Genomic DNA, 70236 nt, shown 5'->3' with positions numbered 1-70236 from the left:
GGCTGCTCGAAGCCTTGTGGAGATGCCCCTTCCATGAGCACTGCAGGGCTCAGGGGAGGAGAGGACAACGGGGAGCTCATCTCCACACCCCTCCCTAACTGACACCACGGAAGATGCCAGCACTCTAGGACACAGTAGAACTGCCTCTGTGTATCTCCAAAACGGTGACTCTGTGGTTTTTTTTTTTTTAATTCAGAAGCAAGTTTTTAATTCTTTGATATATAAAACCAGGAAATTATTAATACATACACAGTGAGTTTATTAATATAATAGCACAGTACATATCAGGATCTAGAAACACACCCAAGCCAGGATCATGAACAGGTTTCAGAGTGAACCTCTTTTCTTTCCTTGTAAAACATATTCACATTTGTTTAACAACTTAAAGCGGTGAGAACTATAACTTTCCTTCTTGGTGTCCAAGAAGATGCTAAGAAAACCGGCAACACAGGTCTGTCTGAATAGGACAGGCTGGATGAACTATCTGGAGGAAAAACAACGGGATCGACAGTTCCCGGGGGACTTGGGGTGGGGGGGTAGGGGGGGTAAGGAAGTGGTGTTAACAAACACAGGGACAAGGGAAAAACATGGGACCCCAAATGGTAGAGAGGGGGGAGTGGCAGGCCTGGTGAGAAATGATCAAGGGTAAGGTTGCTTAGAGAAGAGGTATACTCTAGCCCAGGTGGCGACGAAGCATGGTAGTAGGGCAGGAGGAAAGTCAAGGGAGATGGAGGAAATAGCTAGGAGTCAAAGGGCATTTATGGAGGTCTAGACAAAGACATGTACATGCAAATATATATAGGAGGATGGGGAAATAGATCTATGTGTCTATATTTATAGGTTAAGTATTAAGGTGGCGGAAGGACCTTGGGCCTCTACTCAAACACTCCCTCAATGCATGAATACCTTCTTTTATTAAATTGGAACTCTATGATGCTCACTCTCCCGACACAACGGCTGAAGCCAAAGTGGGTGAATAAGTAAATGTGGTGAAGAAAGCTGATGGTGCCCGGCTATCAAAAGAGATAGTGTCTGGGGTCTTAAAGGCTTGAAGGTGAACAAGTGGCCATCTAGCTCAGAAGCAAAAAAGCCCACATGGAAGAAGCACACCGGCCAGTGCGATCACGAGGTGCCAAGGGACCAGGTATAAGGCATCATGCAAAAAAAAAAAAAAAGATATAAGTGTGTGTATGTATATATATGTGTGTGTGTGTGTGTGTATGTATGTATATGTGTGTGTATATATATATATATATACACATATATATATATATACCATATTAAATGAAGGGGGAAGTGCAGAGTGGAGACCCAAGGCCCAAGTGTCGGCCAATGGAGATCCCCTCATAGAGGGGTTTAGGAGAGGAGATGGGTTAATTAGGGTGAGAGGTAGTACCGATGAAGAACACAGCTATCCCCCAGATCCTGGATGCTTCCTCCCCCCAACTACCATGATCCGAATTCTAACTTGCAGGGCTGGATAGGGCAGAGGCTGTACACGGGTACATATGAGGGCTGGAGGTACAGGGAATCCAGGGTGGATGAGACCTTCAGGACCAAGGGTGTGAGGGGCGATGCTGGGAGAGTGGAGGGTGAGTGGGTTGGAAAGGGGGAACTGATTACAAGGATCCACATGTGACCTCTTCCCTGGGAGAGGGACAGCAGAGAAGGGGGGTGGGGGAAGGGAGACTCCGGATAGGGAAAGATATGACAAAATAACGATATATAAATTACCATGGGCACACGAGGGAGTGGGGAAAGGGGAGGGAGCGGGAATAAAAAGAGGACCTGATGCAAAGGGCTTAAGTGGAGAGCAAATGCTTTGAGAATGATTGGGGCAGGGAATGTATGGATGTGCTTTATACAATTGATGTATGTATATGTTTGGATTGTGATAAGAGTTGTATGAGTCCCTAGTAAAATGTAAAAAATATATAAATAAATAAATAAAATAGCAAAAAAAAAAAAAAGAAGAAAGAAAGAAAACCGGCAAAAATTGAGGAAAGGGGCTTTTGTTTGTGGCAGTAACTCAGATTAGCTTTGGTTCCACACACTTGTCTTAGTAGGAGCCGCAGCTTGGTGTCTTCAGAAGAAGTCACTGTTACCTCTTTTGGCAGCACTGCGGGCTTGGGGAGCATCAGCACAGAACCATGCCCTTGCTTGTTGGAGGAGCAAGAAAAGGGCTCTGGGAGTGATGGGCCAGCCCTGTTTTGTGAGTGATTCCAGGGCCCAGCAAAAGGGACCAAGCTTCCAGAGCCCTGAAGACTAGGGGCAACACCCCTAAATACGGACTCATTTTCCACCCCACCTTCATTGGCCAAGCAGCTGCCCAGAGCAAAGGCCACATCTCCTGGTACCTGGCAAACCAATGCAGCATTGCCTCTGGGATCCATGGTTTGTCTGAGGGGCCCACAAGTGTACTTGGGGAAAAGCTTCCAGAAAAAGTTGAAGAGCGACTCTCCTTCTGGGGAGACTGGCGGGGGGTGCCTTGGAAGAATCTGGATGTGAGGGAGGAGGCAAAGGCTCAGATGGAGGAGGCCACTGAGGAGGTGACTAGGAAGCTGGAGAAGTGAGAGAGGAAATGCTTGAAAAAGGCTGTACTTGCCCTTGTGTCTCCGGAAAACAGCAGTGCTTCTGAGGACTGTGAGGTCCCAGGGCAGGAGCCCAAAGGGGAAAGGCCCCAAAAGAAGAACAAGCAGAGGGCCAAGGAGGCTCCACAGGAAAATGGATCGGAAGACCCTGCTATCTCTTATCTCCCCAAACCCAAGAGGAAGAGCTCTAAGGAGGAGCTGGTCAGCAGGGATCCAGAAGGGGCGCCCATCCCCAAGAGGAAGAAACTGAAACCTCTCCCCAAAGAGGAGCCTGCATGGGATCCTCAAGAGGCAGCCAATGGGGGGAGCATCCCAAAGAAGCAGTTCCCCTTGAAGGGGGAGCCCCACCAGCAGTGGGCCAGAGGCAGCTGCTGTTAGCAGCAAGAGCAACAGCACTAAGAAAAAAAATACAAAAACAAAACAGCCCAGGAAGATTAAAATGGACATTCCCCAGTGTGCCCCAACCCTCTCTATAAAGAAACAACTCCACAACAACAACAAAGAGAAGTGCAAGGCACCACAATGACTCAGTCACAGCGATTTGCGTCCAATAGCTGTTTCCCAAAAGGGAAAAAAAAAAAAAAAAAAAAAAAAAAAGCTTTTCAGTGAATGAATTCAGGGAAAAAAATGAAAAGGTTGACCCCTGAGTCTTCTTTGCTGTGAGCTGGTGACACGGAGCAGTGCCTTCTGGGAGTGTCTTCATCGCGTGAAAGGTAGCTGTGTTTGGTCCAAGTTCAGTGGTGGGCGTGGAATCTTAACAGCGATGCCAACAGAAAATCCAGTTCATATAAATCCTGGTTGGAGCAGATATGTAACTCCTTAAAGTTACCAAATAGGCAGATGACTGGGATCAGAGAGAAGGGACGCCTCTGAACTGGGATCTGAACTTGAAGTAACTTAAGCCCAAGTGAGTGCTGTTCCTGCCCAGCCTTGCTGCTTCCAGAGGGGAGAGCACCTCACAGGAGTGCAAAGCAAGGAAGCCTTAGCCCTTGCAGCTGTGCTGGAGATCTGGGGCCCAAGGAGGGAGCAGTGGGTGCCCTCAGCTCTAGCACTAGGCACCCACAGCAGGAGCACGCCAAGTGTTGCCCTTTACCTGTGGCATTGCTTTCCAACTGCCTGAGGAGTTGGGAGCATCACCAGACCCCCACTTGCCCTGCATTGCTCCCCAGGGGTAGACTGCCAGCTTTCTCTCCACACCCTTTGAAAGATGGAATCCTTAAGCTTTTGTCCTGGAGACCCCAGGGAAGTGTCCTCTGCCCCGTTCAGCCCCTTCCTGTCTGTTTTCCAGGGAGCTGTGCACTGTGCAGGGCGGGGTCATCCACAAGCCCCCCATTCCGGGTGCTGTGGGGCTGGGAGCCCCTCTTAAGATGGTAAGGACCGCATTCCACCAAGCCCCAGGGAAATGCACACACCCCCCATCATCCTTCTCATCTGACAGGAGCCTTTGCAAGGTGACTGCCCAGCTAGGCTCTGATACCATCTGGCTCCTGGTCACTCTCCGCTTGTCTGAGTGGAAGTTCTGCACGAAGGGCAGGCTCTGCGGGCTGGCAGTGCTGTCCCAGCACTGACCTGAGCTGCCTGAGGCACGGCTGCCATGCACCACATGGTTCCTCAGGTTGGAGGGCCTGACCATGAGGATGAGGGTTTGGCTGCTGGCGATCCTCATGTCCTTGCCTTGGTCCAGCATCTTCCCCGCCACATGGATCCGTTCATCTGGAGCATCTCCTCTTTGAGGGCCAGCAGCCCGTGCTCCCGGCCAGGCCGCCTGGTACCAACCGGGAAATGAAGATACCCGGGACCTTCTCCAGGCCCTGGGCAGTCACGCGCACACTGGTGCCATCCCGGATGGACAAGTCCAGGGCTCTTTGCAGCCTTGCCAGTGCAGTCTTACCCTGCGGTGCGTCCTGGGCAGGACGTCGACGTCCATGATGCAGGTGATGGGCCTGAAGGCAGGCCAAGGGCAGGGAGCGCTCTTCCTATAGACCCTCCTCCAGCAGGCCTGCCAGCATTGCCTCTTCCTGGACCAGAAGCCTGCCACAAAGCTGCATCTGCTGCCCTCCTCTGGCTTCTGGAAGAAGAAGAGGGGCAGGGGGCAGGCACTGGACATGGCCTTGCAGAAATTGTCTTCTCTGTGGATGGGCAACAGGTCATCCTGCAGGGCTGCTTAGTTTTTGGTGCTGCATAGTCGCTGGTGGCATCCCCACCAGAGAGGCGGTGGGCATGTGTGGGAAGCCGTAGCGCTCGCGAGATGTGGGAAGCCACAGCTCTCGTGATGTGGGTAGCCGCAACTCTCGCTGCTATTACTAGATGGCGCCGGGCAGTCAGGGCGGTGGTCCAACTAAGTGGTAAACAACCACTTAGCGCATGTGCGATGCTGAGATGACGTAGTCATAACTCCACCCTGGAGTATGCAAACGAAGGTTCTGGCGAACTCACCAATCAGTGCATGAGGTTTTGGCAAATGCACCAATCAAGGCACAGCACGTCCCCATAGAGCATATATAAGCAGCAGTAGTTTGGGGTTTCAAGGTCTTTTACCGCATAATGAAAAATAAAACACCTGTGGAAGAATCCTGTTGTGGCGCGTGTTTTCTTGCTGGCGAGACCTGGCGCGCGACAATTGGTGCCGAAACCCAGGAATTTACGATCATCTAAGGCACAAGCGGAGACCCCCACCAGGGAGGATTCAGAACCACACGGAATTATAGAGGTAAGTTCTGAGAGACATGAGCCTGAACGATTGCTAGAGCTGCAAACTGTTGTATGCATTCTAATGCTTTCACTTTCGGTTTCAACGGCGGACAGCCTGCTGCTTCTTATCTTGCAAATAAAACCGTGTGAACCTGTGTGTTAAATTCTTGTCTACATAAGTAGGGAATATGGGGAACGTAGCAATAAACACCATGGTTACAGCGCTTGATGCTTTATTAAGGAAGAGAGGATTAAAAATTTCAGAGCCGACGCTGAGTAAGTTTGTAACAAATGTGGATGGGATAGCACCATGGTTTGTATCTACAGGTTCTCTAACTTTGGCGAGTTGGAATAAACTGGGTTGGGATGTAGACCGAGCTGCAAAAGAAGGGGAATTGAAACCGGGAACTAGACCCATCTGGAAGTTAATAAAAGCATGTATTGAGGATAAAGAGTGTAGACAGTCATTACAGCAGGGACAGCAGGCTTTGGAGGACGTTCAGAAAAGCATGTCAGAAACAGAACGGGACGAGTCCAAAGAGGCTTGGGGCGAGTCCAAAGAGGCTCGGGGCGAGTCCAAAGAGGCTCGGGGCGAGTCCAAAGAGGCTCGGGGAGAGTCCAAGGAGACTCGGGAAAGGCATGCCCAAACAGAAGAAACTGCGCAGGTAGAATTAGGGGAGGAAGTTGATCAACAGAAGAAGAACCGTACCCGCCATTCGGAGCCTTTATATCCGTGGCGAGAACTAGACCGTGCCCGCCATTCGGAGTCTTTAAATCCGTGGCGAGAACTAGAACTCTTGGAAATATCAGAGGAGGAGGAGGAGCAGTTAGAGGAGATAGCTGCTCGCTATGAGGAAAGTCGGCATGATGCACTAAAAGCGGCCGAAAGAGGGCGGTATAGTGCTCAGCGGAAGTCAGCTGTGAGCCCATCAGCACCACCTCCTTATAAGGAAGAAAAGCAAAAAGGGTGTGGCTATTCCTTTTGCCCACCCAATATCCGTAGAGAAATTCAACAAATGTATCCAGTATTTGAGGATCAGAATAACGCTCGTTATCATACACCCGTAGAACACAAGCAAGTAAAAGACTTAGCTGAGGCTGTAAGAGCTTATGGAGTAAGTGCAAATTATACTCAGTCTTTAATTGAAAGGCTTACGAGTCAAGCTATGACTCCTGCCGATTGGACATTTGTAACAAAAGCAGTATTGACTACAGGACAGTACCTGGAATGGAAATCTTTATGGCAGGATTTATTAACAGCTCAGGCTAGAGAAAATGCTGCAGCAGGACAGCCAGCATGGGATTTTGAACTGCTTACAGGCCAAGGAAGATGGGTTAATAATCAGACAGCATATCCATTGCAAGTATATCAGCAAATAAATTCTGCTGCAAGCAAGGCATGGAGAACTTTACCTAATAAAGGAGAGGTTAGGGGCAACTTAACAAAAATTGTACAGGAACCTACTGAACCTTTTTCAGATTTTGTAGCACGTATGTTGGAGGCAGCAGGAAAAATTTTTGGAGATCAAGACACAGCCATGCCTCTCATTGAGCAGCTAGTTTTTGAGCAGTGTCATTGTCCCATATACTAGTGAGCAAGTTGCTACACTGTGTGCCACTACAGATGAGTGGGCAATTTTTAAATGCAGTTTTAATGGACTAATAGACAACCATTATCCTAAACATTCTTTGTTGCAGTTTGTGACTGCACATCCAGTAATTTTTCCCCGTGTCACTGTTAACAACCCCATTAAGGAAGCTTTAGACATTTATACAGATGGCTCTAAAACAGGTAAAGGATGTTATGTGATAAATAATCAAGTGACTACATTGCAATTTTTAGCTAATGCACCTCAATTAGTAGAATGTTTGGTGGTCTTAGAAGTTTTTAAGAAATTCACGGAACCAATTAACATCATATCTGACTCCCATTACGTAGTCAACGCAGTATCTAAGCTGGAAATTGCTGGCTACATTAAGCAATCTAGCAAGGTAGCAGACATCTTGTCTCAAATTAGAAAATGTATTTTGCAACGAAAATATCCATTTTATATTCAGCATATACGTGCTCATAGCTTGCTTCCGGGACCTATGGTGAAAAGTAATGATTTGGCTGATCAAGCTACAAGAGCTTTTCCTGTGTTAACTAAATCCAATTTTGAACTTGCTAAAGACTTTCATGAGCTGTATCATGTGCCTGCTGCCACTCTACGCATTAAGTTTTCAATTACTCGCGCAGAGGCTCGTACTATTGTGTTGCAATGCGCCAAGTGTGCAGAATTTATTTCTAAACCTTCAGTTGGAGTAAATCCTCGAGGCGTCCGTCCTCTCGACATCTGGCAAATGGACGTTACCCACATACCTGCTTTTGGAAAGTTGCAGTACGTGCATGTGTCAGTGGACACCAGTTCTGGCATTGTACATGCAACACCCCTAACGGGGGAAAAATCCAGCCAAGTAATTCAACATTGCTTAGAGGCTTGGAGTGCATGGGGCAAGCCCACCATATTAAAAATGGATAATGGGCCTGCATATACTTCCACCAAGTTCCGACAGTTTTGCTTGCAAATGCAAGTAAAACACCTCACGGGCTTGCCGTACAATCCCCAAGGGCAAGGAATTGTGGAACGGTGTCATAGTACTTTAAAACAATATTTATTAAAACAAAAAGGGGGAATAGAGGCCGTGACGGTCACTACCCCTAGAATGGCCTTATCTTTAACTCTTTTCACCCTAAATTTTTAAAATCTGGATGAGAAAGGCCAATCAGCTGCAGACAGACACGGGCAATGGCCAAAGCCACCAAAGGAAATGGCCCGATGGAAAAATGTATTGGATAATAAATGGTATGGCCCAGACCTCATATTAATCAGGTCCAGGGGAGCAATTTGTGTTTTTCCACAGAAAGAAGAAAACCCCATCTGGGTGCCAGAGAGACTGGTGAGACTAATTAAGGAGGATGAAGATCGTGGGAGCAGGAAGAATGAAGAAGACGATGATCAACCTAATAATGTTGCTGATACTGATGGTAATATGGACCCCAATAGTTAAAGGAGTTTCTTTATGGGCAATAGCTAAAACTTGGCCTGTACCTATTCCCATACACTCGAATGCGTCAATATTACCCTTATTCTTATCAACGCAATGTGATTTGGGAATACCATGTATTACACCTAGAGGGGAGCCTCCTAAAGTATATAATGCAAGCAATTTTACATTGGCATATATTTTGTGTTTTACTATCATTAATACTAGTGCACCTTGTATACATGTAAGAAATGGGTCTTTAGTCAATTGGGTGGATCCTTCTGGAGACTCTGCAGTTAATAATATTATATCCACCCTTATGAAAGTTGCACAAGGTGCTACAGGTGGAAGTGGCACCTCTGAGAAAGGAAAAGGTGTAAATATAACAACACTCATGATGATTCGTGAGGGATCTAGGCCCTCTGGGCCCATCTATGAATCAGTAGTGCCACCTAATGTGACCAGACGTGTCATATTACCTAGTTGTTTACCTGAAAAAGGTTTTCCGCCTTCTTTTACTCAATGTCAGTCTCCAAACTATCGGAACAAACCTATTATACCAGGTTTTGATATGACTCCAGCTTTAGGTAAAGCAAAATGGAATGGCAGTGTTAATATCACTGGTCCTGATAATACTTGGCCATGGTATGAATGGATATTATATAATCAACGTGGAGCATCTACAATAGTGACTCCTTTTGCAAAAATGTTTGGAATTAATGATACTTTATACAATGTCACCGGTGTATACAATACCACTACAAAGAGGCTGAAAGTAAATAATATGGTTAATATATCAAGAGTGCAATTTCAGCCATCACCTGTTTGTGTCCAGCCCCCATTTTTCTTTCTGTTAACATTCAACATTAGTCATGCAAATGATACATTTTGGGAAGCTTCATGTAATAGTTTTAGCAGTCAGTGTTGGCTTGGTGAATGTTGGAATGGCTCTGAGCCATTTGCCTTGATAGTAAAGATTCCCACTATGATACCTGTACCGGTTGAAGCAGATCCCAATACTTTTCCTATTGCTACACTTTATAGATATAAAAGAGATTTTGGCATTACTACAGCAATTATTACAGCTATTACTATCTCAGCTGCAGCAGCGGTTACAGCAGGATTGGCTATGTCCAATCAAGTAATGACAGCAAATGTCATTAGAAATATTACGCAATCTACATCAGAAGCTTTATCTACAGTCCATATGTTGGATGCTCGATTAATGTCTGGTTTACTGTTAGTGAACCAGAGAGTTGATTTATTACAACAACAAGTGGATACTCTTACGAGCATGGTGCAATTAAGTTGTGTTTCTTCAACACCTAATTTGTGCATAACACCTTTAAAATTCTTGAATGAGTCTTCTTTTAGCAGCAAGAATATATCCCAGTATCTTACAGGACAATGGACAGCTGAGCTGGAAGAACTTCAAGAACAACTCCGGATGCAGATTACGACTCTTAATGGCACAAGAATGAAACCCATAACTGTTGGAGATTTTACTTCTTGGCTTTCTACTGCCTTTTCCTACTTTAAAGAGTGGGTGGGGGTGTTTACATTTGCTGCAATAATGTGCTGTGGAGGAGTGTTGTTGCTATGGTTGCTCTGCAAGCTTAAAGCCCAGCAGAAACATGATAAAGTCATCATCACGCAGGCGCTCTTAGCGATTGAGCGCGGTGGTTCCCGTGATCTTTGGCTTTCTTTGTTAAGAGAAAATTAACCCCCATAAGTTGTCAGCTCCTGCACCCCAAGGGAATTGTCCCATTGCACTGGGAAGAGTGACAGAAATTGGATCTTGGTCAGCCCTTGCACCATGTGGAGTTTTGCTCACTGCACACATCAGGGTGACCAGATTTGGGTTTTTATATCCATCTTGATCTCCTGGGGCTGCTGGAGGCTCCGGGATGGATCGATGGACTTTATATCCATCTTGATCTTTTGGAGCTGCTGGAGGCTCTGGAATTGATCGATGGATTAGGCTTAAAATAAAAAAGAAAGGAGGAGATGTGGGAAGCCACAGCTCTGGTGATGTGGGTAGCCGCAACTCTCGCTGCCATTACTAGATGGCGCCGGGCAGTCAGGGCGGTGGTCCAACTAAGTGGTAAACAACCACTTAGCGCATGCGCGATGCTGAGATGACGTAGTCATAACTCCACCCTGGAGTATGCAAACGAAGGTTCTGGCGAACTCACCAATCAGTGCATGAGGTTTTGGCAAATGCACCAATCAAGGCACAGCACGTCCCCATAGAGCATATATAAGCAGCAGTAGTTTGGGGTTTCAAGGTCTTTTACCGCATAATGAAAAATAAAACACCTGTGGAAGAATCCTGTTGTGGCGCGTCTTTTCTTGCTGGCGAGACCTGGCGCGCGACAGGCATGCATCACCAGCTGGTAGAAGTCCTTGACCTCTCCTGGTCTGTGGTCCTCTAGGGACAACCTCTGGAATTCAGCGCCAAACTTGCTCTTGACTTCCAAGGCTCCACAGTCGTAAAAGCGCAGTCTGAGGCTTGTAGAAACTCTGATTCATGTTTCTACGCAGGGCAGCGTTGTCACCCTGGCTCTGAAAGGGCTGTGGAGCAGCTCTGGAATCACCCCGCAGTGAACACGGACTGCTCAGGGTCCCCCTGCCTCCCGCCCCACAGGTTCCACTTGTGGAGACCAGAGAAGGGGCCCAGAGGAGCAGAGAAGCTGGTGCACCCCACCTCCCCAGGACTGAACCCGCTACAAGGTCACCCTTTCTTGGAGTGGAAAGCTCCATCTTGCACCCACAGAGCACCTAGGGATTCCTAGCTGCTGAATTGTAACTGGTAGCCCAGGGTGGAACCCCTAGCCCACAGAAAGAATTCAGATAGGACAAATAGCAGTGCATGGGTGCTGCCAAGAGATGCAGGTCATTCCCTTAGCCTCTATCCTGTAGCCAGTGCTCTATGGAAAATCCCCACCCTGATTTCTCATTCTTGTTTTGCTGCGAACCACAGAACCCAAATCTAGGATTCAACACAAAGGGATTTGTAAGTGTGTGATGTTGGGGCTGCTTTCATTTGGGGACAGCCACAGAAGTAGGCTGTAAGCTTCACTCACAGGAGCAGAATCCTCATCCCTGCCCTTGGTCGGGTTCCATAGAGAAACCAAGGTCACTGTGGTGGAGTTGGCTGTCCCCCTGACAACTGATCCTCCTTCATCTGGAAACTGAACCTTGCGGCCAGGACAACTCTCATGCCCTTGGCAACTGGGTTCCATGACAGTCACTCATGCTCCTCTTGTCAGTGTGTGTTCTACACACACCCCAAAGGACAGAAGCACGGATACATATTGCATCGTGAATGAATCTGAAAACATATGTAAAAGAAGCCAGTCCCCAAGTTCACATGTTGTTTGAGTCCCTTTAAATGAAATGACAACATACATGTCCCTTCCCTAGACATAGAAAGTGGATTTGTCGTTGCCAGGACTGAGATTCTTGGGGAGAGATGGTAAGTGGGCATGAATTTCTTTTGTAGGGATGGAAATGTTCTCACATTCATTTTGGTGTTGGTCGTTCAAGTCTGACTGTACTAGACATACTTGACTGCGTGGAGCTAGGATGGCAGGCACACTGCACTGTCCCTCTATAACAAAGATGCTAGAAACCAAGTGAAAGATATACAGGTGCCCATCGTGAGCATGTTAAGTGATGAAGGGGTCATCTCTTTAACTAACGATGATGGCAAATCTGCCTATCTACTGGCAGAAAATGAAACAGGATTCATGATGCACCTCATATATAGAAACCAGCTCAAGATGGATCAGAGACCTAAATGTTTACCAGGGGACTGCAAGTTTCATGGTCAAATTTTTTTTAAAAGGGGAAACGTTATGGCATAAATATTCTATCAAACAGGAATAAAAATGTGCCCCGTCCAGGCGCTGGCACACTGCCCTGGCCCTCTCCTGTTGCTCAGAACCTTCTTTCCACACTGTCACCTTGTGCCCTGGGCCGGGCTTGCTGCAGAGGGAGGTTTTTTGAGTTTCACAATTTTTTTGTTGTTGTCTAGAACCTGTGGTGCATTCAAAGGGACCCTATAAGATGGACAACTGCCTGCGGTGAGGGGCTTTCTTTCCTAGATGTTAATACTTAAAGAAGCCCATCGCCAGTCTTTTCTCCTGCCCAGCAGCTTGGATTGCCTGACATGAGTTTTATATTTTGCTGCAGAACTCCTTGAAGCTTCTAGTCACTGTCTCACCTTTATGAAGAACCCAAGGACAGTTTACTTCCGTGCGTTCTGTCTACTGAGAGTAAGCACGAGGGAGATGGAAACAATGAACATTGTAAAACGAGTGTGAAATACTATTCATGCCCAATAAACACATAATATGTTTTCGTGAAAAAAGAAGTGTTTCAAAATAAAACAATAGTGAAAAGCGGGAATCACTTTATAGGCTGTTTTCGGTGTCAGTAGGAGACTTCTGGATTTTCTGCTCTATGTCTGCATCTAATCTGTCATCCTGTTCGTGCGGTAGAGCATCCAGCATCTCACAGGTACAATGTTGGAGAAGGGCGTCTTTCAATAGGCTCTCCATGTCACTGTGAAAGACCATCCTTCATATTGCACTCCTGCTACAGAAGGGCTAGTTTCTTAAAGGTTAGTTGCAGTTGGGAAACTGTTGTGGAAAATTTCATGTTCTGTACATTAAAACCCACGGATCCATTTTCCAGACTATATGAATCTCATACTTTGTATAAAACATGGTTCAAGCACTGCATTCGTGTATTGAGAATGCAGCTCTCCCACTGTAGGCCCGCTCCACTAGGAAACTTTTGTTTGAAGTCCCATCTGTTCCCAGCAGAAAGAAACCTTTGTTGTAAGTTTCAAAAAGTTCCCACACTGGTGGTGGATACACGTTTTCCCCTCTTGAAGGTTGCATGTGATCATTAGCAACAAGACTGTCAGCACATTATTTTTCCCAGACCTACAATTTGTTAATTCTTTAGAAATTGTCAAATATTCAAGACAGGGTGTCTCTGTCATTTTTTTTTCAAATAAAAAAAGATGTTTCTTTTGTGTTTTAAGGTGGCTAGTTCAGGTTTCTAAAATTATTTTCCTTCAGATCAGTAGCATACATTAGAATACAGAAGTGTTTCTATTTACTTCACAGACGCTATTAAAAGATGCAGACCTGGGGGAACGCTCTATCTAAGAATATAATGCAGGTCAGCAATTTCCAGGCTTCCTTGCATCAGTGCATCTGTGAGTGAAGCTGGTTTGGTTTGGTTTTTCCTACAAGGGAGAGATGGTGGAAAATATACTCACTATTGCAGTATGGTCACACAGCTTGACTTTTGCTCCGTTCCAGCTGACTTTCCTCTGTAAATATCTGCACAGTGAGAAAGACTAATAATTTCCAAAATGACTGTGGAATCTCCTGTGACTTCACGGACATTGTGAAGGATCTCCATGACTCCCAGAGTTCTGCCGATGGCACTCTGAGAACTGCTGTTCACTAAAGCAGGAAGTCCCCCACCTGACCTTGCCCCATTTTCACATCCCAGAATTCCTCTCCCTGAGCTGGACTCTGTGCCTTCCAATGCTTCGCTTAGGTCTCTTCCCATGGACTCTTCTAGAACAGATCTTGTTTCCTGGAAATTTAATGCCAGAGAGTATCCACAGTCAGAAATCTGAGGGGCAGGAAAGCAATGTATTCTTCTGGAACTGGGAACATTTGTGCCTGAAGCACCAGGTTGAGGTTTCCTTCATTATGGATTTTCATTTGTTTACATACTAGGGGAATGTATATGTCCATATTCCAGGTGGTTGGAAATCACATGGGATGTGTGTGAAAAGAAGGAAGGGCAGCTTCATTATAAATGGTTCTCAGGTACGTGATTTGAGGTCCATAAGCCATTAGGAGCTTGGCTGTCAATAGAACTCTCTGTGATGAAGGAATTGTGCAGCTGAGCTGTGGAGGACAGTAGTCACTACCCGCCAGTGACTGCTGAGCACTTTAAATGTGGCAGGTGCGATGGAAAAGTTGATGTTCAATTTACTGTATTAATGTAAATGCCCACACCTAAATACGAGGTGCCATTCTCTAGAGTGCTCTGAATGTCCTATCTTTCCTTAAGAAGTTAATGTGTGATTTTTTTTAAAAATTGAGTCTATTCAACTCACTGAAAAACCATAAAATACACTCTGGTTCCTTTCCAGAACATACTAACCTTTGGTCTTTTACCAAAGGTGTACTGGATATGGAACTGTTTTCAGGTCTAGATGGGAATGCCATGGAATATACTTTGGGGTGTTAGACCCTTAAAATACAGAGTATCCAAAACACTTTAGTAGGTGTTTATTCAATTAGCTTGTAGAGACATTCACCAAAACTTGATCTATCAAATGTTCAAATATGGTATCACCAATGCTAATGTTTGCTTGATTTTCATAGAAAATAACGGTGTTGTTTTGGTTTTTGAATACTGATGGGACCAATTATCATGGAATGGATTTGGACAGATGGTGACTCTCTACAGGATTTCCAAGGCTGCACATCATTCTGGGACCAGACAGCCTCATCTTTCCCTCGAGGATTAGCTATTCACTCTGAACAGATGACCGTGAACTTAGCAGTCCAACATTTATCTGACCGTGGCACCTGGAATTCACTGTCATTGATTCCATTGTAAATCATAGCAACTGCCGCTTTGGCTTTCTGAGGTTGAAAATTTACAAGAGCAGAAAATCTCATCTATGCCCCATAGAGTGGCTGGAGTTTCAAACTGCAGAAATTGTGGTGGGTAGCACATCAATGTGGAATCCATTATGCTGACCCCAGGGCTCCTTAATTGTAGATCAAAACCCAACTCAGGACCACTGAATAGATTCTCTCTCATATCCGCCCCAGAGGGACACTTTATGAAAGAATAGAACTGGCTCTTTGGTTTTCCGAGGGGGTAAAAGTCCCTGGAGCACTCCAGAGTCCTTTCAGTATTCTTTGCCCACTCCATCATTCCAGTGCATCGATCTTCTTTGGTTTTCCTGATCCAATGCCCAACTTTCACCCGCGGATGAGGTGATTGAAACTATCATAGCTTGGTTCAAGTGCTCCCTAGGCTTCAAAGGAACACCCTTGCGTTTCAACACTTGAAAGAGGTCTTGTGAAGCAGGTTTACCCAATGGAATGCATCTTTTGTGGACTTGACCATTTCTTCCATGAACTTAAATGTGGATTCAATGCTGATGAAATCGTTAACAAGTTCAATCTTTTCACTGTTCATCATGTTACCTATTAGTACAATTATGAAGATTTGGGGGAGTGATATTACTTTATTAAGGGCTCATATGGCTCTTATCACAATCGATACATACATTCATAGTGTCAAGCACATTTGTACATTAGTTGCCATCATCATTTTCAAGACATTTTCTTTCGATTTGCGCTCTTAGCATCAGCTCCTCATTTTTCCCTCCTTCTCCTTCCACCCTTCCCCCATGAATTCTTAACAATTTATAAATTATTATTATTTTTTTCATGTCTTCCATTGATCAATTTCCCCCACCCACTTTTTTGTTGTCCCTCCCCCATGGGAGGGGGTTATATGTAGAACATTGTGGTTCCATTGAGCAGTAATTCATACTTAAGACTGTCGTCCTTCACCATATCAGCAAATATTTCAAGTCCTCCTCACCAGCAGCAAGCAAGGTTGTGTTGTGTCCTCTGTGTATCACAGATGTTCATACGCCTTCCTCTATTCTGCAACCAAGCACTTCTTCCTATAATCCAGCTTCTCTGATGATTTGCTCAGCACACAGATTGAATATGTACATGGAGAAGATACAACCCGGACACACACCTTGCTTGATTTTAAACCAGGACTGGTGCCCTTGTTCTGTTTCCTCAACTGCCACTTGATCTCTGCACAGCTGCCATATGAGTATGAGTAAGAGCCCTGGAATTCCCATTCTTCTCAAGGTTATCCATAGCTTGTTGTGAACCACAAAGGCAAATGACTTTGCATAGTCAATAAAGCCCAAGTAAACAGCTTTCTGGCATTTTCTGCTTCCAGACAAGATCTATCCGAGATCAGCAAGGATCGCCCTTGTTCCTTGTCCTCTTCTGAATCCAGCCGTGTATTCTGGGAGCTCCCTGGAAACGTACTGCTGCAACCATTATTGGATGATCTTGAGAAATATTCTTATTGTTTGTGATATTAATGATATTGGTCTATATCTTGCACATTCTGTGAAGTCACCTTTCTTTGGAATCAGTATAAGTAGGGAATCCCTATCAGTCAGCTGGCCAAGCAGCTGTCATCTCAATTTCTTGGCATAGGCCAGGGAATGCTTCCAGTACTTCATCAGCTGGTGGAGACACTTCACTTGATCTTCCGTAATTCCTACACCTTTTCCCCCCCATAATGTTCTACACCTTTTTTTCATCATCATGTTACCTATTGGTACAATTATGAAGATTTGGGGGGTTACATTATTTTTTTGGAGGCTCATGCAGCTCTTATCACAATCTATACATACATTCATAGTGTCAAGCACATTTGTACATATGTTGCCATCATCATTTTCAAGACATTTTCTTTCTATTTGTGCCCTTAGTATCAGCTACTCATTTCCCCCCTCCTTCTCCTTCCATCCTCCCCCCATGAACCCTTAACAATTTATAAATTATTATTATTTTTCATGTATTTCATTGACCAATTTTCCCCCACCCACTTTTTGTTCTCCCTCCCCCCAGGGAGGGGGTTGTATGTAGACTATTGTGGTTCCATTGACCTGTAATTCATACTTAAGGCTGTCATCCTTCACGTGTATCAGCAAATATTTCAAGTCCTCCTCACTAGCAGTAAGCATGGTTATGTTGTATCCTCCGTGTATCACAGATGGTAAAAAGCCTTTCTCTATTCCTGAAACCATAGTCTTTCTATAATTCAGCTTCTCTGATGATTTGCTCAGCTCACAGATGGAATATGTATGTTGAGAAAATACAACCCTAACACACATCTTTCTTGATTTTAAACCAGGGCTGGTGCCCTTGTTCTGTTTCCACAGCTGCCTCTTGATCCCTGCACAGCTTCCATATGAGCACGAGTAAGAGTCCTGGAATTCCCATTCTTCTCAAGGCTATCCATAGCTTGTTATGAACCACAAAAGCGAATGCCTATGCATAGTCAATAAAGCCCAAATAAACATATTTCTGGTATTTTCTGCTTTCAGGCAAGATCTATCTGAGATCAGCAAGGATCACCCTTGCCCTTTTCCCTCTAGTGAATCCCACCTGAAATTGTGGTAGCTCCCTGTGAATGTACTGCTCAAACCATTATAGGATGTTCTTCAGAAATATTTTTGTTGCTCATGATATTGATGATAGACTTCTATATCTTTTACATTCTGTGAAGTCACCTTTCTTTGGAATCAGTATAAGTAGGGAATCCCTATCAGTCAGTTGGCCAAACAGCTGTCATCTCAATTTCTTGGCATAGGCCAGGGAATGCTTCCAGTACTTCATCAGCTGGTGGAAACACTTCACTTGATCTTCCGTCAATTCCTACACCTTTTTTCCCCCACTAATGCTTTCTGGTAAATTGGAACTTCTTCCTTCAGCATCATTGACTCTTGCTCCTGTCAATGACTTCTTTCTGGTACAGTAGCTCCGTGGCTTCTCTTCATGTTTTTTGATATTTACTGCACTGTCCAATAGCCTGTCTATGTAATTGTTGTCAGGTGCCATTGAGTCAGTTCAGACCCATAGGGATCCTGCACACAACAGGTGGAAACACTGCCAGTTTTGAGCCATCCTCACAATCCTTCCCAGGCCGAAAGCTATTGTCGCAGCCACTGTATCAATCCAGCTCCTTGAAAGCCTTTCCTATTTGCTCTCCCCCAACCCCCCATCTTACCAAGCAGGGTACCTTTCTCTAGAGCATGGTCTCTCCTGACAACAGGTCCAAAGTATGTCAGACAAAGGCTTACCATCCTTAACACTAGGGAACACTCTTCTTGTACTTCTAAGATAGATGGATTTGTCCTTTTAGCAGTTCATGGTACTTTCAATATTCTTTGTCAGAGCCACAATTCAAATGCACTCGCTATTCCTCAGTCAATGTCCACCTTTCACATGAATATGAGGCAATTAAAACGACCATGGCTTGGGTCCTGACACCTTATCCTCAGAGTAACCTCTTTGAGTTTCAGTACCCTGGAGAGATCTTGTGCAGCATGTTTACCCAATGCAAACTGTCTTTTGAACCCTTGACTGCTGCTTCCATGAACATTGCCTGTGGATCCAAGCAAGACACAATCCTAGACAATGTCAAAGTTTCCTGGATTTATCCTGGCGTTACCTGTTGTCCCAGTTGTGAGGATTTGGATCTATTTTACATTGAAAGCTGCAATCTTTGATCTGAATCAGAAAGTGATTTTTGTGTTCCTTAATACCATAAAGAAGGTTATATTATCTGCATGTCACAGGGCTTTAATAAGATTTCCTCGGATCCTGATGCTGCCTTCTCCTTCATAGAAGCCAGATTCTCTGATGATTTTCCCAACAAACAGGTTCAATAATTATGTTGACATGATATAACACTGACACATACATTTCCTGATTTTAAACCTTGCAGTGTTTAGTTATTCTTTTGAGTTGCATTTTATTGGCTGTGCAAACGTGTTCAACAGTGTGGATCACAACAGCCTTGAGAAGAATGGGAATTCTAAAACACTTCATTGTGCTTGTGAGAACTTGTACATGGATCAAGAGGAAGGATTGTGTATATAATTGTATTTGTCTTCTTGTCTAATGCTTTTGCATCTTAGTGTGTCTTTAGTGATATTGTGCTCAATAGTCCTGCGTCAGTTAAGGTTGACTAGAGAAACAAATCCAGAGACACTCATATATGTGTAAGAAAGGGCTTTATCTGAAGAAATGATTCTATGTGAAGAAAAAAACCCCAGCCCAGTCCAATACATCCAATAATCCTACATAGGTGCTTCTTCAGCCTCACACATCTATATAAGGAGATCACAGACCAGAGGGTGAAAAGTCTTGTGGACCCAGTGGTGGTGAAAGCATCACAGGGCGCTGGCAGATCTCAGCAGTTTGGCTCATGAACAAGAAGGTGAAGGCATAGATAAGGGTGATTCCCAGGACCTGCCTTTTGAGAGGTCACACCCACAAGGAGACATCATCCCACTGTGACCTGATTGACAGGCTAGATTCCATCCCTGCACTTTATTTATTAAGTTGACATGAAATTAAGTAGCTACCACCACCCCCTAAGTGCATTTCCTCTCACCCCGTCCAAGGTGTTCCTATTATCTCGTTAGCAGTTGTCCTTCTGCCCTTCCATGGTCGCTGACTACTAAAGCGCTTCCCCTTGTTGTGTAAACAGCTCTTCATAGTAATAGCGAATTTGCATGATAGGTATGTCCATTGGTGATTGATTTACTTTAGCTAGCATAATGCCCTTCAGGGTTATTCACATGATGAAGTGTTTCCTGGATTATTTCTTATTCTTTCTTTTAATTCTTATCCTTTCACAGTGCACACTGTTCCATTGCGGTTGTATCAGAGTTTGTGTCTCAGATGTGAGGATGTCTGTTGGTGACCACGGAGGTTGTTTCCATCCCTTTGCTCTCGGGACTGATGTTGAAATGGACATGGTTGTGCGTGTATCTGTCTGAATCCTAACTCCTTTCTTTCGAACATATGGGGCACATTCAAAAGTTAATGGACACATTTCCTTATCTTTTACTTCTTCATTCCATGGACATCCTGAGTCCTCCTCCTATATCTACAAGTGCTATTTTTGGGTGAAATGATGTTCTTATTTCCAACTTTTTTAAGGAGGCGTCATGGATTTTCCACAGTAACTCCATCATAATATAGTCTCACCAGCAATTCCAGTTTCTCCTCATCCACATCAGAACTCATTGTTTTCTGGCTTATTGGATTTTGTTATTGATAGTGGGTCAGAGGATCCATCACAGTGCTTTGATTTGCAAAAATTGAAGCATTCCATCAGAGTTTTTCATTGGAAATTGGTCTAGCATGCACTCAAGCTGCATGGAGAATTTCTGGTGACTGGAATGCAAAATTTGGAAGCAAAGAGGAAGGATCCACAGTTGGGAAAGAGGACGCTGGTGGTAGGAATGAGCTGGAGAGGGCAGGGTAGAGTGCCCAACAAGATGTTCCTCGCCAATACTTGTTTTCAACAGCACAAATGTCGACTGTGTATATGAAGTTTGTATCCCAGTAGGAAAACAAAGAACTGAAATGGACCACATCTCTGTGAAGAGACAAATGAAGCTCAACGCCATCAGCTACGACCAGGGGCAACTGGGGGCACAGTGTGCAAGTTCAGGTTCAAACCAAAGAAAATGAAACCAAATGCATGAGAGCCACAATGCAATCATGAGTCTATCCCACATGGTTTTGAGATTTTCCCCGTTGAGCACTAATTACAGAAGAAGCAATGAGCTGTGGGCTGTCTTCAAGAACATCATTCATGAAGAAATTTAAGGTCATTCAAAGGTAACGAAAGAAAGATCAAAGTTCACGACACAAAAGGTGCTGAAATTCAATCTTAATGCAAAAAGAATGAAGTAAAAGAGCCGGACAGAAAACGCCAAAGAGCAGCTCAAGAAGACAAAATCAAACATTATAATGAAATGTACAAAATCCTAAATTTAGAAAGCCCAAATGGAAGAATACTCTCAGCATATCTTAAAATGCATGAACTTTAAAAAATGTCAAGTGTTGGTTGCAATATAGAAATATTCTACGGGCAAAATTAGAACCTTGATATCACATGCAAGTAAAATTTTCGGAAGATCATCCAACAATAGTTGCAGCAGTATACTGAGAAGGAGCTGCCAGTAATTTAGGCTGGGACAAGGAATGTCATTGTTGATGTCACATGGATCTTGTCAGAAAGCAAATACCAGAATGGTGTTTGCTTGTGTCTTATGAGCCATGCCAAGGCATTCAGCTTGGAGGACTGCTCACAAGCTTCTATGAACCTAGTTGCATCCCTGCAAAGTAGGATGCAGAATATTGTCTTTGCGAACCATCTTGTACCAATCTACTTAGATCTTTCCCCGAAAGACGATGGTCCAGAATACCTAAGCCCAGTGATTCAATCCCTCTAGATATTTGGTTAAACCTAAAAGTTTCAAATGTTTCCCCCGTATACTCTTTCTGATACCTGGATAAATTTGGAAGCACATGGAACTATGTATTTGGCAACTCAATATGCAGATGAGTCAAGTGTACTTGGAGCATTTGCTGGTGAGGTTCAGGATGGGAGGAACCTGGGACAAAAGGACACCCTCCCTGCTGTTTGTGGTCTTGGTAGGAGCAGTAGGTTCCTCTGGTCTCTGCTTGCTTCTTTACTCTGTGCAAGGCACACTGCAGAGAAGTTCTCTCACTGGGCCAGAGTTGTGATGGGTTCATGGTGCTCTGTTCCACCCTTATTCCTCTTCTTGGTTTATCCTATGAGATCACATCAGGAATAGCTGCCACGTGTCATTGCACATCTGCTGAGCTACTGACCCATGCCCAGCCACGTTGACAACCATTTAGGGGAAACTCAATTCGGTTCATGACTCCATGGTTGTCTTTGACTCATGTATCCCCACAGGCTTCCTTTGCTGACTTGATTTCTCCCTCAATGTGTATTGTCTTTACCTTCACCCATCTTCATACATGTCTACTCTCCACTTAGTGATTGCCCTTCCCTGTCTCTTCCATGCCTGGTAACGATCACCGAGTGCTTCTTTCTATATATAAACATTTTCTTGACTCTGTGCACTCTCATTCGCTGCCACTGAGTCAATTGTCAATCATAGCGGTTCTATAGGACAGAATAGAAGATTTCGCCTGGGTTTCTGAGACTGTCACTCTTTACAGGAGTAGAAAGCCTCATCTTATCCAAAGGAGCATCTGGTGGATTCAAACTGCTGATCATGTAGGTACTAACCAACACAGAACCCACTAAGCCACATGCAGCATAAGTTGACCTACGTCCTCCAGGTCCATCCATATTATAAGAGGTGTCATGACGACATCGTGAGTCTTTCACATGACAGGGTAGTCCATTCTGTGTATGTAGCATAGTGTGTTCATCCATCCATTCAGTGATTTGCACTTAGATAGTTTTCCCCTCTGCTTTTGCGGTGCCTGCTGTGGTAAACAAGAGCATGCATACAGGGATGGAGCACTGTCGGGTCCCCTGGGCTGCTAACCAGAGGGCCAGCAGTTTGAAACCACCAGGTGCTCTGCGGGAGAAAGATAAGGCTTTCTACTCCTGCTAAGAGTTACAATCTCAGAATCCCTGGGGCAGCTCAAGTCTGTCCATATGGTCAGTGTGAGGCAGCAGAACCCATGGTAAGGAAGGGACTGTGGTTTTTGTGAGAGCATAGAGGTATGAGTCGTGCAGCTCTTGTTTCTGTAGGATGGCTGGGTCACATGGCAGCTGTACTGCTACCTTTCAGAGGAAGTGCCATCTCCTTTCCCACAGTGATTGTACCATTGTTCAGTCCCGCAGCAGTGTCTAAGGGTTCCAATGCTTTCACACGCTGACCAGTATTGGATGTTTCTGTGCTGTTTGGCTTTGCTCTTCTATCCAAGGATGAGAGGATACCTTGTTCTTTAAATGTACATCTGTCTAGGACTTGGTTGCTTCTTGAATTAGACTTGTTTGCTCTTTGGTTTTGTTTATTTGTTTGCTTGGTTTCATTTATGTGAAAAATGGGTCCTGTTTAAGTTTTCTACAAATGGATATCCAAGTTTTTTTAAGAGCACTTATTAAAGAGATGGTCTCTTCTCCATCTGATGGTTAATGCTAAGAAAGCTTGGCATTGTTTGGCTGGTAACTGCACATTTGCTAGTTCAAATTCAGTAGCTACATCAGAGGAGATGAATTAAATAGTCTTTCCCCTAATAGATCACAACTTCAGAAATCCTATCACATAGAATCAGAATGAAACTGATGGCAGGGGGGCTGGTATGAGGTTTATTCCTGGTAGGAGAATAAATATAATCATAGGGGGTGGGCTTGGTTAATGGCTAATAACCACCACATTTCTCCATGGATTTGTGATCTACCTGGATGTCCTTCTCAGGGAATTATATGTCCATCGCCTTTGCCTATTTAAACATAGGATTATTTGGCATTTTTTTCTTTTTGACATGCTGGAGTTTTCTATAAACTTTAGAGATTAACTCCTTTTCACATATACCTTGCCCTCCCGCCCCAAAATTTTTATTTTGGTAGTCTGCAGGCTCTCGTTTGGAGCGATGGAGAAACTTTTGATGCTCCCAAATATTTCCTTTTTTAGGAGGTCATATTTATTTAGTTTATATTCTGCTGTGTGTACATATTTAGTCATGGTTGATAGAATATTTATGCCATAATGTTCCCCTTTTTTAAAAAAATTGACCATGAAACTTACAGTCCCCTGGTATACATTTAGGTCTCTGATCCATCTTGAGCTGGTTTCTATATATGAGGTGCATCATGAATCCTGTTTCAGTTTTCTGCCAGTAGATAGGCAGATTTATATTCTGCTGTTTGTGCATTTTTTAGTCCTGTTTGGGAGAATATTTATGCCATAAATATTCCCGTTGGGCTCCTGCCCAGGGAACGCATACTCTTCAGGAGCACTGCTGTTTTCCTGAGACGCAAGGGCAAGTGCAGTCAATCGCTTCTTTTCCTTTTTCAAGCTTTTCTTCACCAGCTTCCCCAGCTTCCTAGTCACCTCCTCAGTGGCCTCCTCCACCTGAGCCTTTGCCTCCTCCCTCACATCCAGATTCTTCCCAGGCACCTCCCCAGTCTCCCCAGAAGGAGGGTCGCTCTTTGACTTTCTCTGGAAGCTTTTCCCCAAGTACACTTGTGGGCCCCTCAGACAAACCATGGATCCCAGAGGCAATGCTGCATTGGTTTGCCAGGTACCAGGAGATGCGGCCTTTGCTCTGGGCAGCTGCTTGGCCAATGAAGGTGGGGTGGAAAATGAGTCTGTATTTAGGGGTGTTGCCCCTAGTCTTCAGGGCTCTGGAAGCTTGGTCCCTTTTGTTGGGCCCTGGAATCACTCACAAAACAGGGCTGGCCCATCACTCCCAGAGCCCTTTTCTTGCTCCTCCAACAAGCAAGGGCATGGTTCTGTGCTGATGCTCCCCAAGCCCGAGGTGCTGCCAAAAGAGGTAACAGTGACTTCCTCTGAAGACACCAAGCTGCGGCTCCTACTAAGACAAGTGTGTGGAACCAAAGCTAATGCTGAGTTACTGCCACAAACGAAAGCCCCTTTTCCTCAATTGTTGCCGGTTTTCTTAGCATCTTCTAGGACACCAAAAAGGAAAGTTACAGTTCTCACCGCTTTACGTTGTTAATGTAGAAATGCCTAACGGTGATTGATTTCTTCGGGATTCATGAGCCCAATAGGAATGGGAAAGCACCAGGAGTCACTTGTTTCCAGACTGAGGAGCAGAGCAGGTTGTTAGGAAGAAGAGGAACTGGGGAGCTCCCAATCCCCATTGCTTGGTGGCACCACTTCTGACCAGGCCATAAGGTCCCTGAGTCAAGCCCTGCAGCTGGGCCTCTGGCCTGGCCCCTCTCCTCCTGCAAAGACCCTTCTTTGTGCCCTGTCTGCTTGAGACCTGGCTTGCGTGCAGAGGTTCTTTGAGTTTCAAAATTGTCTGTCCTGAGGTGGATTCAAAGACCCCTAATAGGATGGACAGCTGCCCACAGGGTTTCTGTCCTTGGTTACTCCCTCCAGGAGCACTCTCCAGGCTTCTCTCCCACGGAGCAGCTTGAGTGAGGCGCCAACAGCTTCATAACTGTACCACCAGGGCTCCTTAGAAGTCCAGGTCACTTCTTGCAGAGGAGAAACTGTTCCTGTTTGTGTAGCTCCAAGTCCAGTGCTGAGGCTTGTCCCAGAATGAAATGAGCCCCAATATCCCGCAGATCTGTGAAGGCTTTTCTGTTTCATTACACAGTGCTGGATGCCACTGTATGCACCCGAGGGTGGAAAGGAATCCGTGTGGGGAGTGATCAGACAGCGAGCTTTCAGGGGGTTCCTGTGGAGCTCAGAGCCACTTTCCACACCCTCACCTGGCTGCACTGTCTGGGACAGAAGTGGCCCGTGTCTCTCAGCATCACATCCCCACTCAGACTTGCCCTCATCTTTTGCAGGGAAAACACACCTGAGTGTGGTGTAAGAGCCCTCTCCACTCTGGGGGCCCTCTCATCAGTGCTCTCAGTAGTTTCACTGGCTGAGCATCAGGAGTGCGTGTGGACTTGTTACCACAGCCTCAGCCCTCCCCTCAGATTTCTAGCTATTAGGACCAGAGCCCAGACTGCACTCACTTCGCCAGCCCTCCAGGTGAGGCTGATGCACAGCGATGTGGGCCTCCCTGCTCTACGTCCTTGTGATCTGAAGACCAGCAGCCCAGCACCAACCTCCTTACAAACACAGAGTCCCATGCTCTCCTCCAGAACACATGCGTCTTAAAGAGATTTCCCGCAGGTTCTTTGTATGGAAATTTGGGGACTTCCTGGGTATGGGTGGCATGGGAGGAGAAGCTGAATGCATTGCACTCTGGTTCGGGCTTGTGGTCTGATCACGTCACTCAGCACTGAAGCATCCTGGTCATTATGTTTCTTTTTTTCCTATACGTAATCATTTCTTTTGAGGACATGATTATCTAATCCCATCAATTCTCAGACTTTAAATATTCATATCATGTCCCCTCCCACATTTATTTCTCTAGTTTGCATTTTACTAACATGGAGAGTGGTATGTCCACTTCCCACCCTGATCACTGCACTGGTATTTCTGATGGACATCACAGACTCCGCTCTTCCTGCACTGCAGGCCGCTGATGGCCTCTTCCACGTGCTCCTTCCAAGGCTTCCCATCTCCACTGATGCTGCTCAGCAGGCCAAAGTCTGTTGGGTCCTCATTGACCATCGTGTCTTCATGTACCTCACAGTGGATCCATAAGGAAACCTTATAAAGTCCAACTTTCAAATAAATCCAAAACCCAAGATCTTCCCACAACTTTTTTCTTATTTAATTTTTAATAAAAAGACTTTACTGGGGGCTCTTACATCTCTTATCACAATCCATACACTCATCCAGTGTGTCGAGAACATTTGCACATATGCTGCCATCATCATTTTCAAAGCATTCTCTTCCAACTTGAATCCCTGATATCAGGTCCCCATTTCTTTCCCCTACCTCCCACACCCACCCTTCCTCCTGAATTCTTGATAAGTTATAGATTATTATTTTCTTATCTTACATTATCCTCTGTTGCCCCTCACCCACTTTTCCATTATTCGTCCCCCTGAGAGGGGGTTCTGGTTTGACCCTTGGGATTGATTTCCCCTTTCTCTCCCCACCCTTCCCTTATCCTCCTGGTATCTCTACTCTCCTTGTTGGTCCTGAAGGGTTTATCTCTCCTGGATTCCCCATGTTGCAGGTGCTCATCTGCACCAGTGGGCATGTTCTGGTCTAATCCGATATACAAGGTAGAATGGAGGTCATGATAGTGGGGTAAAGAAAGCACCAACGCGTTAGAGCAAAGTTGGGTGTTTCAACTTCGCACAATTTTTATTGCTTCCATGTGAGAAAGCAAACATTTTGCCTCCTGTGCTTTCAATCACCTTGCTCACCCCTCCCCTCTCTGTTCTAGTCACTGACAACCTGCAGAGCCAGATGTCCTTTTAAACCTCCTCCCATCTCTCTCTTCTCCTCACAACTGTGTGAATCGCCCCAATCACTCTCACCAACAGTGAAAATCAACACCTGCCAGTGTCCTCAGTCCCCACATGGTCTGGCCTCACCTCTGACCTCATCTCAGTGACTGCTGCAGCCACACTGGGTTCCTGGCTGCTCGCAGTACAGTCTGGCTGGCCCTGCTGGCCCTGCCGGCAACGTCTCCTGGGGTCCTCAAGGGCAATCCCTTCATGGCCTCCACATCTGTCCTCAACAGCCACCTTTTCCATGGGTCCCATCCTGCTACCTGAGTTCAAATTGCTGGCTTCCCTCCTCATGTTGGGGTTCCTCATAGCACACACCACCTTCAACAAAAACACCTGCTTTCTTTTCCTCTCATGGAGGCTGAACTAATCTCCAAAAATGACTACATTCTAATCCTTGGACCCTGGGAATATATTACAGTGTTATGTAGAAGAAACTTTTAAACGTGGTGTTTTCTTAGGATTTGGAATTGGGTGATGATCTCACAATCCCCAGATTCCCTGATGATGTGGTTTCAAGTACCTTGATCACAGGGTGGCAGGGAGGCCAAACTCAAAGGTGTAAGGACAGACTCAAGTGACTAAAGGAGATTCTAAGCTACTGACGTCTGAGATGGAACGACAGAGAGGCAAAGCGAGCAGTCAGGTTCTGCAAGATGGAAAAGTCCTGATATCTGATGCTCCCCTAGAGCTCCCGGACGGAGCACAGCTCGGGGCCCAGGTTAAACTTCTGACTGCAGAACTATACTAGCCGGATGTCACATTTTAGTCACTGGGTTGTGGAAATTGGTTAGAGCACCGTGGACATTAAAGCACTATGGTTACAACCTTTCTCTTTCTGCACAAACATACACCCCACAGGACGGTGAGTCCCCAGGGCTGAACAGTGTGTGTCCTGTAGTCATCACGCCCTGATGTCAGAACCTGCAGCAAAGGGTCTTCATGCAGAGACAGTGTTTCAGTCACGTGGCCTCAGACCTAATGCTCTGTGGTGGCAGCTGCACCCCCACAGCCCCTCCATGGACATTCACGCTTCTGGGCTTCTCTCACAAGGACTCTGGTCTCTCTCCCCCACAACAGGATTCCATTCCCATCTTCATGTAAGGATGGTCCTTGTCTAACAGGCACTATCGACAACAACTGTGAACTAACAGCCGGCTGTGCTTGTGAATCCCTGAGTTCAGATAGTGAGCCAGCACTGACAGTGTGGCACTACGTGGCTGGAGAGAAGGGGCGAGTGCGCTGAAAGGCACGGAACGGTAACACGAAGTCATGTAATTTGAATAACGTCCTCTCTAAAGAGTGTTAAGAACAAATGAAGCCTCATCCACAGGACAGTGTTAACAAGAGTGCACAATCTGGGGGTGTCAGCAAACTCACCTCTTTCCCACAGAGACTCAGTGCAAGGTTGATCTGGGTCTTGTTGGAACAATGACAGTGAAAGGTGTCTCCTGAAGGTGTCAGTTGGGTGACACCCTGAACAAATGAGACCAGACTGCTACACAAAATAGGAGCAGGTACAGTCAACTATAAAACAACTCACAAACAGAATCACAAGCAGGAGAATCCAAGGCCCAGGTGAAACGTGAGCCTAGGCTGACCTGTCCACACCAAGCCCTCCATGCTCACAGCACTGCCACAGGAAAAGGCCGATGAGGCCCTGTGGTCAGAGATCCTAATGGAACAAGTTCTACTGAAGGAACAAAGACAACAGAGAGATCAAGATGACCCCACGGAGAAGTGTCTGCAAACTCACATTGTCCTGAGCACGAGCTGGATACAGGTCCCACCCATGCTCAGTTCATCCCCTACCTTCTCCTGGGCTTCTTCCATGTCGCCAGCTCAAAACACACACAGAATCTCCAAGATACTTAAGATTTTATTAGTTATTCTTTTATAATGTGAGCATTTTCAAAGTTTCATTAACCCATCAACTCCTCTCATGGTAAAAGTGGATGACCAACTTCACGATCCAGTCCTATTTTTAAAGAGAAATGAGACAAAGCAGTGATTAACAAGGGAAGTAACACAGGGAGGGAGATGCTCTACCAGAGAAGGGGAATACAGGGAGCTGGGTAAGTGGGAGCTGGGGAGTCCTGCTGGGCTAGATTTGTCCCACCGTATCCTCACATGCTGATAGGAGTGCAGACATATTCAGACCCCAGTTGTAGAGGGAGAAGTCCAGGGCTCTTCAATCACAAAGCAGGCTGTGAACAACTCCCGTGTCACTCTGCCACACACAAGAAGGACTCAGGCTGCAGAAAAAGAGAGCCACAGACAAATTCAGGTGAGTCACTTTGAGGAGTTCACAGCACTTTCAAAATGTCCCAATCCAAGGATTCCTATCACATAGTCTTGTCCCTTCTTTCCCACCCCGATTCCATGTCAGGGTCGCAGGCTCTCACCTTCTGAAACTGTGAGAGACACATCCGAGGCCTGGCTACCGTCATTGCCTGGAGAAGACAGAAACAGGATGTGGTCAGAGCAAACAGGAGATGAGACCCAGAGAACAAGGATTATGAGTGAGGGGCTGCTCCCTGGGCTCCATCTACACCCTCCCAAGGGTCTCATCTCAGCCCCCTTCCCCATACTCACTTTCAGCTTGAGAGTAGCTCCCTCCTTTCCCACCTGTGAGAAGAAAGCATTCCGTGAGGTATTGGGGACGAGACTGGACCATCAGGTCCTATAAGAGCTGGTTAGTGCTGGGCTCCAGTTTGGTTTCCTGAACTGCAGGGCAGGGCAGGAGAGGGATGGATGTGCAGAGACTGGACAGCCACCCTACTGGAAGTCTGTCCTCAGCAGGAACTTTCCCTGGGACCTGGGACTACTGGGAACCAGGTCTCTATTACTGGAACAATAAGGGTGAAAGATCTGTGCTCCCTTTTCACAGGTACACATAGGGATGTGTACATACACACAGCAGAGTAATTGTTAGCACACAGGGCGCCACACGGGGGCAGCACATAGAAGGATGGTACTTAAGGAAGCTGAAGATGGCCACCTCCTACTTGGGACTTGACACCAGCAGTGTGACAAGAAACTGGAAACACACACACGTCTACACACACACCTTCTCCCTCCCCGCCGACACACACACACACACACACACACACAGAGGTCTACCTGAGCACTTCTTCCTCCGGATCACAAATCCAACCGCAGCCCCAATGAGCGCAGATGCGAGGAGAACCAGGCCAACAACTATTCCCAAGACGGGGATGGTGGGCTGGGAAGACGGTTCTGGAAAGAAACCGGATGGTGAAGAATCCTGTCCCTGTTGGTGCTCAGAGGGGCCCCTGCTTTCCCTGAGAGGAGGCCCCACCCCATGCCCGTCCTCACCCCATCTCAGGGTCAGGGGCTCAGGCAGCCCCTCATGCTGCACTTGGCACGTGTATCTCTGCTCCTCCCCAGAGGGCACCACCACAGCCGCCCACTTCTGGAAGGTGCCGTCCCCCGCAGGCCTGGTCTCCACCAGCTCCGTGTCCTGGGGCTGGTCCTCGCCGTCCCGCTGCCAGGTCAGGGCGATGTCCGCCGGGTAGAAGCCCCAGGCCCAGCACCTCAGGGTCACCTCTCCCTCAGGGACATGGTGTTCGTGGTGGTGGGTCACCTGGGTCTTTGGAGGCTCTGGAGGGAGGGTCAGAGAGCTGATGAACGCTGCCTGAGCTCCCTGGGGTCAGTCAGCAGGGCTCCTGTGATTACCCTGAGGATGGACTGGGGAGTTGGGGTGGGAGATGGACAACACCCACACATCAGCCTGGAGCCCAGGTGCTCCATCACCTCCTCGTTAAGGTAAAGTTCTAGAATCAGCCTGAGGCAGCCCACAGGCTTGGTGTATAGTTGCCTGAGAGAGAAAACATGGACTTCTTCTTTAGACTTGGGTGGAGACTCAAAAACGGAAATAAAGTGAATCAGATCTGTAAACCCATTGGGTGTGTGACGGAGAACAAGATATGACAGAGCAAGTCCCCTTTGGGGCCCAAGGTCAATTCCCGGGTCAAAGGGCAGTGCTGATGAGTCAGGAATCACATCCCCTCCTCTCCCAGGGATACCTGGTACCTCACTGTCTCAGGTAGAGGAGGGCTGCTCTGGGCAAGTCACTGTCCTACAGGACCTGGGGTGCAGGGGAACCCCTCCCTCGCCACACCTAGCAGGGGTCTTCTGGAGTCTGTCCCATTTCCTTCCCCCCTGAGAGGCCAGCAGGGCGGACACACAGACCCAGGTCCAAGGGAGTTGGGGAGGTGTCCAGAGTCCCATTACCTGCGCGCTGCAGGGTCTCCTTCCCGTTCTCCAGGTATCTGAGGAGATATTCCACACACCTGCCCTCCAGGTAGGCCCTAAAGCGCTCTGCTGCCTGGGCCTCCTCCCACTTGCGCTGGGTGATGAGCGCTGCCGTGTCCGCCGCTGTCCAGGAGCGCAGGTCCTCGTTCAGGGCGAGGTAGTCGGCGCCGTCGTAGGCCAACTGTTCGTACCCGCGGAGCAGGCGCCCGTCGGGGTCCAGGTCGCAGCCATACATGCTCTGGAAGGTGTGAGACCCTGACCCGCCCCCAGAGCCCGCTCAGCTAAACCAAAAAGGAAACCAGGCGGATCCAGCTCCTTGAAGGGCGAAGGGCAGGGGAGTCCCGAGGGACTAGGGGTGACTATGGGCCAGGAGATGGGGTGGGGGGCGAGGGTGGTGGTGGCGAGGGGGTGGTGATGAAGGAGGGTGATCGCGCGTGGGGTCGGGGGCTCGAGCCCTGCGCCCCGGGCCGGGACCCCTCACCGGCCTCGCTCTGGTTGTAGTAGCTGCGCAGGATCCGCAGGTTCACTCGGTAGGTCAGCGCGTTTCTCCTGCAGCTCGCGGTCTCCTGCTCCCAGTACTCGGGCCCCTCCCGCTGCATCCAGGGCGCGCGCGGCTCCATCATCGGGTCCCGGGCGTCGCTGTCGAAGCGCACGAACTGAGTGTGATCCACATAGCCGACGGCGATGAAGCGGGAATCCCCGCCAGGCCGGGACGTGGCGGTGTGGAAATATCTCAGCGAGTGGGAGCCTTGGGGGAAGGGGACCAGAGCGGCTGAGACCCCGACCCCCGCTCGCCCCGCGCGCCCCAGTGGGTCCTGCGCCCCCCACCCCGCACTCACCCGCCCGGGTCTGGATCAGAAGCAGCAGCCCCGGGAGCAGCAGGAGGAGGAGCCCCGGCGCCATGACCCTGGGAAACCTGCATTCCTGAGATAATTTGCATAGGAGACCTTCTAATCCGGGACCTCTGGGACTGGGATTGGCTTCTCCAGGAGACCCAATAAGGGTGAGAAGCAGTCCCCGCGTCACGGGTATCCGGGCAGAAGGAGCTGACACAGGTTGTGCGAGGGAGAAGTGAAACTCCTGAGAAGGGGAATCCCCAGCACTGGGTCTCCCGCCACCTGACACCCCCAATCCGTCCCAAAGAGCAAACAAGTCTAATTCAAGAAGCAACCAAGTCCTAGACAGATGTACATTTAAAGAACAAGGTATCCTCTCATCCTTGGATAAAAGAGCAAAGCCAAACAGCACAGAAGCATCCAATACTGGTCAGCATGAGAAAGCATTGGAACCCTTAGACACTGCTGCGGGACTGAACAATGGTACAATCACTGTGGGAAAGGAGATGGCACTTCCTCTGAAAGGTAGCAGTACAGCTGCCATGTGACCCAGCCATCCTACAGAAACAAGAGCTGCACGACTCATACCTCTATGCTCTCACAAAAACCACAGTCCCTTCCTTACCATGGGTTCTGCTGCCTCACACTGACCATATGGACAGACTTGAGCTGCCCCAGGGATTCTGAGACTGTAACTCTTAGCAGGAGTAGAAAGCCTTATCTTTCTCCCGCAGAGCACCTGGTGGTTTCAAACTGCTGGCCCTCTGGTTAGCAGCCCAGGGGACCCGACAGTGCTCCATCCCTGTATGCATGCTCTTGTTTACCACAGCAGGCACCGCAAAAGCAGAGGGGAAAACTATCTAAGTGCAAATCACTGAATGGATGGATGAACACACTATGCTACATACACAGAATGGACTACCCTGTCATGTGAAAGACTCACGATGTCGTCATGACACCTCTTATAATATGGATGGACCTGGAGGACGTAGGTCAACTTATGCTGCATGTGGCTTAGTGGGTTCTGTGTTGGTTAGTACCTACATGATCAGCAGTTTGAATCCACCAGATGCTCCTTTGGATAAGATGAGGCTTTCTACTCCTGTAAAGAGTGACAGTCTCAGAAACCCAGGCGAAATCTTCTATTCTGTCCTATAGAACCGCTATGATTGACAATTGACTCAGTGGCAGCGAATGAGAGTGCACAGAGTCAAGAAAATGTTTATATATAGAAAGAAGCACTCGGTGATCGTTACCAGGCATGGAAGAGACAGGGAAGGGCAATCACTAAGTGGAGAGTAGACATGTATGAAGATGGGTGAAGGTAAAGACAATACACATTGAGGGAGAAATCAAGTCAGCAAAGGAAGCCTGTGGGGATACATGAGTCAAAGACAACCATGGAGTCATGAACCGAATTGAGTTTCCCCTAAATGGTTGTCAACGTGGCTGGGCATGGGTCAGTAGCTCAGCAGATGTGCAATGACACGTGGCAGCTATTCCTGATGTGATCTCATAGGATAAACCAAGAAGAGGAATAAGGGTGGGACAGAGCACCATGAACCCATCACAACTCTGGCCCAGTGAGAGAACTTCTCTGCAGTGTGCCTTGCACGGAGTAAAGAAGCAAGCAGAGACCAGAGGAACCTACTGCTCCTACCAAGACCACAAACAGCAAGGAGTGTGTGCTTTTGTCCCAGCTTCCTCCCATCCTGAACCTCACCAGCAAATGCTCCAAGTACACTTGACTCATCTGCATATTGAGTTGCCAAAGACATGGTTGCATGTGATTCAAATACATCTGAGCATAAGATAGAGTTTACCAGAGAAATTTTAGGAAATTTTTACCTCTAACCAAATATCTAGAGGGATAGAACCACAAGGCTTGGGTATTCTGGACCATAGTCTATGGGAAGATCTAGGTTGATTAGCACTAGATGGTTCACAAAGACAATATTCTGCATCTTACTTTGTGGCGATGCAAATAGGTTCTTAAAAGCTTGTGAGCAGTCATCTAAGATTCTCCTATTAGTATCTAGAGGGCCCAGAGAGAGGAGGAGGGTCCAGTTCAGAGACCAGGGAAGAACATCTCAGACAAAGAGCCCCCACAGAGCTAAGTTATCAGGAGACGACCTTCAGAAAGGTTGTAAAACAAAAGGAAAACGCTTATCTCAGAAAATTCATCGGATGATTGGTTGTCAAATCAAATGTGTAAGCCTCATTAAGATCTTCTGATTTTATTGTCATTGATTAGTCCCTGGTACTAATTTTTTTAAAACCCTGCAGAGAGAGGGTATTTGCCCAATGTAGTTTAAGGACCTATTACAATACCTGGGTTATGAATTTGTGCAGGCTAAATACATTCATGGCTGGATGCTACTCACATAAACAATGGGAGTTGGTTTTCAGGGAAAATTTGCAATGATATTCACTGACAGTGTCAGTCACAGGTTTGCCAGAATAATATATATCTTAATACACCACATAGGGCACTGATGTAGTAAGTCAATGATAATCTGCCTACTGACAGCTCCATAGTCTTCAGCTTCCTCAAACACCATTCATTTTTATTCTGAAATCCTTGACAGAAGGGCAGTTTGTGACAGTTGGGATCAAATGGTCGGGGCAAAGATCAATGGTGGGGGGATGCTGTCTGCTGAATGGTAGCCATGCAGATATGGGTTGATGTCCCCTGGAGAGGGAGGTGGCCCTGTCGGATGAGGCTTACTGACAAGAGGGGCAGTGCACACAGGGGGAGAGAGAGAAAGGTCAAGTTTGGGCAAACATAGGTGCATGTTTCAGAGAGGGCAGGGAAGAGGAGGGAGGGCTGACCAGCAGGTAAGGGAAGGAGAGTCTGAGGATGCCCTTGGGGTCAGTTGGTGGGGAGGGTCTTTAGCAGGATGCAGGGTGAGGGCAGAATTGACCGAGGGCACCTGGGGTTATCACAGGAACCCAGTCCAGATGGAACTTTGGGGTTCATGTCATGCTCCAGAGGCTGCATCAGTGAGACCACACCTGGGAACTCTACTGGCTGAACGGGACTCAGCCCCAGACACACTTTTAACCTGAGGACTTCCGCTGGAAAATACACGGTGTCTGCGGTCGAAGAAGACAGCTGTGTGAAGAGCAATGCACTGTTGGTTGGTGAACAAACAAGGTCTTGGAACATCAACGCCCTTTATGCTGCATGGATGTATGTGTTATCCCGCAATCCTGTGACGGCCATTCTGTTATAGTTTGCTTATGCTTGTTTATATGAGGGTGTATCTCAGAGGTGTGTCACCATTGGGGTGCACCCTCTTCAAGCTAGGTATTTATTGCCCTGTGGTTCAGTAAATGAAACCCAGGGATGTTGAGTCTACAGGGAGAGAAACTATAGCAGGGGATGGGGGAGGGGGCGGGATATAGAGTGGAGGGGGAGAGAAGAGGGAGATGATGTCAAGAAGTCCAGGAAGGAAAAGTATGTTTTGGAAAACATAGATCATTAAGGAAGAAATTGAACAATTACATTTGACATAATTGAATTATGGAATGATGGGACATATTATTGGCTCCCAAATTACAGAAAATTAAAAAAAAACAGGCTTAGATACAGGACTGGGTTTGGGGATCACGCACTAAATCTTAGCTCCAACTTAAGAACAATGAGTTCTTACGTAATGACCCTGCTCAATACTCACCTTCATGAAATGATCACAGACCATAGGGCACTACAGCAAAGTGGGCTGAAGAAACCAGATGTGTCCATCTATCAACTGGAATATTGTCAGGGGTCTTACAGGCTAATATGCAAACAAACAGCCATCTAAGCAAGGAGTCAACTAAGTCCACACGGAAGAAGCACACCAGCTTGTGTGACCCAGAGATGAAAGTTACAAAATTCAAATATGGCGAAAAGCATCAGAGCAAAAATCATGAACCCCTGATTTGTGGAGGGCGATGGGGGACAGTGAGAGCCCAAAACCCACCTGCAGTGTTTCTGGTCAGGCTGAGCCACTGGCAGATCCGCTCTACCCACAGGCAAGGGTCTGAAACAGCCTGACTAACAGGAAGACACCATTGTCATCTTGATTATGCTGCATTGACCTTGATGCTTGACCAGCTGACCACGCTGTAGATGAACCCTGAACATGTTCTGGGTGCCGGTAGCTCTGACTGGTTTCATGACAGCAATTTCTGCCCTGGCCTTTTACATATTTGTTGGGGCCTGTCCGTTCATATGCATTAGTTGCTTCTTTTCCTGCATACCATTATGTTTTTATCTCTACCATCTTAGCGCGATTTTGTTTTTACTTGTTTCCTGTTGGGTTTTCCAGCTGTGAAGGACAGGCGGAGTGGATGCAGAGTGAAAATAACTGATACAAGCAGGTAGAGGGAATGCAGGGATGGGGGGAGGCTGATGGGGAGGATAAGGGCATCTTGGGAGTCAATGGTGGAGATAGGGTGGGGTGGAGCACTAGAATGGATTGTGATGGCAAAACTCATCTTAGAGGCAATGTAACCATCCATGGGAGGCAGGAATGGTCTAAAAAATACATGTAGGGGTGATTGTACAATTATTCTGCTTGACATGATTGAGCGATTGAATCATATGATATGTAAATTACTTGCCAAAACATGTTGGGGGGTAAAAAGAGAAAGGTTGCCTCAGTGGATGTATATAAAATAAAGATGAAGAAATGCATAGAGCACTTGGCAGTTCAATAGCATGTGCTAACACAAAATTCTGCATATATAATTTGAATATTTTTATCTTGCCAGCAACTAATTTAAGCAAATTGCTTCCAAGAAATAAATTGAGCAAAACAAATTATACATGCATAGCTTGACTTTCACACAATTGAAAGACAAATCCCCATAAAGTATATATTTAATAAAATGTATTATAATTTTAACATGTATTACTTTATTTCCTTTTGAATTTGCATAATCGGTTAATGGATCTACTCCACTTGGAAACTACTAGAAACTATGTGTAAATTGGTTCAAGGGGCAGGGAAAGAAAAGTGCTCAGTAGTGAAAGCAATGTGCCCACGTTTTTATTTCCATATGACAGTCAATATTGGGAACAATCTGGACAACACACAAGCTCATGCTCGGCATGTCGATGACTATCAATCTGATTGATCGGAGTCTCAATTAGGGAGGTGATTTTGTGATCCTAGCGCCTTGGGGGAGAGATTGGCCCAGCCTACACCTTGACATTCCACTTTGAGGCTCTGGGTCTGTGAGAGCATGATTTCCGTTTTTTGAAGCTTACAGTGAACCACAGAACCAGCAAAAATGACATTTAGGGTTCTATTGAAAACATATACTTCTACCTATAACTACATCGATATATCTCTATACATATATGTTAAAATAAAATGAACTTTTTTCATAAATGTTTTAAAACTGTCCCCATCCCCCATCCTCCTACCCTCCCCCCAACTTCAAATCTATTCATTGACTTTTTGTTGCAGAATTTAGGTCATCAAAATATTATGTGTTACTTTGTCTTCTTGAGCTGCTCTTTGGCATCTTCTGTTCAGCTCTTGTACTTCATTCTTTTTCCGTTTACTTTACATTAACATTAGATTTCAGCATCTTTTCTCTCATCAAATTTGATCGTTCCTTTCTTTACTATTTAGTGACCTTTGACTTTCTTCATGAATGATGTTCTTGATGACATCCCACAGCTCATTACTTCTTCTGTGATCAGTGCTCAACTGGGCAGATGGGATTTGAGAAGCTCTCAAATCATGTAGGATAGACTCAAGATCTCATTGTGGCTCTCATGCATTTGGTTTCACTTTCTTCACCTTGAACCTGAACTTGCACACTGTTTCACAGTTGCCCCTGCTTGTAGCTGATGACATTGAGCATCATTTGTCTCTTCGCAGAGGTGTAGTCAATTTGATTTCCTTGCGTTCCATCCGGGATACAAGGCCTATGTGTATAGTCAACATTCGTGTTGTTGAAAACAAGTATTGGCGAGGAACATCTTGTTGGGCACTCTATCCTGCCCTCTCCAACTCATTCCTACCACCAGCGTCCTCTTTCCCAACTGCAGATCCTTCCTCTTTGCTTCCAAGTTTTACATTCCAGTCACCAGAAATTCTCCATGCAGCTTGATTGCATGCTAGATCAATTTCCAATGAAAAACTCTGATGGAATGCTTCAATTTCTGCAAATCAACGCACTGTGATGGATCCTCTGACCCACTATCAATAACAAAGTCCAGTAAGCCAGAGAACAACGAGTTCTGATGTGGATGAGGAGAAACTGGAATTGCTGGTGAGACTATATTATGATGGAGTTACTGTGGAAAATCCATGAGGCTTCCTTACAAAGTTGGAAATAGAAACATCATTTCACCCATCACAGTGACATGGAGAGCCTATTGAAAGACTCCCTTCTCCAACATTGTACCTGTGAGATGCTGGATGCTCGCCAGCACGAACAGGATGACAGATTAGATGCAGACATAGAGCAGAAAATCCAGAAGTCTGCTACTGACACGGAAAACAATGTATAAAGTGATTCCCGCTTTTCACTATTGTTTTATTTTGAAACACTTCTTTTTTCACGAAAACATATTATGTATTACCGTTTAGTGGGCATCAACAGTATTTCACACTCGTTTTACAATGTTCATTGTTTCCATTTCCCTCCTGCTTACTCTCAGTGGACAGAACGCACAGAAGTAAACTGTCCTTGGGTTCTTCATAAAGATGAGACAGTGACTAGAATCTCCATGAAGCTCTGCAGCAAATTAAGCTCCTGTCATCGAATCCAAGCTGCTTGGCGGGAGAAAAGACTGGAGATGGGCTTCTTGAAGTATTAACATCCAGGAAAGAACACCCCTCCACCACCACCACCACCACCGCAGGCAGTTGCCATCTTATACAGTAGCTTTGAATGCACCCCAGGATCTAAACAACAGAAATTCTGAAAGTCAATTATCTTCTGTCCGCAGCGGCCCGACCCAGGGCTCCAAGGGGCAGGGAGACCCAGCGCTGGGGATTCCTCTTCTGAGGAGTTTCACTTCTCCCTCCCACAACCTGTATCAGCTCCTTCTGCCCGGATACCAGTGACGCGAGGCCGCTTCTCACCCCAGATTGGGTCTCTGATTCCTGGAGAAGCCAGTCACCATTACCGCGGGTCCATGGTATAAAATGTGCAGATTCTCTCAGGGACCCAGGTTTCCTGAGTCATGGCACCCCGGATTTTCCTCTTGCTGCTCCCGGAGTACCTGCTTCTGACCCAGACCCAGGCGGGTGAGTGCGGGGTCAGGGGGTGGGGGGACGCAGGACCCTCAGGGGCACGCGGGGCGGGTGGGGGTCTGGGTCTCAGACGCTCTGGTTCCCCCCACCCAAGGCCTCCACTCGCTGAGATATTTCGAGACCTCCGTGTCCCGGCCTGGCAGCGCGGAGGCCCGCTTCATCTCCGTCGGCTACGTGGACGACACGCAGTTCGTGCGCTTCGACAGCGACGCCCCGGACCCGAGGATGGAGCCGCGCGCGCCCTGGGTGCAGCGGGAGGGGCCCGAGTACTGGGAGCAGCAGACCGCGAGCTGCAGGAGAAACGCGCTGAAATTCCGAGTGAACCTGCGGACGGCGCTGAGTTACTACAACCAGAGCGAGGCCGGTGAGGAACCCCGGCCCCGGGGCGCAGGGCTGGAGCTCCGGTCTCCACTCGCGGTCACTCTCCGTCACTCCCCGCGACCCCCGTCTCCAGCCCAACGTCACTTTGAGCCCCTGGTCCCTTCTTCCCTTAGCCCTTCAAGGCAGCGGGATCTGCCCGGTTTCGTTTTGCATTTCACTTACTGGACTCTGCGGGCGGGTCAGGGTCTCACACCATCCAGAGGATGTTCGGCTGCGCCCAGGGCCCCGACGGGCGCCTGCTCCGCTGGTACCTACAGCTTGCCTACGATGGCGCCGACTACCTCGCCCTGAACGAGGACCTGCGCTCCTGGACGGCATTGGACACGGCCGCGCTCATCACCCAGCGCAAGTTTGAGAAGGCCGGGTGGGCAGAGCACATGAGGGCCTATGCGGAGGACTTGTGTGCAGATTCACTCAGCAGATACCTGGAGAACGGGAAGCAGACCCTGCAGCGCGCAGGTAACAGGGGGCCCTGGACGTCCAGGTCTGTGTGTCTGCCCTGCTGGCCTCTCAGGGGGGAGGGAAGTGGGACAGACTCCAGAAGACCCCCGCCTGCATGTAGAGACGGAGGGGTTCCCCTGCACCCCCAGGTCCTGTAGGACAGTGACTTGCCCAGAGCAGCCCTCCTCTCCCTGAGACAGTGAGGGACCAGGTCTCCCTGGGAGAGAAGGGGACAAGATTCCTGACAGAACAGCACTGCCCTTTGACCCGGGAATTGACCTTGGGCCCCACAGGGAACTTTCTCTCTCATATATTCTTCTCCTTCACACTCGCAATGGGTTACAGATGTGATTCACATGATTTCCGCTTCTGAGTCTCCACCCGTCTAAAGTAGAAATCCATGTTTTTTTCTCTCAAGCAGCTATATCCCAGGCCTGTGGGCTGCCTCAGGCTGATTCTAGAAATTTCCATTCATGAGGAAGCAATGGAGAACCTGGGCTCTAGGCTGGTGTCTCAGTGTTGGCCTTCCTCTCTGACCCCAACTGCCCAGTCCATTCTCAGGGTAATCACAGGAGCCATGCTGACGTGACCCCAGGGAGGTCAGGCAGCTTTCATCAGCTCCCTGACCCTCCCCCCAGAGCCTCCAAAGACCCAGGTGACCCACCACCATGAACACCATGTCCCTGAGGGAGAGGTGACCCTGAGGTGCTGGGCCCGGGGCTTCTACCCGGCGGACATCGCCCTGACCTGGCAGCGGGACGGCGAGGACCAGCCCCAGGACACGGAGCTGGTGGAGACCAGGCCTGCGGGGGATGGCACCTTCCAGAAGTGGGCGGCTGTGGTGGTGCCCTCTGGGGAGGAGCAGAGATACACGTGCCAAGTGCAGCACGAGGGGCTGCCTGAGCCCCTGACCCTGAGATGGGGTGAGGACGGGCATGGGCTGGGCCTCCTCTCAGGGAAAGCAGGGGCCCCTCTGAGCACCAACAGGGACAGGGTTCTTCACCATCCGTTCTCTTTCCAGAACCGTCTTCCCAGCCCACCATCCTCATCGTGGGAATAGTTGTTGGCCTGGTTCTCCTCATAGCTGCGCTCATTGGAGCTGTGGTTGGATTTGTGATCCGGAGGAAGAAGTGCTCAGGTAGACGTGTGTGTGTGTGCGTGTGTGTGTGTGTGCGCGCGCGTGTGTGTGTGTGTGTGTGTGTGTGAGAGAGAGAGAGAGAGTCATTTTTTTTTTGCCAATGGTAGGTGCCACATCCCAAGTAGGAGGGTGGCTGTCTTCTGCCTCCTTAAGGGAAGTACCATCCATTTACGTGCTGCCCCCGTGTGGCGCCCTGTGTGCTAACAATTAGTCTTCTGTGTGTACCTGCACCTCCCTCCTTGTACCTGTGAAAAGGGAGCACAGATCTTTCACCTTTATGGTTCCAGTGATAGAGACTGTTTCCCAGTAATTCCAGGTCCCAGGGAAAGTTTCTGCTGAGGACAGACTTCCAGCAGGGTGGCGGTCCAATCTCTGCACATCCACCCCTCTCCTACCCAGCCCTTCAGTTCAGGAAATCTAACTGGAGCCCAGAACTGACCAGCTCTTATAGGACCTGATGGTCAGTCTCCTCCCCAGTCCCTCACGGAATGCTTTCTTCCCACAGGTGGGAAAGGAGGGAGCTACTCTCAAACTGCAAGTGAGTATGGGGGAGGGGGTGAGATGAGACCATTGGGAGAGTGCAGAAGGAGCCCAGGGAGCAGCCCCTCACTCATAATCCTTGTTCTCCTGGTCTCATCTCCTGTGTGCTCTGACCACATCCTGTTTCTGTCTTCTCCAGGCAATGACGGTAGCCAGGAGATGTCTCTCACAGTTTCAAATGGTGGGAGCCTGCGGCACTGACACGGAATAGAGGAGACAGAAGGGACAAGACTGTGATAGTAATTCTTTTATTGGGACATTCTGAGAGTGCAGTGGACTCCTCAGAGTGACTGACCTGAATTTGTCTGTGGTTCTCTTTCCCTGCAGTCTGAGTCCCTGTGTGTGGCAGAGTGACAAGGAGTTGTTCATCCACTGCTTTGTGATTGAAGAGCCTTTGGGCCTCTCTCTCTACAACTGGGGTCTGAATGTGTCTGCACTCCTATAAGCATGTGAGGACGTGGTGGGACAAATCCCCACCACCAGGACCCCCATCCCCCACTGACCTGTGTCCCTGTATTCCCCATGTCTGCTAGAGCATCTCCCTCCCTATGTTACTGCCCTTGCTCTCCACTGCTTTGTCTCCCGTCTCTTTTGAAAAATAGGACCTGATCATGAAGTTGGTTATTCACTTTTACCATGAGATGGGTTGATGGGTTAATGAACCAAGATAATCCTGAAATTTTAAAAGAATAACTAGTGACATCTTAAGAATCTTGGAGATTCTGTGTGTATCTTGAGCTGGCTCTGTGGATCAGGCCCAGGAGAAGGTGGGGGATGAACTGAGCATGGGTGGGACATGTACCCAGCCAGTGTTCAGGACAAAGTGAGTTTGGAGGACACTACTCAGCTGGGTCATCTTGATCTCTCTGTTGTCTTTGTTCCTTCAGTAGAACTTGTCCCATTAGCATCTGTGAACACAGGGCCTCATCTGGCCTTTTCCTGTCTCAGTGCTGTGAGCATGAAGTGCTTGGTGTGGCCGGGTCAGCCTAGGCTCAGGTTCAAGTCTGGACCTCGGTTCCTACTACTTGTGATTCTGCTTGCGAGTTTGTTTTTATAGATGACTGTACTGCTCCTGTTTTGTGTACAAGTTTGGTCTCATTTGTTCTGGGTGTCACCCAACTGACACCTTCAGGAGCCACCTTCCCACACATATCATTGTTCCAACAAGACCCAGGCCGACCTTACACTGCGTCTCTGTGGAAAAGAAGTGGGAAAGAGTCTTCTTAACACTGTCCTGTGGATGTGTTCATCTTTTCTTAACACTCTTTAGAGAGGACGTTATTCAACGTACATGACTTTCAGTTATATTTCCATGCCTTTCAGCACACTCGCCCCTTCTCTCCAGCCACGTAGTGCCACACTGTCAGTGCTGGCTCACTATCTGAACTCAGGGATTCACAAGCACAGCCTGCTGTTTGTTCACAGTTGTTGTCGATAGTGCCTGTTAGACAAGGACCATCCTTACATGAAGATGGGAATGGAATCCTGTTGTGGGGGAGAGAGACCAGAGTCCTTGTGAGAGAAGCCCAGCAGCATGAGTGTCCATGGAGGGGCTGTGGGGCTGCAGCTGCCACCGCAGAGCATTAGGTCTGAGGCCACGTGACTGAAACACTGTCTCTGCATGAAGACCCTTTGCTGCAGGTTCTGACATCAGGGCATGATGACTACAGGACACACACTGTTCAACCCTGGGGACTCACCGTCCTGTGGGGTGTATGTTTGTGCAGAAAGAGAAAGGTTGTAACCATAGTGCTTTAATGTCCACGGTGCTCTAACCAATTTCCACAACCTAGTGACTAAAATGTGACATCCGGCTAGTATAGTTCTGCAGTCAGAAGTTTAACCTGGGCCCCGAGCTGTGCTCCGTCCGGGAGCTCTAGGGGAGCATCAGATATCAGGACTTTTCCATCTTGCAGAACCTGACTGCTCGCTTTGCCTCTCTGTCGTTCCATCTCAGACGTCAGTAGCTTAGAATCTCCTTTAGTCACTTGAGTCTGTCCTTACACCTTTGAGTTTGAAACCACATCATCAGGGAACCAAGAGAATGTGAGATCATCACCCAATTCCAATTCCTAAGAAAACCCCACATGTTTAAAAGTTTTTTCTACATAACACTGTAATGTATTCACAGGGTCCAAGGATTAGAATATAGTCATTTTTGGAGATTAGTTCAGCCTCCACCAGAGGAAAAGAAAGCAGGTGTTTTTGTTGAAGGTGGTGTGTGCTATGAGGAACCCCGACATGAGGAGGGAAGACAGCCATTTGAACTCAGGTAGCAGGATGGGACCCATGGAAAAGGTGGCTGTTGAGGACAGATGTGGAGGCCATGAAGGGATTGCCCTTGAGGACCCTGGAGACCTTGCAGGCAGGGCCATGGCCAGGACATGGCACAGTCTGTTGTGGGAGCTGCCGGGAACCCAGTGTGGCTGCAGCACGGTCACGGAGATGAGGTCAGAGGTATGGCCAGACCATGTGGGGACTGAGGACACTTTTCAGGGGTTTGTGAGGGAAGGTAGGTTTGGGTTTGGGAGGGAGGGGGAAGAATTGGGGAGCTGATATCAGGGGCACAAGTGGAAAGAGAATGCTTTGAAAATAATGGTGGCAGCATATGTGCAAATGTGCTTGACATGCTGGATGAATGTATAGATTGTGATAAGAGATGTAGGAGCCCCCAATAAAAGTCTTTTTTTAAAAAAATAAATAAATAAGAAAAAAGTTGTGGGAAGATCTTGGGTTTTGGATTTATTTGAAAGTTGGACTTTATAAGGTTTCCTGATGGATCAAATGTGAAGTACATGAAGACACAATGTGGTCAATGAGGACCCAACAGACTTTGGCCTGTTGAGCAGCATCAGTGGAGATGGGAAGGCCTTGGAAGGAGCACGTGGAAGAGGCCATCAGCGGCCTGCAGTGCAGGAAGAGCGGAGTCTGAGACATCCATCAGAAACGCCAGTGCAGTGATCAGGGTGCCAGTGGATGTACCAATCTTACTGTTAGTGCAAGTGCTAATTAGAGAAATAGAAGTGAGTGGTGACATGATATGACTAATATTTAAAGTCTTGAGAATAAATGGGATTAAGAGTCATGTGCTCAAACAAAATGTTTACCAATAGGAAAAAAAAGGAAAGATACTGCCTCGGATGTTCGAGTGCTGATTGACGTGATCAGACCACACACCTGAATCAGAGTGTAATGCATTCAGCTCCTCCCCCACCCCATCCCCACCCAGGAAGTTTCCACCTTTCTGTACAAAGAACCTGCAGGAAATCTCTATAAGACGCATGTGTTCTGGAGGAGAGCATGGGACTCTGTGTTTGTAAGGAGGTTGGTGCTGGGCTGCTGGTCTTCAGATCACAAGAACGTAGAGCAGGGAGGCCCACATCGCTGTGCATCAGCCTCACCTGGAGGGCTGGCGAAGTGAGTGCAGTCTGGGCTCTGGTCCTAATAGCTAGAAATCTGAGGGGAGGGCTGCGGCTGTGGTAACAGTAAATATCAGCAACAACAACAAAAATCAGATAAAAGGAGCTCAGCCCAGACAAATACACAGAACAAAGAAGACATCAGTTTCACAACTAAAGAAAAAAGAATATAAGCAAGAAGCTCATAAAATCAAAATCCACTGCCACCGAGTCAATTCTGACTTATAATGACCCTAAGGGACACAAAGGAGCCCTGTAGGCTTCATGGTCACATGCTGGGATGCTAGCCACAAGGCCAGAATTTCAAAACTAGCAGCTGGTCTGAGGGAGAACAATGAGACTTTTTAATTCCATAAAATTGAGGCTCTTTACTTCCAAGACTCTTCTTGGAAACTCACAAAGGTAGTTCTGCCGAGTGATATAGAGTCACTAGGATTCATAATCGATTCAATGGAAGTGATTTTTTAATAAGACACAGTAGAACATCTTCATAGGATTCCAGAGACTGTAAATCTTTCAGAAGCAGATTCAGTTTTTCCGGTAAAGCTTCTTTTGAGTTTAAGCTGCCAACTTTGTGACCAGCGGCTCAAAGGTTACTATCATTAATCCAGGGAATGGAAAAATATGACTTGTACCACTGAAGAGAATAAGAAAATAGGATCCATTGATATGCTACCTACAAGATAGCATATCCCCTTACAGACCCATCCTAAATAGAAATAATAATAACTGAACAGTATAAGGAATTGTGTTTCAACAAAGTTGAAAAGCTGGAAGACACGGATCAATTTCTAGAAACCATGACTTAACTAAACTAATAAAGACCCAGGTAATATATATATATATATATATATATATATATACACATTTATTTATTTAAAAAATCATTTTATAGGGGACTTGTACAGCTCTTATCACAATCCATCCATCCATCCATTGTATCAAGTACTTTTGTACATTTGTTGCCAGCATCATTCTCAAAACATTTGCTTTCTACTTGAGCCCTTGGTATCAGCTCTTCATGTCTTCCTCTCCCTTCCCCCTCCCCCTCCCTCATGAGCCCTTGATAATTTATAAATTATTATTATTTTGTCATATCTTAAACCGTCCAACGCCTCCCTTATGGAGGAGGTTATATGTAGATCCTTGTAATTGGTTCCCCATTTCTCCCTCACCTTCCCTCCACCCTCCCAGTGTGGCCACTCTCATCACTGGTCCTGAGGGGATCATCTGTCCTGGATTCCCTGTTTCCAGTTCCTATCTGTACCAGTGTACATCTTCTGGTCCAGCCTGATTTGCAAGGTAGAATTGGGATCATGATAGTAGGGGAGATGAAGCATTCATTAACTAGAGGGAAATTTGTATATTCCATCATTGCTACACTGCACTCTGAATTGCTCGTCTCCTCCCCACCGCCCTTCTGCGAGGGGATGTCCAATTTCCCACAGATGGGCTTTGTGTACCCACTCCGCACTCCCCCTCATTCACAAGCTTATGATTTTTTTTTTTTGGCCTTTGATGCCTGATCCTTGATCCCTTCAACACCTTGTGATCTCACAGGCTGGTGTGCTTCTTTGTGGGCTTTTTTGTTTCTCAGCTAGATGGCCACCTGTTTATCTCCAAGTCTTTAAGATCCCAGACACTATATTTTTTGATAGCCAGGTACCATCAGCTATCTTAACCACATATGCTTATGCACCCTATTTGTCTTCAGAGATCGAGTCAGGGCAAACTGGTGTGCTTCTTCAATGTGGATTTTGTTGTTTCTCAGCTAGATGGCCCCTTGTTTATCTTCAGGCCAGGTAGTAAATTTATACAGATCCAAAACAAATGAAAAAATTCAATGCTCATATAAAAATTTCCCCAAAAAAGTCCTCACCAAGAGAGCTTCATTGAAAATACTGACCATACATCCAGGGAAGAGTTGACACCAATTCTATTCAAACTAATCCAGAACATAGAAAATGACGGGCTACTTCCAAATTTGTTCTATGAAGCAAGCATAACCTGATATCCAAATCAGTCAAAGACTACATTAGGAGAGAAAATGACCTATTGATACCTCTTGAACATCGATGCAAAAATTCTCAGTAAGATCCTAGCAACAGAATCAAGCACCATATGTAAAAAACAGCACATCATGACTAAGGGATCCATACCAGGTATGCAGAGAGGATCCTGTGTCTGGAGATGGACAACATGCTTAGCAAAAAATGGAGGGCCAGCAAAAAAGAGAAAGAGCCTCAGTGAGCTACACTGACCCACTGGCTGCAGGAATGTGTTCAAATACAACAAGCATTTTGAGGATGGTGTTGGGCTGCACATGCTTTGCTTGTGTTTTGCATAAGGTTACCATGAGTTCAAACTCGCCTAATGGTGCTTGATAACAACAATATGCAAGGATGATTCAACAGCAGAAGAACAACCAATACACTCTACTATGTAAAGAATGAAAACAAAGGAAAGAGCCACATGGTCACATCAATTGATAAAGAAAAGGCATTTGGTAATATCCTTCACCCTACCCTGATTAAAAAAATAACTCTCAGCAAAATACAAATAGAGGAGAAATTCCTGCATGAGGGTCTATAGACCAAACCAATAGGAACCCTGATGGCATCGTGGTCATAGATTGGGCTGCTGACCGCAAGGTCAGTAGGTGGTAACCACCAGCATTGCTATGCGAGACAGAGGAGCCTTTCTATTCCTGTAGTTACAATCCCAGAAACCCTCAGGGGCAGTTCTACCTTTTCCTTGAGGGTTGCTATGACTTGGAATCCACTCAGTGACAATGCATTTGTTTGTTTATTTTGGTTTGTATTTGAGACAAAAAACAGCAGCCACCATTTTCTAAATGGTGATAGACTGAAAATATTCCAATGAAATGTGGAAGCAGACAAGGATACACTCTATCACCACTCTTATTTGGAGACGGCATAAGAATTCCAGCCGGGCAATAAGGCAAGGAAGGGAAGTGAAAAGCACACAAATGGGCAAGGAGGAACAAAACTATCCTATTGTCAGATTATGTGGTCTTATATGTAGAGAATTCCAAAGACTCAGTAAGAAAATCTCAGGAACTAATAGAAAAAATCAATCATGTGATAAGGTTACAAAGCAATATTCAAAAATCAGCTGAATCCTTTTTTACCAAAAAGTGGATTTTGAAAAGAAAATAAGAACAAAAAGTTTTATTTACAATAAGGCACCAAAGAAAATATGTATGAGTAAATATAAGCAAACACATAAAAGATTTACACGAGAAAAAATGTAAAATATTACTAACATAAACTTAGAGAACTCCATGAATGGAAGAACATACCATGGTCATAGATAGCAAGACTTATCATTCCAAAAGTGTCAATATTTCCCAAAGCAACCTCTCTCTATATAAAGCAATCTCGCACTATAAAATGCAATCTCTCTCTATATAATGCAATCATGATCCAACTATCAACAATATTCTTTAAGGAGTTGGTGGGCGGGGATCCCACAAAGTTAGTTGCAACAATCACAAATTTTGCATGGAAAGGAAGGAGACTCTGGGTGCTATAGTTTATTGTGCCAGCCTGGCCAATAAACACAAGTAGGATTAACTGAAGGGCAGAGGGATAAATGGCTCAGTGAATCTCACCTTTGTTCTTCTGTGCCTCAGTTTAAAGGGGTACACTACCTGTGGGATGCCTGGCCTGTGGACTGTGTTGCTGTAAGTTGAGGTCCCTTTAAGCCCACAAGATTGGAATGTTCATCTCTGGAGCTGGGGACGGACAGTTGATGACAGTTGGGGACCTGCCTTGCTGTTTGCTGCCTGGATATATATATAGCCCAGCTCTCTCTACAGAAGGGGACTGGCAACTGACAGCTCTCAAAACTTGAAGGACTGCTAGTGTCTCACTGCTTGATAATTTAACTGTTAATTTCTTGTATTATCTATCTGTATATTATTTAACGGTTCATTTCTTGAATTATTTATCTATCTTTATAAACATATTTATATATAATTACTAGCAATCTGGTTTGTCTCTCTAGAGAACCCTGTCCAAACATGGGGTAAATGAAGCAATACTGGAGAAGAACAAGCAGATCTCTAAACCTACTACATGGCTATGATGCTCAAAAGCACTTGGTACTAGTCCATCGACAGACTCACACACCATTGGATCAGAATCGAGAACTCAGAACTTAAGCCATGTACCTCTAGCAGTTCCCCTTTGACAAAAGCAGGACATCCATTCAATGGGGGTGGGTGGAGTGGAGAGAGTCTTTTTAACAAAGGATGCTGGCAAATAAAATAGCCATCAGAAGAGAGATGAAAAAGAGATGCATACATAACATCATACAGAAAAATTAAATCAAATTGATCAAAGATGTAAATATAAAACCCCAAGCTATAAATGTAATCAAAGAAAGAGTAGGAACAAATTGTGGGACAATGGAATAAACCATCCATCACCTATAAAGAAAAATACACAAATCACCAAAGATAAACTAGATAACTCAGACCTCAGAAAATCTAAATAAATATGAGCATCAGATGAAATCATCTAAGGTTAAAGGGGAAATACATAAATTGTGGGAGCATATTTTACAACATGCTATCTGACAAGACACAGACTCAACAATTTTATAGAAAACTTGAAATCCTCAACGATAAAGAGAAAAACAATCCAATTTTAAAGTGAGTAGAGGACTGGACTGCTTACTAAATAATATTTACAATGTAAACAATATCCTATATTTACTATATACATATGATATATCAGTGTTTAATAAACACATGGAGAATAGCTCACCCGTGTTTGCCATTGGAGGAATGCAAATCAGAACACTATGAGAGATCCTTAAACCCCAGAACTAATGGAAAATTCAACAAGCCAGAAAATAACAAGTCCTGGGGAGGATGTGGAGAAAGTGGAACCCCAATACACTGCTGGTGAGACTGTGATACGATGCAACAGCTGTGGACAAGCGTGTGGTGCTCCCTTTAAAAATGTAAATAAAATATCATTTCACCCCGAATCCCACTTCCAGACTCTGAACGTCGAAGGAAAAAAAAACAAAATATAATGAAATATTTCCATGAAGTTTAGAATGTCCACATGAGTTCTAAAAAAATAAGAGATAGGATTCAGACAGATACATGCACACCCATGTTCATTTCAGCATCATTCTCAATAGCAAAGGGATGGAAACACCTCAGTGGTCATCAGCAGATGTGGAATACACAAACTGTGGTACAGATACATAACAGAATAGGGTGTAATGTTAAAGAATAAAAAGGAATCCATCCAACATTTCATTACATGGTGACCCTGAAGGATATTGTACTGAGTAAAGTAAATCAGTCACCATGGACAGCCATAGTACAGTAAATCATTTTATGTGCATGTGAAAGTTGGACATGGAATAAGGAAGACCTAGTGCATTTGAATTGTGCTTCTGGAGAAAAACACTGAAAGTACCATGACAAACCCATCTGTCTAGGAGGAAGGACAATCAGAGTGCTCCTTCCAGGCAAGGATGGCAATACTTACTTTGGACAATTTGTCTTACGTACTTACTTACTTTGGACATATTGTCTTACTTACTTACTTTGTCTTACTTACTTTGGACATATTGTCAGGAGAGATCAGACTCTAGGGAAGGATATGATGCTTGGTAAAATGGAGGGGCAGCAAATAAAAGGTCTTCAATGAAACGGATTGACACAGTGGCTCCAACAATACATTTGTGCATAGGAACAGCTGTGTGTAAGGCTGGTTTGACTGGAGAAACATATCCAGGAACACTCAGATATATGTGTAAGAGAGAGCTTTATATATAGAAGTAGTTCTATATCAAGCAGACATCCCAGCCCCATCCAGATCAAGCCTGAACGTCCACTGCTAGTCCCTAAGTCTGTCACTATTCCATCAGTCCCTATTCAGACTCGTGCAGCCAAACCCAGTGACGCAGAACGCAGGAACATCACTGGCCAGTGGGCGCAAAGCCTTGTGGATTCAATGGTGATGGCAGCATCACAGGGCTCTGCTTGCCATCCATGTGGCTTGAAGTGGCTCCTTAACAGGAAGGTGAAGCACAGAGGGCAAGGAAGTACCTAGGTTCCTACTTATGAGAAGACCATGCTCAGCAGGCTGTGACCTGACTGACAGGCAGACTCTACCCCTTCCCTGTATTTATCAGGTTGACATAAGATTATGTAACTTTCACAAATTGTGAGGATGGTTCCAGGACTGGGAGTGTTGTTTCCTTCTGGTGTGCTCAGGGTCCCTGAGGCTCTGAACTGACTCGATGGTACTTAGCAGCATCAACACAGGGGAAGTATTGAGCAATGCAGAAAACATCCATCCAAGATGGAAAGAACACGGAGTTTCCGTTTAAAAGACAACAAACGGATGATGGCAACATATGTACAAGTGTGCTTGATACAATGGATGTATCAAGCCATAAGGGCCCCCAATAAAATGATTTATTAAAATAAATTAAATTTTATTAAAATAAACTAAAAATATAAAAAATATGAAGCAGAGAGAGAGAGAGAGTTACTGTACCATAAATAATTAGTCGACAGTTCACCATTTCAGCAGGTAGCCTATGAGCAAGAACCCATGGTGTTGAAGGAAGATTTTCAAATTGTCATGAAAGCATTAGCTGAAACAAAGCTCCAGGAATTGATGGAACACCACATGAAGTGTTTCCACCAGCTGGTGAAGAACTACAAGCATTCCCTGGCCTATGCCAAGATATTTGGATGACATCAAGGTGGCCAGCTGACTAACTCTGTATTTATAATGATTCCAAAGAAAGGTGACTTAACAGAATGTGAAAAATAGAGAACAATATCATTAATATCACATGCAAGAGATATTTTGCTGAAAATCATCCAACAGCAGTATCTTGACAGGGAATTGACAGAAATCCAGGCTGGATTCAAAAGAGGCCAAGGGCTATCTTGCAGATGTCAGACAGATCTTGTCTGAAAGCAGAGACTACCAGAAAGATGTGTATTTGTACGTTATTGACAATGCACAGGCATTCCCCTGTGTGGCTCCTAACCGACTGGGGATGACCTCGGAAAGAATGGTAGCTCCAGAGCCTCTCCTCGTGCTCATGGGGAACGTGGACATGGATCAAGAAGCAGCTATAAAAACAGAACAAGTGTACACTGTGGAATTATAAAGACACTGACTATTCTTATACTTTGTGCAGCCATGGATCCTGTAGAGATTCATCATGGATCCAAATCCATCTGATGACAGTGGGTTAAGTAAGCTTGTCATAAATGAATAACACCAATATTTTCTATGAAATACAAACAGAAATTGAACATTTGTAATCTTGAGGGGATTGATCATGTTTTGGTTAATGTCTTTACAAGCTAGTTAAATAAGTACCTTTTAAGTTTTGATGGATACTTTTTATTTTAAGAATATGCCAAAGATCCTCAAAAGAAATCCCATGGCTTTTCAATAAGTTCAATATACTCAAATTAATAAATCATACAGTATCTTTTTTGAGGAAAGTTGTGAAATTCAGAACCCTCTAGATAATGTCGAATATGGTACCTAATATTTAGGTGTGGGATTTAAATGAATTATTAAATCAAAGATTCAATTGTTCCGTTGCACCAGCCTTATTTCAAATGCTCCGCATTCACTCAGGGTCAGGAATCACTTTACTGGACAGTCCAGATAGACAGACCCACTGTCATAGAAAGCTTTATTGACAGCCTTCCTCTTAATGGACTATGGACCTCATGTCAGAATTTATAATGAAGCTGCCTTTTTTATTTTTTCCACAGAGAGCATCAGATTTCCAACCGACTGAAATATGGATGTACATTCAGCTCACGTGAAATCCAATGAAAACACTTGATGAATGAAAACACAACCCTGTGTGGTGGATCAGGTATAAATATTTCCAGTTCCAAAATTTCCAGGTAGTAAATTCTTGTTTGGAAGAGCACAATGGAAAAGGACTGTGGTAGTTACATAATCTCTTGTCAATTTGAGACATGAGTGAAGGGGTGGAGGTTTGCCTGTCAATCAGTTCACAGCTTAATGATCTCATTTGGAGGCATTAAGGAGACACATAGCTCTCTGTAGGCCGGACACATACTCGCTACCTGCCCGACATGCTTGCTGAGAAGACACCTGGAGCTAAGCTAGAGCCCTGGAGCTGAAGAAGGCATGTGGGGACCCCTGCCAGTGCTGAGATGCCTCTACTGCCACTGGATCCACAAGACTGTCCACTCACTGGCCTGTGATCTTCTGTATTCAGCAGCATTGCCTGTGTTTCGTGAGTATGAAGAGTAATTTATAGGTTGGAATTGGACTTATGGGCTAATATCAGACTTGTGGACTTGAACTGGACTGGGTTGGGTGTATGTTCTCAATAGTCAACTGTTCTTGAATATAAACCCCTTTCTTATACACATAAGGGTCTCAGTGAATTTGTTTCTATAGTCTACCCAGACTAACACAAGGACTAAGCTAAGCATTGGGGGTGGGGGGGTGGGGGTGGCTCACAAAGGGAGCAGGGAGTCCAGTTCAGGGAGAGGAATTCTGGGAAGTGAAGAAGAGGCAGAAGCCAGGCAGGAGACTTCTGGGTTTAGTCAGAACAGCAGTTCTCAGAGTGTCATCTGTGGAACTCTGGGAGTCACAGAGATTCTTCCACAAGATCCGTGAAGTCAAAGGTGTTTCCACAGCACTCATGGAAGTGATCAGTGTTTCTCAATGTGTGGACAGTTGCAGAGGAAAGTCAGCTGGAACTGAGCAGGACTCCAGCTGTGCCGTCAGACTGCAGTAGTCAGTGTCCTGGGCCATCTCTCCCTTGTTGGGAAATGAACCGAACCAGCTGCACTTACAGGTCACTTATGGAAGCCTGGACATTTCTTACTGTCATTACATTCTCAAATAGAAGGTTGTCCTGAATTCACGTCTCTTAACTGTATGTCAGAAATGGGAAGTAAACATAAACCCGTCTGCATTCTAAAATATGACATTTATCTCCAGGAAAATAATTTGTATGTCCTGAACTAGCTACTGTTTTAAAAAAAGGAAGATGCTTTTTATTTGGAGGAAGGAATGACGGCGGACCTATCTTGACTATTTGACACTTTCTCAAGAATTAAAAAATCTAGGCGTGGGGGGGGGAGAGAAAAATCTACTAAGAGCATTATTGCCAATGATCAACTGTAACTTTTAAGAAAGTAAAACTTGCTTGGAGCAGAATATGAGAGCTTTTCAAAATGAAACACTTTTTCCTGGGGTGGAGGGTAGGGAGGGGGCTTGGATCAGTGGTGATACTAACAAAGGTGGCTTTTTAATGTGATATTTCCTAGTGGAATGTGCCAACAATGGAATATTTGTATTCTCAATAGACTAACGCAGCACTTCAGAGAAACGTCATCCATTAGTACACGAGTCATGCGGTGTGCAAGATGGATCTCTGGGTTTCATGAACAGAATATAAAATCTTCCACAAGATTTTTCCAACAGCTACCAACCTTTAATAAACTACCTCTTCTGTAGCAGCAGTGAAATATGAAGGATGGGTTTTCGCAGTTACTTGGAGAGCCTATTTGAAGACTACCTTCTCCAATATTGTATCTGTGAGATGGTGAATGCTCTTTTATTCAGCACAAACAGGATGACACATTGGATTCAGAAGCAGATATGAAAATCCAGAAGACTCCTAGTGACACAGAAGAGACGTATAAAGTGATTCCCTGTTTTCATGATTGTTTTGTTTTGAAACACGTTTCTTTTTCCTGAAAACATATGATCTGTTACTGTTTAATGGGTTATCAGTAGTATTTTACCCTACTTTTACAATGTTAATTGTTTCCCTTTCCCATGTGTTTGCTCTCATTAGACAGAACCCACAGAAGTAAAATCCCTTGGTTTCTTCACAGTGTGTGACTGTGAACAGAACCTCTAAGGCGCCCTGTGGCAGAATAATTAAGCTCCTATGGGCTAATCCAAGTGGCTAGGCGGGAGAAAAGACTGGCGATGGGCTTCTTCAAGTATTATAATGTAGGAAAGAAATCCCGAGAGGAGTTGTCCATCCTACAGGGTGGCTTTGAATTCACCCCAGGATCTAGACAACAGAAATTCTGAGAGTCAAAAAGCCATTGTCTGCAGCAGGTCCGGCCCAGGGCTCAAGGAGACTGTGTGGAAAGAAGGCGCCGTACAGGAGGAGACCCCTCTCAGCGTCCCAGGGCGCCCACTTGTTTCTCGGGCCCGGATTGGGGGTGTGAGGGGGCGGGGAGACCCAGCGCTGGAGATTCCCCTTCTGTGGAGTTTCACGTCTCCCTCGCACAACCTGTGTCAGCTCCTTCTGCCTGGATACCAGTGACGCGGATCCGCTTCTCGCCCTTATTGGGTCTCCGATTCCTGCAGAAGCCAATCCCCGTCCCCGCGGTTCCCGGTTACAAGGTTTCCTCAGCGGCACCGCCGGCAGATCCTCTGAGGAATCCAGGTTTCCAGGGATCATGGCGCCCCGGGTCCTCCTCCTGCTGCTCCCGGGGCTCCTGCTTCTGACCCAGACCCGGGCGGGTGAGTGCGGGGTCGGGGGCGCGGGACCCTCGGGCGCGCGGGGCGGGCGGGGGTCGGGGTCTCAGCCGCTCTGGTCCCCTCCCCCCAGGCTCGCACTCGCTGAGGTATTTCGACACCGCCTTGTCCCGGCCCGGCGGGGATTCCCGCTATATCTCCGTCGGCTACGTGGACGACACGCAGTTCGTGCGCTTCGACAGCGACGCCCCGGACCCGAGGATGGAGCCGCGCGCGCCCTGGGTGCAGCGGGAGGGGCCCGAATACTGGGAGCGGGAGACCGCGACCTGCAAGAGCGAAGCGCTGACATTCCGAGTGAACCTGCGGACCCTGCGCGGCTACTACAACCAGAGCGAGGCCGGTGAGGGACCCGGCCCGGGGCGCAGGGCTCGAGCCCCCGACCCCACGACCCCACGCGCGGTCGCCCTCCCTCAGCCTCCCACCGCGTCTCCCCGCCCAACGTCACCCCGCGTCCCCGGGACCCCCTGCCCTTCGCCCTTCGCCCTTGGCGGCGCGGGATCCGCCCGGTTTCGTTTTCGGTTTCGCTGAGCGGGCTCTGCGGGCGGGTCAGGGTCTCACACCCTCCAGAGCATGTATGGCTGCGACCTGGGCCCCGACGGGCGCCTGCTCCGCGGGTACGAACAGTACGCCTACGATGGCGCCGACTACCTCGCCCTGAACGAGGACCTGCGCTCCTGGACGGCGGCGAACACCGCCGCGCTCATCACCCAGCGCAAGTGGGAGGAGACCGGGGAGGCGGAGCACACTAGGGCCTACCTGGAGGGCAGGTGTGTGGAGTCACTCCGCAGATACCTGGAGAACGGGAAGGAGACCCTGCAGCGGGCAGGTAACAGGGGCCCTGGATGCCTCCCCAACTCCCTTGGACCCAGGTCTGTGTGTCCGCCCTGCTGGCCTCTCAGGGGGGAGGGAAATTGGACAGACTCCAGAAGACCCCCGCCTACATGTGGAGAGGGAGGGGGTTCCCCTGCACCCCCAGGTCCTGTAGGACAGTGACTTGCCCTGAACAGCCCTGCTCTCCCTGAGACAGTGAGGGACCAGGTCTCCCTGGGAGACGAGAGGACAAGATTCCTGACTGAACAGCACTGCCCTTTGATCCGGGAATTGACCTTGGACACCACAGGGGACTTGCTCTGTCATATCTTGTTCTCTGTCACACTCACAATGGGTTTACAGATGTGATTCACATTATTTCCATTTCTGAGTCTCCACCCAAGTCTAAAGTAGAAGTCCATGTTTTCTCTCTAGGCAGCTATACCCCAGGCCTGTGGGCTGCCCCAGGCTGATTCTAGAACTTTCCGTTCATGAGTGAGCGATGGAGCACCTGGGCTCCAGGCTGGTGTCTGGGTGTTGGCCTTCCTCTCCGACCCCACTGCCCAGTCCATCCTCCGGGCAATCACAGGAGCCCTGCTGACTGACCCCAGGGAACTCAGGCAGAGTTCCTCAGCCCTCTGACCCTCCCTCCAGAGCCTCCAAAGACCCAGGTGACCCACCACCAAGAACACCATGTCCCTGAGGGAGAGGTCACACTGAGGTGCTGGGCCCGGGGCTTCTACCCGGCGGACATCGCCCTGACCTGGCAGCGGGACAGCGAGGACCAGCCCCAGGACACGGAGCTGGTGGAGACCAGGCCTGTGGGGGACGGCACCTTCCAGAAGTGGGCGGCTGTGGTGGTGCCCTCCGGGGAGGAGCAGAGATACACGTGCCAAGTGCAGCACGAGGGGCTGCCTGAGCCCCTGACCCTGAGATGGGGTGAGGACGGGCATGGGGTGGGGCTCCCCTCAGGGAAAGCAGGGGCCCCTCTGAGCATCAACAGGGACAGAGTTCTTCACCATCCGTTCTCTTTCCAGAACCGTCTTCTCAGCCCACCATCCCCATCGTGGGAATAGTTGTTGGCCTGGTTCTCCTCGCAGCTGCGCTCATTGGAGCTGTGGTTGGATTTTTGATCCGGAGGAAGAAGTGCTCAGGTAGGTGTGTGTGTGTGTGTGTGTGTGTGTATCCAGTTTTTCATCCCACTGCTGGGTGTCATGTCCCAAGTAGGAGGTGGCCATCTTTGGCTTCCTTAAGGGAAGTATCATCCATTTACGTGCTGCCCCGTGTGGCGCCCTGTGTGCTCACAATTACTCTTCCGTGTGTACCTTCACCTCCCTATGGGTACCTGTGAAAAAGGAGCACAGATCTTTCACCTTTATTGTTCCAGTGATGGAGACTTGATTCCCAGGTCCCAGGGAAAGTTCCTGCTGCAGACACACTTCCAGCAGGATGGCGGTCCAATCTCTGGACGTCCATCCCTCTCCTGCCCTGCCCTGCAGTTCAGGAAACCTAACTGGAGCCCAGCACTAACCAGCTCTTAAAGGACCTGATGGTCCAGTCTCGTCGCCAGCCCCTCACGGAATGCTTTCTTCCCACAGGTGGGAAAGGAGGGAGCTACTCTCAAGCTGCAAATGGGGGAGGGGGTGAGATGAGACCCTTGGGAGGGTGTAGATGGAGCCCAGGGAGGAGCCCCTCACTCATAATCCTTGTTCTCCGGGTCTCATCTCCTGTGTGCTCTGACCACATCCTGTTTCTGTCTTCTCCAGGCAATGACGGTAGCCAGGCCTCGGATGTGTCTCTCACAATTTCAAAAGGTGAGAGCCTGCGGCCCTGACAACGAATAGAGGAGACAGAGGGGACAAGACTGTGTGATAGTGATTCTTGGATTGAGACATTCTGAGAGTGCAGTGGACTCCACAGAGTGACTGACCTGAATTTGTCTGTGGTTCTTTTTATCTGCAGCCTGAGTCCTTGTGTGTGGCAGAGTGATACAGGAATTGTTCACAGCCTGCTTTGTGATTGAAGAGCCTTGGACTTCTCTCTCTACAACCGGGGTCTGAATGTGTCTGCCCTCCTGTCAGCATGATGGGAGGATGTTGGGACAAACCCATCCTACCAGGATCACCAATGCCCCGCTGACATGTGTCCCTTCACTGATCCATTTTCCCCATCTCTGCTAGAACATCTTCCTCCCTGAATAACTTCCTTCCCTCTCACCTGCTTAGTCTCTCTTCTCTATTGAAAATGGGACCTGATAATGAATTTGGTTACTAATTTTTGTCATGAGATGGATATATAGGTTAATTAAATTGATAAAATGCTGAAATTTCAAAAGAAGAAATAAAAACTTAAGCCTATTCCAGAACCTGTGTGTATTTTCAGTTGCCTGTATTGGACAGAGCCTGGAGAAGGTGGGGGAGGAGCTAGAATGGGTGGGGCCTGAACTCAGCCAGTGCTCAGGACAAGGTGATTTTGGTGAACACTTCTTCTCAGCCGTGTCATCGTCACATCTGTCTTGTCTTTATTCCTTCAGTAGCACCTAGTCCCTTTAGCATATCTGACCACAGGCCCTCAGACATCATCCGGGCTCTCCTGTGTTGGTGCTGTGGGCATGAAGGGCTTGGTGTGGCCAGGTCAGCCTGGCTCAGGTTAAAGTTTGGGCCTCGGTTCCTGCTGTTTGTTTTATATTTGTGTGTTTGTTTTCATAGACACTGTACCTGCTCCTGTTTTGTGTATGCATCTGATTTCATTTTCTCTTAATCCACTCATAGGGGGACAGACAACAGAAAAGTTGGTGAAGCCAGACAGTGGTCAGTGTAAAACATGAAAAAATTTGTAATTTATAAATTATCAAGTATCATGAGGGAGGGTGGTGGAGGGGCAAAAATCAGCTGATATCAAGTAGAAAGAAAATGTTTTGAAAATGATCACAAGGCCAGGGCCCAATCCCAGCTACGTGGACACCTGCCCTCCCCCCAGAAAAATTTAATTCAGAGGACAGCACTGAAGCTCCAGCTGAGGGAGGAGGACAAGTGTGATCAGAGCTCACGGGAGCAAATGAAGGGGACGAAGAGAAAGGGGAAAACATCCTGGCCAACCAAGCCTTGACGATGAGGTTCCTGCGCCGAGCAGCCAATGCACAGGGAAGAGCATATGGCTGGCCCCACTATGAGACATGACATCCATCACTGACCCATAGCCCTATGGGGGACAGCATTGGAGACACAGTGTGGAATTCCCCAATCTGACCCGACCACACAGGCAAAACACTAAGGGCGTGCAACAGAACAGCAAGGGGAACAGAGCAACGAATTCCCCAAGGAATGCCAAAAATAGATGTTGGAGCCAGGTCTTGGCACCCCTTCACCTGGAAAATTCTCCTGAAGGCCAACAAAGAGTCCTTGAGCAAGCTACAATTTTTTCTTTTTCTTTGTGGTTGTTTTTATTGTTTTTTTTGTCATTGTCTTTTTGTTATTGTTTTATTTGGTTGCTTTGTTTTGCTCTGTCTTGTGTTTGTGCATGCTATTATCTCCACAGGTCTGTCTAAATAAGGTAGGCTGGGTGAACATTCTGGAGGGGAAAACAACGGGATTGACAGGTACAGGCGGACAAGGGAGATGGGGGGAAAGGAAGTCAGTGTTAACAAACCCAGGGACAAGGGAACAACAAGTGATCCAACTCGGTGGTGTTGACGATGTAGGAGGCCTGGTAGGGCGTGATCAAGGGTAATGTAACCAAGAGGAATTACTAACTCCCAAATGAAGGCTGAGCATGATAGTGGGACAAGAGGAAAGTAAAAATAAATAGAGGAAAGAGCTAGGAGGCAAAGGACATTTAAAGAGGTCTAAATAAAGGCATGTACACATGTAAATATATTTATATATGAGGATGGGGAAATAGATCGATGTGCATATATTTATAGGTTTAGTATTAAGGTAGCAGATGGACATTGGGCTTCCACCCAAATACTCCCTCAATTCAAGAATGCTTTGTTCTACTAAACTGGCATTCCATGATGCTCACCTTGGCAACATGATTGATGAAGACAAAACAGGTGCAGAAGCAAATATGGCGGAGAAAGCTGATGGAGCCCAGCTATCAAAAGATATAGCATCTAGGGTCTTAAAGAATTGAAGGTAAAGAAGCAGCCATCTAGCTCAGAAGTAACAAAGCTCACATGGAAGAAGCACACCAACCTGTATGATCATGAGGTGCTGAAGGGATCACTTATCAGGCATCAAAGAACAAAAAGTCATAATATTGTGAATGAGGGGGAACGCAGAGTGAGGACTCAAAACAAACCTTTGGCCAACTGGACATCCCCTTACAGAAGGGTCGTGGGGAGGGGACAAGGCAGTCAGGGTGCAGTTAGCAACAATAAAACATAAAACTTTCCTCTAGTTCCTAAATGCTTCCTCCCCTTCCACACCCCACTATCTTGATCCCAATTCTAACTTACAGATCTGACTGGACAAGAAGATGTACACTGGTACAGATAAGACCTGGAAACAACGGGAATCCAGGAGGGGTGCTCGCTTTAGGACCAGTGGTGAGAGTGGTGATACCAGAAGAGTGGAGAGAGGGTAGGTTGGAAAGGGGGAACAAATTACAGGGATGTTCATATAACCTCCTCCCTGGGGCATGGACAAAAGAAAAGTGGGTGAAGGGAGACATAGGACAGTGTAAGATATGGCAAAATAATAATTTATAAATAAACAAGGGTTCATGAGGGAGGGTAGAGATGGAAAGGGAGGAGGAAAAATGAGGAACTGATGCCAAGGCTTAACTGGAGAACAAATGTTTTGAGAATGATGAAGGCAATGAATGTACAAAGGTGCTTGACACAAAGGATATATGTATGGATTGTGATAAAAGTTGAACGAGCCACCAATAAAATGAATTTTTAAGTGCAAGGACAATAATTATTATAAAGAAAATTCATTGGATCTAGAAAATAAATGTCAAAAAATTAAAAAACATATATTAATAATGCACATCTACTATCTTATATTTCTGCAGGTCAGAAGTTTAACCCAGGCCCACAGAGCTGTGCTCCACATGGATGCTCTAGGGGAACATCAGATTTCAGGACTCTTCCATCCTGCAGAGCCTGACCGCCTGCCTTGGTTGTAGGCCCTTCTTCCATCCTCAAAGCCAGTCGCTTAGGATCTCCTGTTGACACTTGAGTCTGTCCTTACATCTTTCAGTGCCTGCCCCATCCCCGCCTACCGGATAGAAAGATCCTTGAGACCATATCCTGAGGGAACCTAGAGAATGCGAGATAATTACCCAATTCCAAATCCTAAGAAAGCCCCATACCTTTAAAAGTTTCTTTTACATAAAATGTAATATTTTCCCAGGTTCCAAAGATTAGATTGTGGTCCTGTGTGGTGATTATTTCAGGTTACCCCGGAGAAATCGTAAGGACGTGCCTTTGTTGACAGCGGCACATGCTATGAGGAAGGGGATCAGAGTGTGGTGTGTGGAGAGCAGGAAGACACCATTGGAACTCAGGTAGCAGGATGGCACCCGTGGAGAAGGTGGCTGTTGAGGACAGATGTGGAGGGTGTGAAGGGATTGGCCAGGAGGACCGCAGGAGACGTTGCAGGCAGGGCACTGTCCAGGCCAAGGCCAGCAGGGCGGGGCAGAGTCTGTTGTGGGAGCAGCAACCCCGTGTGGCTGCAGCACAGTCACTGAGAGGAGGTCAGAGGGGCGGCCAGAACATGTGGGGACTGAGGACACAGGAATTCATTGCAGGTGGGAGTGAGATGGGGGATTTCACACAGTAGTGAGGAGAAGAGAGATGGGAGGAGGTTCAAAGAGACATCTGGCTCTGCAGGTTGTCCTTGGCTAGAAATGAGAGGGCAGGGGTGAACAAGGTGGCTGAAAGCACAGTATGCAAAATGTTTGCTTTCTCACATGTGGGCGATAAAATTGTGGGAAGTGACTGGTTTCTGGATTTATTTTGAAGGTGGAAATTATAAGGTTTCCTGATGGATCAAATTTGAGTTTCATAAAGATACAATGTACACCAATGGCCTGCTGAGCAGCATCAGTGGAGATGGGAAGGCCCTGGAAGGGGCATGGTGAGGAGAGGCCATCAGCAGCCCACAGTTCAGACAAGGCGGAGTCTGAGATGTGCAACGGAAACGGCAGTGCAGTGATCAGGGTGGCAAGTGGACATGTCCTACTCCAAGTTAGTAAATATGCTAATTAGATAAATAGATGTGAAAGGGGACAGGATATGAATATGTAAAGTGTTGAGACTGAATTGGATTAGCTAGTCCTGTCTTCAAACAGGAATGATTATGTATAGGGGAAAAAAAAGAAATAGATATTATCAGGATGCTCCAGTGCTGAGTGATGTGATCAGACCACACACCTGAACCAGAGTGCAATGCATTCAGCCCCTCCCCCACCCCATGCTCACCCAGGATGTCTCCATCTTTCTGTGCAAAGTACCTGCAGGAAATCTCTTTAAGACGCATGTGTTCTGGAGGAGAGCATGGGATTCTGTGTTTGTAAGGAGGTTGGTGCTGGGCTGCTGGACTTCAGATCACAAGGACTTAGAGCAGGGAGGCCCACATCGCTGTGCATCAGCCTCACCTGGAGGGCTGGCGGCGAAGTGAGTGCAGTCTGGGCTCTGGTCCTAATAGCTAGAAATCTGAGGGGAGGGCTGAGGCTGTGGTAACAAGTTCACACGCACTCCTGATGCTCAGCCAGTGAAACTACTGAGAGCACTGATGAGAGGGCCCCCAGAGTGGAGAGGGCTCTTACACCACACTCAGGTGTGTTTTCCCTGCAAAAGATGAGGGCAAGTCTGAGTGGGGATGTGATGCTGAGAGACACCGGCCACTTCTGTCCCAGACAGTGCAGCCAGGTGAGGGTGTGGAAAGCGTCTCTGAGCTCCTCAGGAACCACCTGAAAGCTCGCTGTCTGAACACTCCCGACACGGATTCCTTTCCACCCTCGGTTGCACACAGTGGCATCCAACACTGTGTAATGAAACAGAAAAGCCTTCACAGATCTGCGGGATATTGGGGCTCATTTCATTCTGGGACAAGTCTCAGCACTGGGCTCAAAGCTACACAGACAGGAACAGTTTCTCCTCTGCAAGAAGTGACCAGGACTTCTAAGGAGTCCTGGTGGTACAATCCTGAAGCTGCTGGCACCTCACTCCAGCTGCTCCACGGAGAGAAGCCTGGAGTGTGCTCCTGGAGGGATTAACCAAGGACAGAAACCCTGTGGGCAGCTGTCCATCCTAGTAGGGTCTTTGAATACACCTCAGGACAGACAACACCGATTTTGAAACTCAAAGCACGTCTCCAGGGGTTCCTGGACTCAAGCAGACAGGGCACAAAGAAGGCTCATTACAGCAGTAGTGGGGCCAGACCAGAGTCCCAGCTCCTGGTCTTGAATCAGTGACCTTATGGCCTAGACAGAAGCAGTGCCTCCAAGGAATTGGGATTGGGAGCTCTTCAGGTTCCATTCTTCTTCTCTAACAACCTGCTCTGCTCCTCAGACTGGAGAAACGTGACCCCTGGTGCTTTCCCATTCCTATTGGACTCATGATTCCCAGAGAAGCCAATCACCATTAAGGCAGTTCCAGGTTAGAAGACTGGACCAGCCCACCAGAAGTCTCTTTAGATGTGGCTCCCAATTCAAGTCCCTGTAGACATTCCTCCAGCTGCTGTCCAGGATCCTGATCTGGACCCAGACTGGGCGTTCATGAGGGAGCTTCTGGAAGCAGGAGTCAGGCCCGGGTGGGCAGGGGCGGAAGACCTTCGGGGGCTCGCACAACTGGCGGGGGGGATGGGGGTCTCAGTCGTCCCCTTCCTCCTACCTCCCACGCTCCCATTAGCTGAGATGTTTCCGCACCACGATTCCCGGCCCAGCCTTGGGGAGCCCCACTTTGTCCCCTTCGGCTATGTGGACAACACGCAGTTTACTTGCTGTGAAAGCGACGCCCTGACCCTGAGGATGGAGTGCGGGAGGCTGGGGTTCCGGGAGGGAGAGATGGAGCGCGCTGCGGCAAAGCTAGGACTCACCGGAAACCTGTGGCCCCTGCGCAGCTGCTGCAACGAGAGCGGGGCCAGGAGGCCTGGTCCCAAAGGCCGGCAGAACACCATCTCAGGGCTGAGCTTCATCAGAATCCCTGTGACCCGCGTGGCCTTTCCTCTTTCAGGGGCCCCAGGATTCAGGCTCGAAATAGCCTGGGAGTAGTCCCTGGGGGGAGGGAGGTTTCAGGCTCTCACACCCTCTGGCATATGTCCAGCTGCCACCTGGGCCCCTACAAGAACCTCCTCGCAGGTAAGCACAGCTGGCCTATGATGGTGCTGACTTCCTCTCCCTGAGGAGGACCTGCTCTCCTGGAAGGTGCGGGACTCCACTGCTCTGATCTCCCAGAGCAAGTGGGAGGAGGCTGGAGAGGAGGGACACTGGAGGCCCATATGGAGGGCACCTGTGTGGGCTAGCTCTGCGCACACCTGGAGAACAAGGAGCCCCTTCAGTGCACAGGGAAAAGGAGGTCCCTATAGTCTCCCTGTACCTCTTTTATCCTGTGTCTGGGTCCGACCTGCTGGCCTCTGGCGAGGTAGGAAATGGGGCAGACAACAGGGAACCATTACCTGGGAATGGAGAGGGAGAGGTTCCCCTGCACCGGCAGGTCCTGTAGGACAGTGACTTGCCCAGAGCAGCCGTTCTCTCCCTGAGACTGAGGGACCTGGTTTCCCTGGGAGAGGAGGGGACATGATTCCGGACTGATCTGCATTTCCCTTTGACCCTGGAATGGATCTTGTACCCACTAGGGACTTTCTGATATCTTGCTCTCTGTTCCACATTCAATGAGTTTGGAGGCCTCATTCCAGTTTTTAACATTTCTTCACCTCCATCCAAATCTGAACTAAAGATCCATGACCTCCACCTTAGACACCTGCAGCCTTCACCTCTGCACTACCTCACTGATACTAGAACTTTCAAAGGCACAGGAGGTTATGGAGCACCTGTGTTCCAGGCTGTCCTAGGTGTTGCACTTTCTCTCCCATCCCAACTGCCCAGCCCATCCTCAGGATGGTCACAGGAGCCCTGCTCACGTGACCCTGGGAGGTCAGCATTCCTGCATCAGTGAGCTCAGACACAGGATCAATTGTGAGGATGGCGCAGCACTGCGCAGCGTTTCCTCGTGTTGTGCACTGGGTCGCTCTGGCCCCTGATGGCGACAGAATAACAGCAATTGCATTGTGTTTATGGACCGCAGTTTCTTTTGTTTGTTTTTTTGACATTTGTCCACTGTGGATCTTGGGCTTCCATGCCCCTTGCTTTGGTGAACTGTGCTGCCATAAATAAGGGAGAGCATTCATCCCCTCGTGTTCTGTCTCTCCTTCCTCTGGGGTAAATGCCTATGAGTGGTATTGCTGCATCGGGTGAGATTTCAATTCCCAGCTCCTTTAAGTATTGCCACATCATTTTTCAAAGTGGATGTACGTATTTATAAGTCCACCAACAGTGTATCCAAGTTCCATTCTCTCCACAACCTCTCCAGCATTTGTTTTGTGTTTTTTTTAAAAGGGCTAGGATTTGGGGTGCAAGGTGGTATCTCATTGTAATTTTAATTGGCATCTCCCAGATGGCTAAGGATGGTGAGCAAAATTTTTTTCATGCGTTTGTTAACTATTTGTAGCTAATTTTTGGTGACCTCTCTGTTCATGTCTTTTTCCCACTTGTTATTTTGGGTCATGTGTTATTTTCTTATTGCACTGTTGTAGAATTTTATTTACTTTGGTAATCAGACACTTATTGAATGTTTCTTTGGTTAAATTTTTTCCCCAAAGTGTGGGCTCTCTTTTGACTCTTTTGATGTGTATAAGTGTATTTTTCAACATGTCCCAGTAATCCACTTTGTCTAACATTCTGTGTGCTTCCTGTATTATACTTAGTAGGCTGTGTGTGTCCTTTATATATTATTTTGGATATTTCCTTGTTCTTATAAATTTATCTAAGGACGTGATCCACACACTGAAAAAGACTATCCTATAGAGAGCTAAACGTCATGTTACTCAATGGTGGATCACAAAGATGAGAACCTTAAAAATACCAGTAGAAAATTAGAACTAAAAACAATCTAGTTGGTTTTTAAAAGAATATTTTAAAATAATGCAACAATATTTCCTAAATATAACATCAATAGCCTCACTTACATCACAGTAGTATTATTCATAATAGTCAAAAGATGAGAACACCCCAAATGTCCATCAGCAGATAATGGATCCTCAGGATGTACTGTAGCTCTGCAGTCAACTTCACTCATCCATGAGATGGAATGGAGCTCTGAAGCTTGCTACAGTGGGAGGGACCAGAGAACAAATGTTAGTGGAAGACACCAGTCACCAAGGTGCACATGGTGTTGGATTCTACTAATATGAAATATCAGGAATAAGCAAGTCACTAGAGATGGGAAGTAGACTTGTGGTTGCCTAGGGTTGAGGGCTTCCAGGTTAATGGGGAGTGATTATTATTAATGGACATAAATCCCTTTTTTTAGATGATGAAAAAGATGCCAAACTAATTTTGGTGATGGTTGCTTACCTGTGAGACTACTAAAACTCATTGGGCTGCATGGGGAAAAAGGTGGAGAGGAGGTGCCAGCCACTGTGCCCAGCACAGGGTGACCGGTGTGAATCAAAGCAAGCAATGAGAAGCAGAGGAAGGCAACTTCAGGGTAGCCAAATGTAGTAAAAAATCAGCTCCTACAAATATGGATTAAAGAGAATTAGAATGCAAACTAGGTTCCAGGAAAGAAAGTGAAGGAAAACAGGCAAGGACTTGAGATTCAGGCCTACACAGAGCAGGGAGGGGCCAGCGTAGAGAGAGAACCGTCCACCAAGAGTGGTTCCTGGCCATTTGGATTAGGGTCCCACATTGAGAGGAAGGTCCCTGGGGAAATTCCTAGAAATGCTAAACTCTAGGTGCCCCCTCACTTGTACTGAATGGCTGGAATCACCCAGCAGTGCCCTGATGCGCAAGCTGGTGACAGAAAATGGAGTGTGCTCTCCGTTCTTCCCACCCCATCCTCTTGGTGAGCAGAGGTGTGTGAACTGCCACATCTCCATCATCACCTACGATGCCCTCTGCTGCCTCCATCCCCATGCCGGGCAGTCCATCTGACCCTTCAACGCCACCACTGGTACCAGGGAAACTAGTGTTGCATCACCCTGTGTATCACTGCTGCAGGCCACTCTCTCCCAGGTCAGAGGGGATCACCCATGCAGAGAGTGTGCGTGTGTGCCCGTCATTTCCATGGTTAGCAGCCGATGCTGGATCATGATTCAGGCGCATATCTGTGGAGCCTACTGCCATGTTTTAGCCACATCTCCCAGCTGTGCCCCTCATGTCCACTGACACGGCAACACAGCACTGGTATGCTTGGTGGTGTTGGACTGTCACCAAGTCCCTCCTTCTCCCCAGCCTGGATAACCTTAAGGACATTCCTCCTGACTCTGGTTCACTGTCTTGGCCAAGCAACCCCCCCACACACACACACACACACCTGGTGGGTGGAATTCTCTGTCCTCCTTTCACTTGTCAAGGAGGCTGACCAGTCCTGATCTTCATCACAGTGGTTGCTGTGTGTGAGCTCACTGTTAGAGTCTGTGTGCCAATTCATCTCATGGAAGTCTTCCTCCTTCTCTCTGGCCCTCGAGCAAGCATCATGCCCTCAGCTACCAAAGATATTTGCCAAATTAGAGAGAATTGCTTAAATTCATCACTGGTTTACATCAACTTACGACCCCTGAGCTTGTAAGCTTGTCAGATAACCCAGGAGCACTCACTGTTATTACCTCCTGTACTAGACAGTGTTGTCAATCCAACATCCTTCTAGCCTCTTCTCTGTAGCAGAGAAGAGAGGAGATACATGTCCACAATCCCCTTGTCTCTATAGTTCTCAATACTAGTTTTCCAGTAGGAGGGGCCGTGTGAGATGTGAGACACGAGAGGGAGAGGCCACTTTTCTCCAGAGGGGCTTGCAGGCAGCTTCTGGCAGATGTGATTCTCAGCACCTTCCTGGCAAGATTGAGTAGTCTCCTAATTTGCCCATACAGACTGAGACAAGCCGTGGAGATTTTTCAGAAGTTTTAGATAACTGTAGTAAGATCCAAGCAAGCTCTGAGAACCACCCAGTCCTGTCCTTCTGACTGAAATCTGAGCATCTCCTCCCTAAAACTTTATACCTTTGCTCATTAGATTTTCAAACTTTAGTGTTGACTCTCATTTCTTTGTTAAACCTTTACTTCTGTGAAACCAAGGTGACTCAATTTTCCTTATAAAACATGGATAGACACAAGGACACAACAACCTTCTCAAAAAAGGTGACCTGACTCGTCCCTTCCAGTCTCTCCTCTGTTATGACCCACCAGGCACCTCACACTAGGATTTCTTTCACCACTCCCTCTACTTCCCAAGCCCAGGACACAGACCTTTCATCCAAGTGACAAAAGACAGTTCACACTACTTTTATTTTTCTAGGTCTCCTTCCATTATATCTAAACTTTACCCTTTATATACGCCTATTCAACAAGTATGATGGTTTATTGGTTGGAGGACAGTAATTAGTCACCATGCGTTCACTGTCTCAAAATATTGCATCAGGTGTCCTATTTTTTTTTTTTAAAGAGAAGGAGGGAAATCCGGCAAGATGGTGACTGAGTAAAGCAGAGAAACTCAGCAGAAATCAGTGCAGGAGTGTTACTAAGAGGGAAATGCCACGCTGCTGGGTTGCAGGAGGAGCATGAGAAAGATAAGTAAACACAGATACACCAGGTTTTGAGGAGCTGGTCATTTTTGGTTTACAACAGTGGAGGCCAGCTAGGGATTAACCCTTGGCCTGCCACGTCTCAGCCAGAGCCTGGATAATTAGGAGCCGGCCCAAGGGCTTTATCTCAACACAGCCACAGCTTGCCATAGTCTCTGGACAGGGTTTAAATCACTCCAACCCCACAGTCAGGGATCAGGGCTCAGCTACATTGTTACTTTTGCTTGCCTCTCTTCTCTTCCAAGTGTCCCACCGTGCTCCCCGCCCCCTCCAGCTTGGCAGTCTCAGCCTGCTAATTTTTAAAAATTCTTTTTTGCTTTTTTGATTTCTTTTTTTCTTACATGCCATTACTGTCCAGCAGGCTATTCCCCTTATCCTAGGGCATGTATGCTTACCCTCCATCCAGCTGGGAGAACTCCATGCTCTGTAGCATGAATTGACGCTTGGGAAAGCCCACCCACCTTCCTCCAGGGGAAATCCCACCGACCTTCTTATAGGGGAAATCCTGCCTGAGTTACTAGGGTAGTTCCTACCCATCTTCTGTGGTCCCATGTGACTGAAAGAACCTACTCCTGCCTGCTGTACCACCTCACACAACCTAAGGCAGCGTGGCCAATGCTTGTCAATGATGCATACTGTTGTGGGAACCTCTTCCCAGCCTCTGTGTTGATCTAGCTGACCTGGGCAATT

General features: G+C 47.1%; 3 protein-coding genes and 1 pseudogene across 11 annotated transcripts; 2 read left to right on the top strand and 2 right to left on the bottom strand.

The window, feature by feature from the left end:
• The window catches only part of LOC142442189 (partitioning defective 6 homolog gamma pseudogene), an 8320-nt pseudogene extending 3078 nt beyond the window's left edge, over window positions 1–5242 (bottom strand).
• A 23675-nt stretch (window positions 5243–28917) lies between these two features.
• LOC142428160 (class I histocompatibility antigen, Gogo-B*0102 alpha chain-like) lies at window positions 28918–32283 on the bottom strand. 3 transcript variants are annotated; one of them, XR_012780137.1, is made up of 9 exons: window positions 32174–32283; window positions 31816–32082; window positions 31314–31589; window positions 30396–30680; window positions 30180–30296; window positions 29652–29684; window positions 29462–29509; window positions 29187–29311; window positions 28918–29034 (listed from the first exon to the last, which is right to left on the bottom strand). XR_012780137.1 is itself a non-coding variant. In XM_075533276.1 (8 exons), exons 1-8 carry the CDS (start codon window positions 32235–32237, stop codon window positions 29307–29309), a joined length of 1095 nt encoding a protein of 364 aa, XP_075389391.1. In that variant the 5' UTR covers window positions 32238–32283; the 3' UTR covers window positions 28924–29306. The 3 variants fall into 3 exon arrangements, 2 of the variants coding, with proteins under 2 accessions (XP_075389391.1, XP_075389398.1); XM_075533276.1 differs by having other exon boundaries at window positions 28924–29311; XM_075533283.1 differs by having other exon boundaries at window positions 28924–29311; window positions 31816–31973.
• Window positions 32284–39296: 7013 nt separating this feature from the next.
• LOC142428140 (class I histocompatibility antigen, Gogo-B*0101 alpha chain-like) lies at window positions 39297–44454 on the top strand. Of its 3 annotated transcripts, none has more exons than XM_075533265.1 (8): window positions 39297–39429; window positions 39530–39799; window positions 40000–40275; window positions 40896–41180; window positions 41279–41395; window positions 41901–41933; window positions 42075–42174; window positions 42263–44454. In XM_075533265.1, exons 1-7 carry the CDS (start codon window positions 39366–39368, stop codon window positions 42134–42136), a joined length of 1107 nt encoding a protein of 368 aa, XP_075389380.1. In that variant the 5' UTR covers window positions 39297–39365; the 3' UTR covers window positions 42137–42174; window positions 42263–44454. The 3 variants fall into 3 exon arrangements, with proteins under 3 accessions (XP_075389380.1, XP_075389384.1, XP_075389372.1); XM_075533269.1 differs by having other exon boundaries at window positions 42075–42116; window positions 42263–44453; XM_075533257.1 differs by having other exon boundaries at window positions 42075–44454.
• An 11324-nt stretch (window positions 44455–55778) lies between these two features.
• Window positions 55779–59097, top strand: LOC142428107 (class I histocompatibility antigen, Gogo-B*0101 alpha chain-like). Of its 5 annotated transcripts, none has more exons than XR_012780134.1 (8): window positions 55779–55913; window positions 56002–56268; window positions 56479–56754; window positions 57393–57677; window positions 57776–57892; window positions 58147–58336; window positions 58505–58552; window positions 58701–59097. XR_012780134.1 is itself a non-coding variant. In XM_075533239.1 (8 exons), the coding sequence occupies exons 1-8, from the start codon at window positions 55850–55852 to the stop codon at window positions 58703–58705; spliced, it is 1095 nt and encodes a 364-aa protein (XP_075389354.1). In that variant the 5' UTR covers window positions 55779–55849; the 3' UTR covers window positions 58706–59097. The 5 variants fall into 5 exon arrangements, 4 of the variants coding, with proteins under 4 accessions (XP_075389354.1, XP_075389359.1, XP_075389352.1 ...); XM_075533239.1 differs by lacking the exon at window positions 58147–58336 and adding an exon at window positions 58337–58369; XM_075533244.1 differs by lacking the exon at window positions 58147–58336 and adding an exon at window positions 58337–58369 and having other exon boundaries at window positions 57776–57896.
• The last annotated feature ends 11139 nt before the right edge of the window (window positions 59098–70236 follow it).

This window comes from Tenrec ecaudatus, chromosome 1 (genome assembly GCF_050624435.1).
Source record: "Tenrec ecaudatus isolate mTenEca1 chromosome 1, mTenEca1.hap1, whole genome shotgun sequence".
In the NCBI taxonomy this organism is placed as follows: Eukaryota; Metazoa; Chordata; class Mammalia; order Afrosoricida; family Tenrecidae; genus Tenrec; species Tenrec ecaudatus.
Note: the sequence above shows the minus strand (reverse complement) of the source record. Positions and strands in the feature narration are given on the sequence as shown.

Bases quoted from the DNA above. Each gene is read 5' to 3' on its own strand.
- LOC142428160 (XM_075533276.1), bottom strand. From the start codon at position 32,237: ATGGCGCCGGGGCTCCTCCTCCTGCTGCTCCCGGGGCTGCTGCTTCTG. The intron at 32,083-32,173 runs GTGAGTGCGGGG...CCTTCCCCCAAG, and splicing joins TCTGATCCAGACCCGGGCGG to GCTCCCACTCGCTGAGATAT. The intron at 29,510-29,651 runs GTGAGTATGGGG...TGTCTTCTCCAG, and splicing joins GAGCTACTCTCAAGCTGAAA to GCAATGACGGTAGCCAGGCC.
- LOC142428140 (XM_075533265.1), top strand. From the start codon at position 39,366: ATGGCACCCCGGATTTTCCTCTTGCTGCTCCCGGAGTACCTGCTTCTG. The intron at 40,276-40,895 runs GTAACAGGGGGC...CCCTCCCCCCAG, and splicing joins GCAGACCCTGCAGCGCGCAG to AGCCTCCAAAGACCCAGGTG. The intron at 41,934-42,074 runs GTGAGTATGGGG...TGTCTTCTCCAG, and splicing joins GAGCTACTCTCAAACTGCAA to GCAATGACGGTAGCCAGGAG.
- LOC142428107 (XM_075533237.1), top strand. From the start codon at position 55,850: ATGGCGCCCCGGGTCCTCCTCCTGCTGCTCCCGGGGCTCCTGCTTCTG. The intron at 55,914-56,001 runs GTGAGTGCGGGG...CCCTCCCCCCAG, and splicing joins TCTGACCCAGACCCGGGCGG to GCTCGCACTCGCTGAGGTAT. The intron at 57,678-57,775 runs GTGAGGACGGGC...TTCTCTTTCCAG, and splicing joins GCCCCTGACCCTGAGATGGG to AACCGTCTTCTCAGCCCACC.